Source organism: Triticum aestivum, chromosome 1B, assembly GCF_018294505.1.
Source record: "Triticum aestivum cultivar Chinese Spring chromosome 1B, IWGSC CS RefSeq v2.1, whole genome shotgun sequence".
In the NCBI taxonomy this organism is placed as follows: domain Eukaryota; kingdom Viridiplantae; phylum Streptophyta; class Magnoliopsida; order Poales; family Poaceae; genus Triticum; species Triticum aestivum.
Window position 1 is genome coordinate 562,616,777 of NC_057795.1, and position 72,089 is coordinate 562,688,865.

At 46.2% G+C, this 72,089-nt stretch overlaps 3 protein-coding genes and 1 long non-coding RNA gene across 4 annotated transcripts; 1 reads left to right on the forward strand and 3 right to left on the reverse strand.

The window, feature by feature from the left end:
• Nucleotides 1–13,048: 13,048 nt before the first annotated feature.
• Nucleotides 13,049–15,446, reverse strand: LOC543098 (glutenin, high molecular weight subunit 12-like). The gene has a single exon (XM_044558440.1). The coding sequence runs from the start codon at nt 15,375–15,377 to the stop codon at nt 13,215–13,217; it is 2,163 nt and encodes a 720-aa protein (XP_044414375.1). The 5' UTR covers nt 15,378–15,446; the 3' UTR covers nt 13,049–13,214.
• Nucleotides 15,447–18,303: 2,857 nt separating this feature from the next.
• On the reverse strand, nt 18,304–19,204 carry LOC123138466 (19 kDa globulin). The gene has a single exon (XM_044558447.1). It carries the CDS (start codon nt 19,108–19,110, stop codon nt 18,433–18,435), a length of 678 nt encoding a protein of 225 aa, XP_044414382.1. The 5' UTR covers nt 19,111–19,204; the 3' UTR covers nt 18,304–18,432.
• A 9,239-nt stretch (nt 19,205–28,443) lies between these two features.
• LOC123138473 (probable LRR receptor-like serine/threonine-protein kinase At3g47570) lies at nt 28,444–32,119 on the forward strand. Its single transcript, XM_044558451.1, has 2 exons — nt 28,444–31,153; nt 31,749–32,119. The coding sequence occupies exons 1-2, from the start codon at nt 28,444–28,446 to the stop codon at nt 32,117–32,119; spliced, it is 3,081 nt and encodes a 1,026-aa protein (XP_044414386.1).
• LOC123138481 (uncharacterized) lies at nt 31,661–33,929 on the reverse strand. Its single transcript, XR_006469182.1, has 2 exons — nt 33,719–33,929; nt 31,661–32,301 (listed from the first exon to the last, which is right to left on the reverse strand). It is a non-coding gene; the product is annotated as an uncharacterized lncRNA (long non-coding RNA).
• Nucleotides 33,930–72,089: the final 38,160 nt, after the last annotated feature.

The following is a 72,089-nucleotide window of genomic DNA, read 5'->3' on the forward strand; positions in this document are numbered from 1 at the left end:
GCCGAGCCCAGCTGCCAATCCGCCAAGCCCAGCCAGGGATACCATCAATCTGCCAAGTCCATCAAAAGGTGATGATGATGATGTTATTATTACTAGCACGGGTCACACTAGTCCTGGTAATCCGGTTGTCTTGTCAAAACATACTGCCAAGGAGGAATTCGCTGCTATGGGCAAAGGGAAAGGGAAGACTAATTTATCCAACTTCATTAACCTTAGTACCGAGGAGCTTCATTCCGGATTTTTAAACCGCCTTTACACAAGCCGTGATTTTGAGGCCGGTTTGGTGAACTTGATGAAGGAGCGTTATGACGTAATCTTCAAACACGCTTTTGAAATTTGCTTTGTTCTGTATATCTCTTCCATTTTAGCCCCCAAGGGCTGGGTTATCTCTTAAAGATAAAACGAGACTTCGAGATAAAGAACACTTCAATTGAGTAGCCCCCAAGGGCCGGTTTGTCTCTTGAAGACAAACCGGGACTGTATGTCCTTATTAATTGCCTTCACTTATAACAGATCAATTGTGCATTAGCCCCCAAGTGCCAAGCTTAATACCTGGATTGAGCCTTGGAACTTTAAAATACTCACTTTAAAAAGCAATTCGCATTAGCCCCCAAGTGCCAAGTGTATAACTTTTTATGTGCTTGGGACTTTAACAGCTTCATCATCTGACTTTTTCAGACCGATAGAAATATCAAAGAATCTCAAATCGCCGATCTTCAAGAAAACATCAAGTCCCAGCAAGAAGAGACCTCTAAAGCGAAATAAGAGCTAAAGGGTGCTTTGACAACTATGGAGCAATTGAAAGATGGCTTCAAAAATGAACGCACCAACTGGGAAACTGAGAAGGCTGCGTTGTTGAAGCGGGCCGAAGACACCGAATCAGCTCTTAAACCGGTGGCGGATGAACTAACTGGGTTGAAGCGCCAAGTAAATTTCATGACCTCTACAATATTTGGTAAATATCGTTGTTCTAAATTTCTTGAATGGCCATCCTTGAAATTACCGGTTTAACATGAAAATCTTGAATCGTTATAGGTAGCCGTATTGCTCATCTGGGCTCTGACATGCGGATGAAACTGAAGGCAGCATATACGTTGATAGAGCAACTGTATACTGGTGCCCAACGGGTTATCTGCGCAATCTCATATAACAAACTGGCACGAACATTGATCAAGGACACACTAGCAAGGTTATCCATGACACCGGTGCAGATAGAAGAGGTGAAGCGATCTACTGCCAGGGCTGGCGCTTTACTAGCACTAACTCGGGCCAAAGCATGGATATCTGACTTGGATCCAGTTGATATCGCCAAGGGCTTTCCGGATGAACAAGCAGATGGGTCAGCATTTGACAACGAAGCCCTCAAAGCCCTGACAAAGGAGATGCGTCCGCTGTCAAGCCAATTGGCTGAAGAGGCTAACTTGACTGTTCATCGGTCCTTTTATGATGAAAGGAACCAGCGGGTTGACACGACTGTGACAGAAGCGCAAAACCTTATCCCGCCAATCCGTAAGCACACTTACGCCCCTGATGTTGAACCGTCCAATCTGATAAGTGAAGAAGCTATATTTCAGGCTTTAACCCAGATAGAGTAGACCACCGTTGACTTCCAGCAACTGGGTGGGGAGGAGGAGGGTGAACCGACGCCAGAAGATCCATCAACTTCACGTCGTCCTGGCAATGAATCTTAAACCGTCAATCGGTCAATTTTCACAGACTTTGTTCGGTGTAAGAACAATCAGCATTTTGGGCCTCAAAGCGCCTTGTAATAGGCTAGTTAAAATACTTTGATCTGCCATGCTGATACATGACTTTGTTTGATCCGCCATGATATTTGATGTGCTTGATTGTATATCATGATAATTTCATGCAATCCTGATGTCTGCATAAAAAGAATTTTCCGGCGGTATCACAATGCCCAATACCAAGCCTGGTTAATGACCAAAGCTATATCAAAATATGAAATGAATCATACCTGTGATATTAAATGACTTAATTGGTTTACCAACTTGGTTTTGTAGTAAGGGTGAAAACCCAATACTTGGAGCTTTTGATAGTGTTCACCATGCCGTGCTAGTGTTGAATGAGTCATACCGGGTTACGATGAACACCAGATGATCATATTGGTGACATATAGTCAAAAACCAGACTGGTTTATGAAACACCGGTTTAAAAACGAAGATGGTCTGGCAACTTATAGTTGAAAGCCAGGCCGGATTAACAAACACCAGGTTAATATGATGACTGAAAAGCCACACTGGTTCAATATAAACTTATCAAAGGGTAAAATTTTGGCAAAAAGCAAACAAAAACCGTGTAGTCGAGGCTTTTCAAGGGCTGCCAGGCCCAAATTCAAGGCTTTTCATGGGCTGCCAGGCCGCTGAGTTAAACCATTTTGCAAAGCCTTTTAAGATGGGCCTCCAACTAACCAATCGTCATTTTAACTTTGACAAGTTCAGGGTCTTTAAAAGATTGACTTGTCAAACGTTCGGCGGGTCATGCCAGGATTACCTGGATAGGAGTGGCTTATTTGATGAAGGCAGGTTAACCCGGGGTTTTAGGTGAATACACCAGGCTTCCAAGCCGTGCTTGATAGCATTTTACAAGGGTCCTTTCAAACTCTTTGTTGCATTGCACAAAGAGCCCCCAAGTAACTTTGTGAGCTATGCTCAATGGGTGCCTATGTTTGAGTTGTGCACAGCATCCAAACTCTCTTTGGCCCCTTGGGTGTGAAGCTCCCAAGCTGTATAGTGGCATGATAGCCGGTTCAATAAGTAGTACTCCGCTTTGTCAGCCAAAGCCCCCATGTAACCAAGAACATATTTGAGGGAAAACAGCAGAGGCCCTGCTTATAGCAAGGGTGCCAGTTTATTATATTGATCATAATATATACATTGTCAAAATATGTACATAAGAAAAGCCTATGGCTCAAGTGTAGTAAGGCCGAAGGAGAGCTATGTTCCATGGCCGCCGGGTCTCCTCCTCAGAACTGCGTGAGTTGTCTCGAGCGTCGATGAGGTAGTATGATCCGTTGTGCAGATTCTTGCTGACCACAAAGGGCCCTTCCCAAGGTGGGGACAACTTGTGCATATCGGTCTGATCCTGAATGAGCCGGAGCACTAAGTCGCCTTCTTGAAAGGTTCTTGTCTTAACCTGGCGGCTATGATAACGCTGCAGGTCTTGTTGATAAACCGCCGAACGAGCCAAAGCCATGTCCCGTTTTTCATCTAACAGGTCCAGCGCCTCTTGGCGTGCTTGCTCATTGTCCGCTTCAACATAATTGGCTACCCGGGGTGAGTCATGACGAATATCACTTGGGAGGACGGCCTCAGCCCCGTAAACCATGAAGAAAGGTGTATAACCCATAGATCGATTTTGTGTGGTGTTTATACTCCATAACACAGATGGTAATTCTTACACCCAACAACCCGGCGTCCGCTTCAAAGGAACCATAAGCCGGGGCTTGATACCCTTCAAGATTTCTTGATTATCTCTCTCCGCTTGACCATTAGACTGGGGGTGAGCCATGGACGCTACATCAATCCTGATGTGCTCTCGTTGACAAAATTCCTCCATCTCACCTTTATAAAGGTTCGTGCCATTATCTGTGATGATGCTGTGTGGAAAGACAAAATGGAAGATGATCTTTTTGAGAAATTGAACTGTCGTGGCTGCGTCACACTTGCTGACAGGCTTCGTTTCAACCCATTTAGTGAACTTGTCAACCGCCACCAACAGGTTGGTCTTCTTATCCTTGGAGCGCTTAAAAGGTCCCACCATATCAAGCCCCCAAGTAGCAAACATCCAAGTGATAGGAATCATCCATAGCTCTTGAGACGGAACATGAGCTCGATGTGAAAACTTTTGACAAGCGTCACACCGCTTTACCAGATCCTCTGCATCAGTATGAGCTGTCAACCAATAAAACCCATGACGCAAAGCTTTAGCCACCAGGGATTTTGAACTAGCATGGTGACCACAATCCCCTTCATGGATTTCACGTTGAATATCTTGTCCTTCTTCAGGAGAAACACAATGTTGGAATACGCCTGAAACACTGCAACGGTGTAACTCGCCATTGTGAATAACCATGGACTTGGATCGCCGGATTATCTGTCTGGCTAAAACCTCATCATCTGGTAGCTCGCCCCGGTTCATATACACCAAATATGGAACCGTCCAATCCGGAATGATATGTAAAGCGGCTACCAATTGGGCCTCCGGATCAGGAACAACTAAATCCTCCTCTGTAGGCAACTTAACAGCTGGGTTATGCAAGATATCTAAAAAGGTATTGGGTGGTACCGGTTTACACTGAGATCCCAGCCGGCTTAACGTGTCTGCTCCTTCATTTTTGCGCCTGTCAATGTGCTCAACCTGATATCCTTTAAAGTGACCAGCCACAATATCCACTTCACGTCTGTAAGCCGCCATGAGTGGATCCTTAGAATCCCAAGTACCAAAAACTTGCTGAGCCACCAAATCAGAATCTCCAAAACAGTGAACCCGGCTTAAGTTCATTTCCTTGGCCACACGGAGACCGTGGAGTAAGTCCTCGTACTCAGCTACATTGTTAGTGCAAGGAAACATTAAGCGGAGGACATAACAAATTTTATCACCTCGAGGGGAAGTAAGGACAACTCCAGCCCCCGAGCCTTCCAACTGCCTGGATCCATCAAAGTGAATAGTCCAGTATGTATTATCCGGTTTGTGCTCCAGTGCCTGTAACTCGGTCCAATCATTGATGAAGTCAACAAGCGCCTGAGACTTGATGGCCGTTCGAGGCATATACTTCAACCCATGTGGACCAAGCTCAATTGCCCACTTTGCAACCCGGCCAGTTGCTTCCCTGTTCTGAATTATATCGCCCAAAGGAGCAGAACTAACCACTGTGATGGGATGGCCTAGAAAGTATTGCTTGAGCTTCCGACTTGCCATAAAAACCCCATATACCAGCTTCTGCCAATGCGGATATCGCTGTTTTGACTCGATTAGTACTTTGCTGATATAGTAAACTGGCCGTTGAACCGGATATTCCTATCCAGCCTCCTTACGCTCAACCACAATTGCCACACTGACCGCACGGGCATTAGCAGCCACGTACAATAACAAGGGTTCCTTGTCAACTGGAGCAACAAGGACCGGCGGTTCAGCTAACTGCCGCTTCAAGTCCTCAAACGCCACATTGGCTGCATTACTCCAGATGAAATCGTCTGTCTTCTTCAACATCTGATATAAAGGAATTGCCTTTTCTCCCAAGCGGCTGATAAACCGGCTAAGGGCTACAATTCGACCTACCAGACGCTGAACATCATTGATGCACTTCGGTTTAGCCAAGGACGTAATCGCTTTGATCTTTTATGGATTAGCCTCAATGCCTCTGTTGGACACCAGAAAGCCTAATAGCTTACCTGTCGGAACACCGAAAACACACTTGTCCGGATTAAGCATCATCTTATAAACCCGAAGATTGTCAAAGGTCTCCTTGAGATCATCTATCAAGGTCTCCTTCTTTCTGGATTTTACCACAATGTCATCTACATAGGCATGAACATTGCGCCCAATCTGAGTGTGAAGACAATTTTGCACACAAGAACTGAGAGCCGGAATGAGACATGGCACTCCCCAAGAACTGAAAGCAAGCCCGGTGCCTCGGTCCACTGATGCCGCTGGCTGAACCGGGGCGAGTTGATAACGACCCGCATATTGTGCTGCTAAAGCAGCCTTCCTTCGTGCTCTGCCATTATCCACCGCATCCTGAGCATTTGCCTCACCAAGCGCCGGATTGGGTCCTTGAGGGGCATTACGGCGCCGCGCACTGCTAGACACCTCCGGTTCATCTATGTGCCTGCTATAGCTTTTGCTTGGATGGGGGGTCGAATGAATTCTGCCTCGGCTATAAGAATAAGCCTGCTGCTGCACAATGGCGGTTTGAAGAAGATCCCTGGCCCGCCACGTCTCAATCGCCGCCAGTGAATCGCCCTCCATCGGAATAGCTGCCAGGCAAGATGCTGCAGCAATCATGTTATCCAAAGGGCTAGAAAAGTGACCCAGTGGTGTTGATACGTATTGCGGCGGGTTATCCGTTCGACGAGGTGGATCCGTCACTCGTGGTTGATCCGGCACTGCCCTAGGTGCGTCAGTCCGGTTTGCAGCTGCCGGATTACTTGGCCCAGCCCTCGATGTATTGAAGAGATTCAGTCCCTCGAAGACTGGCGGCATACGTGGTAGATACTTCCTCCACATTACGTCATTTGACGCATTCTGATGCAACATGAGCCGGTAATTCTGTGTCTGTATCTGTTGTGACTGGGCATCCAAAGCGGCCCGTTCTTCAGCCATCCTGGCATCCTCAGCTGCTAGGTCCTCCTTAGCCTGTGTTATCTGGTCCTTCAGCTTCGCAACGTCCGCATTGTGCTGGTCCTGCGTCTCCGGGGTAACTGCCGTGGTTAACAAGGTCGCCCAGGCATCCATCAAACCAGAGAGAACTTGAGCCGGTCGGCGCACCGGGCCTCCTACCGCGGCTGCTGATCCGGAATTCATTGCTGCTGTAGATGAAGACTGCAAGGTGGGCTGTGTTCCGGCCATGAAAACAGCAACCCGACTCGGCGGTTCAAAGGGGTCCGGAATACTGTTGCCCTCAGAATATCCTTCGAACACACCATCCTGAACTTGATACAGGGACTTGGTTTCACTGGTGGATGACTCATTGTCGGAATAAACGGCCGTCTCGCCTTCAGACACCAGTTCAGATCCAATCCCATGGACACATCCTACGAACACACGCTTCATGGCGGGCTTAACCCGGGCAGGACTCGCACGCTGAGCCGTCTCGACGAGTTCGGTGCAGATGTCCGGCTCAGGGCCCGGTTCGCCGATCTTGCCGATGAAGACATGAATTCCGCCAAAGGAGACCCAGTACCCGTACTCGATTGAGCCGGCCTCGGGGCCCCATCCTTCATCGTCGATGTAGAGCTTGCCGCGATGACTCTTGGTCATCCAGCCGACCGCGTACCCTTTGAGTCCTTCAAAGCTGCCCTTCAAGAACTCGAAACCATTGTGCGATAGCCCCACGGTGGGCGCCAACTGTCGTGGAATTAACACGTCAGATGTCCTCATGAAAGGACTTAGTCGTGGAGCCATCGTGACAGGTTAGCTTGGAGGGGTTAAACCGGATAGGGGACACGAGAGTTTTATACTAGTTCGGCCCCTTCGGTGAAGGTAAAAGCCTACGTCTATTTGTGATGGAATTGATTGGGTTTTGATGACCATGGAGCAAATACGCTTTGCCTGGGTCTCGAGTTGTTGTTTTTTTCCTGAACTGCCACCGGGTCGTCCCTTTATATACATAGGTTGACGCCTGGCCGGTCTACAGAGTCCCGAGGCCGTCTCATACCAGTGTCCGGCTCGGTCTCTCCTTTCCTATCTTATAACACAAGTTACACGATCATGGCGGTTTACAACTTATGGGCCCTAATCTATCTTTGGGCTCTGGCCCTCTAAGCTTCACCGTAAAGCGCCATCTTCTGGGTCTTTATGGGCTTCAAAGTAGTTGAGGGTAAACCGGCCCCTCCTGGGCGATTTACCCTTAGTAGTTATATCCTCAACAGGCTCCCTCGCTTCGGCTGCCGCCGTCGCTCGCTCTCCCACGATGCTTGCCTCTGGCGGAAGAAGGCGGGTTGGGGTCGGGGGGATTCGACGGTTGTGTGCGCGTCGCGCCTATAGGGGGCGGGGGGTAACAGAATAATATTCTCTTATGGGTAACAGAATAGTCCAGCCCTATATATATACAGACGGTCTATTCTGCTAATATTAGCAAAATAACTATTCTGCACATCACTTCCGCACTGCATGCTGAATGCAAGTGCACGTCATTCTTTGAACCAAGCGTGCTGCAGTACTCACACGAGTGAACTTCTCGTCGGATAAAACTGCACGCGTTATTTTTTTGGTACTGTTTTTGCTCTAATTTTTTAACCGTTTATCGGAATGAGGCGTGTAATATACCGTTGAAAAGCTATGGATTAGGCGCAACTTCGACATGTTGAACAATTTTCGAGATTCCACATGGTTTAAGAGCAGTTTTGAAAATGGTGCGGCGGATGACGAGTGGCAGCGAGCGTTTTTTCGCGTTTTTTTCTAAACGGCTTGTCGGAATGAAGCAAATGATACGTCGTTGGATAGATATTGTCGAGGCGCATCTTTTTCATATATAAATCTTTCTCTAATTCGTTACGGTTTAAGAGCATTTTCAAATTTACTAAATCACGGAATTCTGTTTTTCAAGTTTTTAAAAAAATCTGGTACTGTTTTCGCTCCAGTTTTTGAACCGTTTGTCGAAACGAGGCGTGTGATACGCCGTTGCAAAGCTACGAACGAGGTGCAACTTTCATATGTTGAAATATTTTTGAGATTCCTTACGTTTTTAAGTTAATTTTGAAAATCGTGCGGCGCACAACGAGTGGCAGCGGCCGTTTTTTGCGAAATTTTTGCAAACCGCTGGTCGGAATGATTCAAAAGATACAGCGTTGGAAATATATCGACGATACGCAACTCTTTCATGTAGAACACTCTCTCTAATTCTTTACGGTTTAAGAGAAATTTCAAATTTACCGAAATGCGGACACTCTGTTTTTCGCGACACCAAAATCGACGAAGTGAACTCCATCTGACAGAAAAGAGCACTGCTTCGGATGTAAAAGTGCACTGCATCCGACTGGCAAGCGAAATGCATGATTTCTTTTGTCTTGATTTTTGTTATTCATTTTTTAGTCGGACACCACATGAGCTGCATCCCACGGCCAAACGCATCACAGTTTCTAATCAAGTTGACTGATTCCACACTGCATCAGACGGTCAAGTGAACTTCATGATTTTTTTGTCAAACGTAATTTTTTTCTCAGACAAGTTTTTGTTGTCTTTTGTTTCAGTTTTTTTATCGAGAGTGGACCGCAAAGAGGAGGCAAGTGAACCGCGACATATATCAAAGTGAACCTCATTACTATCTTTGTTGTTGCGCTAAATTTTTAGCACTTTTCACTTTTGGGCACAAGTGAACAACATCACTCTCAAAAGTGAACCACATCCGAGGACCAAAAGCACTGCATGCATTGATATAGTCGACTGATTTTTAAAGCACACAAAACAAATTACACTTCATACATAGGGGGTAATAAGCTGCAACACAAATGTTACTTATCATTATTATCCTTTTGCTTTTGTTTTTGTGCACTATTACATAGAGAACTGTCCCCCCACGACAAGTGAACCGCACCAAAATTCATAAATCAAAACAACAAATCAAGGGCAATACAAACTGAACATGAGATAGCTTTTCTCTCAAGAGAAAAAAACATATGAAACCACAAAAGGTATTGCATGCTCATATCTTTCCTAAGCACTCCACCCGCACATACCAACAAAACTGTACTCAAATGAAAAAAGTAACAGGAACAAAAGTGCAAACTAGAAGCATTTTACAATCTGGCCGGGTTGGCAATGTTGTGGCATGCGAGCACTGCACGCGCTACTTTGCCAAACTGCATGCACATGCCTGCCGTACTTCACGCCTACATGCCGCAAACTGCTAAGGGGGACTTCATCATGCGAATGTCACAAGGCGGGCTCTAAATATGATTAGGCAAGCCTATACGTCGATGCAAGGTGCACTACAACAATAGAGCGAATAAAAGTTAACTTTGGCACAATTTTTTGGTCTTTTTCAGTCTCGGTAAGAACAAAGTGAGCTGCAACGGAATTAGTTAGAGAGCATACAAAATAAAGAGAAATCAAATTATACAGCATACAATTTTTTTGAAGCCCACGAACTGAAGCCATGGGCTGGCCATGGCCGCGCTAGCCCAACTGTAGAGGAAACTTGCCAGAACCTCGCCGCCGATGGAACTCGTTCATACTCGCGGCGGTGCTTCACCGAACTGCAGTGTACTGGATGGAATCTTCGGTGGTGGGGAAGCACCATCCGCTTCCTCTTGCGCATTCTGCAACAGATCCAGTGGCTGGGTTACGCGAGGTGAGGCCGGTGGTGCTCACCGTTGCCGAGGCGCATGGTGGCCACAACCTAGACCGTGACCTGGTCGTTGACGGCGGGGAAGGGGGCGCACAACCTCAGAGGGAGGGAAGGGAGGTGTGGCTCAGTGGCCGTGGATGTCGACGGTGGCTGGAGAGGACGAACCCCGTCTGTGCCTAGCCATGGACGGAGAGGAAGACACCGGGGCAGGGAGATGGGAGACGGTGAAGGAACGGGGAGGGGAGAGTCGCCGGTGACCCCCGAGCCCCTCGGATCCCACACGATCCATGAATCCAGCTGCCCCCTTGACCCGGTGGTTGGTACTTGGTAGGGACGGCAACGCACGAATCTGAGGCCGACCACGCGCGGGCAGGAAGGAGGAAGCGTGCCCAGATCTCGTCGTTGTTGGAAGGAAGGGTGTGCGCCGGCCCGCCGGTTCCATGTTGTTGCTGGAGGGGCGAGGACGAGGGGAGTTGGAGGGGGTTGGGGGCAGTCGCCGGGACAATGCAGGGGACCGGCGACGCTCGGTCCCGGCGCTTGGGCGGTGCAGCGGGGTTGGATCCGTCGCCTGACCGCCGCGTCATGGCCGGATCCATGGCCCGGGCGACGCGGAGGTGCGCGAGGCGCGAGGGTGCTGGGGACACGGTGACGCGGGGGCGCGAGGGAGGTGGCGGCGGTGCTACAGCGGGGGCGCGGGGAGGAAGGAGGCGGCGCTGCAGCGGGGGCGCGGGGAGGGAGGCGGCGGCGCCATGGGATGGAGGAGCACGGGGGAGAGATGAGTGGGGTGGGGTAGGTCGTGGGATGGAGGAGCACGGGGGAGAGATGAGTGAGGTGGGTAGCACCGTGGCAGAGATAAGGTGGTTTTTGTGTGTGCGCAGTTCGGTCGACCATCGTAAGTGGTTAGGTTGTAGCTGCGGGGTTGGTCGGGAGGTGTTAGCAGAATAAGAAAGTGGTGTGTAGAATAAGACTCTTAAGGGTGTTATCATAATAGACCCACCCTATATATATATATATATATATATATATATATATATATATATATATATGTTGAAACTATCCTCGAGATAAAAACAAGTTGGGTGCTGAACACTATAAACCCCATCTTCCTATGTGTTTGACATAAACGTTTGCTCTATAAATATGACGTGAGTGTCAGCAATCACAAAAGACTAAATGATAGTTTAGTATGTGAACTTGCTAAATAAAGCGCTTACATAGTCTCTTTCTGAAAATATGATGGATTATGATTGTTTCAATGATTGAGATCATAGTTTGTTAGTTTCCAATGAAATTTATGGTTCATACTTTAGTTTGTGAATGAATATTTACTTTAGCATGTGAGGTTTTATGGTGATATATTGATGATATGATAATGAGCATGATGCTTTCATGTCTGTATTTTGTTTTTATCGACATCTCTCTCGCTCTAAACATGTGGTCATGATTATCAATTCGGCTTTCGCTTGAGGACAAGCGAGGTCTAAGATGTGTGTGTGTGGGGGGGGGGTTGATACGTCCATTTTGCACCATGTTTTCCTACTGTTATTTATTCTGTTTTCGATTGTTATTTCACTTTATGATGCAATTCTTATGCATTTTCTCTCTTATTTTGCAAGTTTCACATGAATATGGAGATTGTCGGCAGCTAGAATTCTAGAATGAAAAAGGCTACAACAGAGATAGCTATTCTGCACAACTCCAAATGACCTGAAAAATACAGAGAATTGTTTTGGAATATATAAAAAAATATTGGAGGAAGAAATACCAGGGAGCGACTAGCTGAGGGGGCACGCCCTACCCCCTCGGTGCGCCCTATGAGCTTGTGAGCTCAATGGCAGGCCTTCGGTACTCATCTTCTGCTATATGAAGCCATTTGCCCTAGAAAAAATAAGAAGAAGACTTTTGGGATGAAGCGCCTCCATCTCGAGGCAAAACCTGGGCAGGAGCAATTTTGCTCTCCGGTTGAGCGATTTTGTCGGGGTAACTTCCCTCCGGGAGGGAGAAATCGAAGCCATCGACATCACCAATGATCCTCTTTTCAAGGAAGGACCAATCTTCATAAACATCTTCACCAAGACCATCTCATCTCAAACCCTAGTTCATCTCTTGTATTAAATCTTTGTCCCAAAACCTCATATTGGAACATGTGGGTTGCTAGTAGTGTTGATTACATCTTGTAGTTGATGCAAGTTGGTTTATTTGGTGGAAGATTAAATGTTTAGACCCTCAAGCATATTCAATACACCTCTGATCTCGAACATGAATATGATTTGTGAATAGTTACTTTTTTTCTTGAGGACATGGGAGAAGTCTTTTCATAAGTAATCATGTGATGTTGGCATACGTTCGATATTTTGATGATATGTATGTTGTTGTTTCCTTTAGTGGTGTCATGTGAACGTCGACTATATGACACTTCACCATACTTGGGACTAAGAGAGGACATTGTGTAGTAATAAGTAGATGATGGGTTGCTAGAGTGACAGAATCATAAACCCTAGTTTATGCGTTATTCGGTAAGGGGCTGATTTGGATCCATATGTTTCATGCTACGGTTAGATTTATCTTAATTCTTCTTTTATAGTTGCGGATGGTTGCGAGAAGGGGTAATCATAACCCAAGCACCGATCCACCCACATATCAAATTATCAAAGTAGAAAACACGAATCAACTAAACATGATGAACGTGACTAGATGACAATTCCCATGTGTCCTCGAGAGCACTTTGCTTTACACAAGAGAAAGTTCCTGCTTGTCCTTTGCTATAAAAAGTATTGGGCAACCTTGCTGCACCTTGTTACCATTGTTACTTGTTACTTGCTACGAATTATCCTACTACAAAACTATATGTTACTGTTACTTCCAGTGCTTGCAGAAAATACCTTGCTGAAAATCGCTTGTCATTTTCTTCTACTCCTTGTTGCATTCAACACTCTTACTTATCGAAAGGAGTACAATTGATCCCCGATACTTGTGGGTCATCAGTATGCATCAACACAATGAGCTGAGACATGCAACACATACTACACAACGCCCGTTTTGTTGTTTTTTAGCTGGAGAAGCTTTTCATTTTGCATTATTATTGGGTTTTACTCTAGTTACATGAAAACCTGTGCACACACGTCATGTTTATTGGATAGCTAAGGTGCATGCATACCAAGCACCATGCAAGTTGCAGAGAGTTCTATCACTGGCTAGCCGACAATGCGTCGCCCCCCTCCATCCGACACATTATCGGCAGCTGTGTCGCGGGTTGCTGCACCTTTGCCACCTTTGGGCTGGCCGTTTGCTGCTCTGTGTTAACATGGTATGGGTTGTCGTAGCCTTGTTGCTCTTGTCCTGATTGCTGCCCTTGTCCTAGTTGGTGTCCTTGTCCTGATTGTTGCCCTTGTCCTGACTGTTGCCCTTGTCCTGACTGTTGCAGAGAAATTGGGTAGTACCCTTGTTGCCCTTGTCCTGGTTGTTGCACTTGTCCTATTTGTTGGCCTTGTCCTGGTTGTTGCGCTTGTCCTGTCTGCTGCGGAGAAGTTGGGCAGTGCCCTTGTTGCCCTTGTCCTGGTTGTTGCCCTTGTCCTGGCTGTTGCGGAGAAGTTGGGTAGTACCCTTGTTGCCCTTGTCCTAGTTGTTTCCCTTGTCCTGGCTGCTGCGGAGAAGTTGGATAATACCCTTGTTGCCCCTGTCCTGGTTGTTGCCCTTGTTCTGGTTGTTGCCCTTGTCCTGGTTGTTGCCTTTGTCCTGGATGTCCTTGTCCTGGCTGCTGCAGAGAAGCTGGGTAGTGCCCTTGTAGCCCTTGTCCTGGCTGTTGTAGAGAACTTGAGTAGTACCCTTGTTGCCCTTGTCCTGGTTGTTGTGATTGTCCTGGTTGTTGCCCTTGTCCCGACTGTTGTGGAGAAGTTGGATAGTACCCTTGTTGCCCTTGTCCTGGTTGTTGCCCTTGTTCTAGTTGTTGCCCTTGTCTTGTTTGTTGCCCTTGTCCTGGTTGTTGCCCTTGTTCTAGTTGTTGCCCTTGTCTTGTTTGTTGCCCTTGTCCTGGTTGTTGCCTTTGTCCTAGCTGTCCTATTTGTTGTCCTTGTCCTACCTGCTGCAGAGAAGCTGGGTAATGCCCTTGTTGCCCTTGTCCTGGTTGCTGCAGAGAAGCTGTGTAATGCCCTTGTTGCCCTTGTCCTGGTTGCTGCAGAGAAGCTGGGTAGTGCCGTTGTTGCCCTTGTCCTGGCTGCTGCTGAGAAGCTAGGTAGTGCCCTTGTTGCCCTTGTCCTGGCTGTTGTTGAGAAGCTGGGTACTGCCCTTGTTGCCCTTGTGCTGGCTGCTGCTGAGAAGCTGGGTACTGCCCTTGTTGCCCTTGTCCTGGCTGCTGCTGAGAAGCTGGGTACTGCCCTTGTTGCCCTTGTCCTGGCTGCTGCTGAGAAGCTGGGTACTGCCCTTGTTGCCCTTGTCCTGGCTGCTGCTGAGAAGTTGGGTAGTACCCTTGTTGCCCTTGTCCTGATTGTTGCCATTGTCCTGGTTGTTGCCCTTGTCCTAGCTGCTGTGGAGAAGTTGGATAGTACCCTTGTTGCCCTTGTCCTGATTGTTGCCCTTGTCCTATTTGCCGCCCTTGTCCTAGTTGTTGCCCTTGTCCTATTTGCTGCCCTTGTCCTGGTTGTTGCCTTTGTCCTGGGTGTTGCGGAGAAGTTGGGTAGTACCCTTGTTGTCCTTGTCCTATCTGTTGCCCTTGTCCTGGCTGCTGCAGAGAAGTTGGGTAGTATCCTTGTTGCCCTTGTCCTATCTGTTGCCCTTGTCCTGGTTGCTGCAGAGAAGATGGGTAGTACCCTTGTTGTCCTTGTCCTGACTGATGCAGAGAAGTTGGGTAGTACCCTTGTTGCCCTTGTCCCAGTTCTTGCCATTTGCCTGGCTGTTGCCCTTGTCCTGGCTGTTGTGGAGAAGCTTGGCCTGGATAATATGGCCCCTGCTGAGGAGAACTTACGCTTGGGTAATACCCTTGTACTGTTTGTGAAGATGTTCCCCAAAATATTACTTGTTGGAGTTGCTGCAGTGGTGTGGTCTCGCCAGGGTAGAAGGATCCGCCCTTGGGCGGCACCACGGTTTGCTCATATTGTCTTACGACTTGGCTGACGGCGACGAGACGGCACTTAGCGCTAACATCTCGGAGCTGCTGGCAGCATCGCATCTGGAGCCCCGTGCTCCATGGCAGCCGACCGGCCAACTGTTGGTCCACGACCTGTCGGCATGCCTCAAGCGAGCTCTCCTGGAGCTCGCGCTCACACTGTAGTTGCCTAGAGGCCTCACCTTCAGCAGCAGTGAGAGCCACGAGGGTGATGACTACTGTCGCAAAGAGGACCAACCGCTTAGCCATCTCGATGGACTGTTAGTGAATTGATCTCTATTTTGTGGTGCTCGGTGTTGTGGGTGATGATGAGATTGTGGAGATTGGTTGGGCTTTTATAGGGACGTGGTGAAGGTTCGGGACAATGGTTGTGTGCACGGTGTGGTTAGTTTAGCCTAAGAAGAAACGTGAGAAGAATAAAGTCAGTTGGAAAAGCACAATTTGCCAACACAAAAGAAGCTGGATAAGCAAGGAGCAATTGGAGTTTTGCAAAACAGATTTTTGGACAGTCTGCTAAAGCCACGTAATCGGTTCAATCCTAATTCTGACTTCTGGGTACTGTTTGCAGAAGTGTAGACGTTTGTATATCGATCTGCTATTTTTATCTAAGAGAAGTGGTTATACTTCTTGGGGTTTGGGAGAATATGTGTCTGTTAGCCATTGCTTTTGTAGATCTGCGGTCACTAAAAGCTTCTAAGCATGTCCGACTAATGGAAGGTAGCTTGCATGGATAAGGTAAGTTGATAAATCATCCTTCAAAAGCCCATTTATGTTTGTTTCTTGTCATGTAGTTGGATTTCCAGGCAACACAAATCCATGCTATGACTCACAATATCTATCTAATGAATCACAACATTTATCTGTGCTATGACGCACCGTACCAAAAGCTGGTAGAATTTTTGGACTTATGTAAACACCTTTCGATGACAAAACTCAACTAACTGAAACCTTTGGTCATTCATGTCTAAAATTAACATAGGATCTTCAGAGAAAACTCGCGTCAATTAGTTTGATTTACACCAAAATAGGGGATTTTTCCACTTCCCAAATGAGTTCAAGTAATGTGGATTTAATTGTCCATTATATCCTCCTCCTATGTTTAACCTCTTATGTTCTTCTATGATCTCCATGTGTTTCTTCCCCGCCCCCACCTCTCTGGATGTCCATTGTCTTTCCCTGGCCTCTGTAGACGGCGCACTTCTTCTCTCCTTGGCCTTATCACTTGCAGGCCATCACTAATATTTCCTTATAACTAGATATACCCCACATGTTGTCGCAGAAATGTTTTGCAGTATATTTGAATGAAATTTGGTTATATGAAACATTTATATTTTGAGTAAAAATGTGAGAACCAAAAATGAAAACAATATGATCTATTGTGTTTGATTATTGTATATTTGTGAAATTTTATCAAATAAATAGCCTAGTAAAATGAAAATTTTGATGCATAATTGCATGTTGAAGTGGACATTTTTCCATGCATGCTACATGCTGAGGTGATATGTTTGCATGTTGAGAGGGATATGTTATTTGGATATAGAAGATTACGAATGTGTAACCGCAACTTTGAGTTAGCTGTTTGTTTCTTGTCAATATTAACAACATATAAGAAAATTAAGCTTCATTATCTTTGTTAATTAATACATCACTTTCATCTCCCATCGTCCAACATAATCCAGGTACACTCCTAGTAGGCCCGGGCCAAGGCATGTGCAACCTGTGCGAACCGCACAGGGCCCATGATTTGTAGGGGGGGCGAATTTCAGCCCATACGCTGGAGGCACCCGAGCAAAACCACTCTGAAAAATAAATATATATGGGATATTCCAGCGTTGCTTCTGAGATCGAACCGGCGACCTCACACGAGCCAAAATAAACATTGGCCACCTCAGCTACATTTTCTATGTGAAGCAAAATGGAATAAATGCTACTGGAATTATATAAGACTCCTTGTCCGCTCGACGTTTGTAAACCTTTAAGTCCATAGTTAGCGTTCTTTTTAGTCTTTTCTTGCAGAATAATGATTTGAGGCGTCATGAAGAACAGCTTAGCATACCATCTAAAGAAAGACACCTTAGCTTGGAAGGTATCCTGAAGTGTTTTCCCTTATTGCCTTTATATAGGTAGGTTTTAACGCATTTTTTGATGGAAACGCCATGGGGGGGAATTAAGGCAAATTTTCTAAAATGTTTCAAATATAACTTTGATGAAAAAAGCACTAAGAAATTGTACTCGATCATGGATAACGTTTTGGTCATATGTTGCAGTGCATCTCTTTGCCGGACGTTCTTCTAATGGTAGGCCCATTTTTAGAGTTTGGCACAAGGCCCCTGAGTTTGTCGGCCCGACCCTGACTCCTAATACACATTTTGTGGTTGCTAAATTATGCTTTGTTAACCTTATTCATTGTATCGGCAACAAAAATAGATAGCCCGGCCCCAGTCTGCTTCCTGTAGGTCAACAGGTGCATGCACCCATTTTTCTGTTGAATATGTATTTGAAAAATGTTGAAGAAGTATTTGAAAAATATTGAACAAGTATTTGAAAACTGTTGAATAGGTATTCGAAAAATGTTGAAGAAGTACATATTCAACAGTTTTTAAATACTTGTTAAACATTTTTCAAATACCTATTCAACATTTTTCAAATACTTCTTCAATATTTTTCAAATACCTATTCAACAAAAAAAGAGTGCATGCACCTGTCGGCATAGAGGAAGCAGACTGGAGGCCAATCGGTCAGCAGTGGGCTGACTAGATCCAATCGGTCGGCAATGGGTTGACTAGGGGCCAATCAGCCAGCAGTAGGCCGACTGGATCCAATTGGCTGGCAGTGGGCCGACTGGGGGCCAATCGGCCAGCAGTAGGCCAACTGGGTATTATTTTTAAAAAATATAATTACAACGTAACATTTTTGAAATTTAATTAAAATAATGTATTATTTTAAAATAATTAGCGAAGAATGGAGGCAATTCAATTGGTGTTGCGCCTGCAATTTACAAAGATGTTGACGCTCGGTGTCCTACGGAAGCCAATCAAGTTGCGCATCTTTTAGCTTGTAACTAATTCTAATGTTTCTGTTACTAACAGGTGGCAGCTAAGAATTACGGATAATTAAACGGTTAGATGCGCAACTTTAAAACTTTGAAAGTAAGAATTACGGGATAATTAACCGGTTCTGCCAAGTAAACTCATTTCATTATTCATTGCTCTTTCATTATCACTGTCATTTCCGCATGGAGGATTGTGATTACAGGTCGCACTTATTATCAGAGCTCACACATTGCATCGACCAATCAGCTAGCCTAGTAGTACTGGTCGGCAAAGAAGACGCTACACTCCTGGGGCTCGATCCGGCACGCGGTCGGTAGCCGTACCTTCGTCAACCTCACGCGACCGGCCTGCGGCTTCTGCTGCGCCCCCTCGCCGGAGAATCCTTCTCCCTGCTGCCGCTGCGGCCTCTTGTGACAAAGCACCTGTCCTTGCCGCTGGCCACCACGCCCGACGGTCACCCCGTGGTAGCCTCCTCCCTGCTGCTGGCTTCCTCCTGTCTCACTGCCATACTGACCCCCTTGTACCTCCTGCCGCTGCTCCGCCGTGGACTCACCGGAACATCCCCGCTCTGGTTGACGCTCCCCGGACGAGCCGTGGCGCCCTTCTCCCAGCGGCGGCATGGACTGCTCGTAGTCCCGCACCATGCCGCGGAGCGCGGCGCAGCGGCACTCGCGGCTGACACTCTCGAGCTGCTGGCAGCACCGCTCCCTGGCGTCCGACTGCGCCTGAAACAGCGGGACGCCGAAGGCGCCCTCTCCGGCGCGGCCGGTCAGCTGCTGCTCGAGGATCTGCCGGCACGCGTGGAGCGGCTTCTCCCGGACCTCGCCCCGGCACTGCGCGTCCGCGAGGCGCTGCTCGAGCACGCCTTGGGCAGCGGAGACGGCCACCAGGGCCGCCAGGAACAGCGCGAAGAAGACGAACCTACCCATATTGTTTCCAGTACGAGATGTGGTTGCGTTTCCGATTGTTGTATATTTGTTGTGTGGTGAGATGCTGAAGAGATTGAGATTGAAAATGAGACGATCACGCTGGAGTGACGGATTTTGGAGCTTGCTAAACGATTTCCCGGATGATGTCGGATGAGCTGGAAAGTTGCTTTTACTGCAACAATCTTATCGTGCAAGTATGGATGTACTCAGCATGTAACGTCTTTTGCACTAGTCATGAGTCACGATGATGAGGATCATGTATGGAATTATCCATAATAATAGTTCCTTGAAAAATCTCGTCTATGATAATTGATAATCTTGTTCTGGCTGCATGCATCATTCAAATGTAGAGGCGGCCCGGGGTGATTCTCCTTTTAAAAAATGATAATCTTGTTCGTACTTCGTACACTTTGGAGTGAATTTTGAAGGTTTCTTAAATCTGATATAGGAACAATGCAAAGGGCTAATCAATCAGCTTTAGCTGTACTTTTCCTTGGAGTTTCCCTTGTTTTGAGTGGTATTTCAGGAGGAATTGGCCAACGCTGGGTATCGAAGGTAGAAAGACCACTATGACCATATGGATTCCCTCTTCCAAACCAAAAAACTTAACTGATAAGACGGGAAGATACTTTGATACTACTCCGGTCACTTCAGTGAGGTGCCGCAACGTCGCCTGACCACTGCCCTATTCAACTTCAGTGTGAAGCCAATAAGAAACTTCCATTGCCGATAGGGCACTAGCCTATATGCCGTGGTATGCATGCTTGACTGTCGAAATCATGATAAATTATAGTGAAAACTTCAGTGTGCGAAAAGTATAATGCATGAAGCATGGCAAGACTTGCTCTGGCCGGCGCTTTCTACTTGGTGGATGAGTTTCGGGTTGGCCGGATACAAAGGGCAGTGGTATGTTTAGTCTTGGTTCTGCAGTTATTGTCCCGTACCGTGATGCATGTCTGGTTCACAAGAGTGAAGGTGTCGCCACAGAGTGTAGAAAAAATGACAAGTGTATTCGATGCTGAAAGTGACGATCCTTTTTACTCCCTCCACAAAGAAATATAAGATCATTTAGATCACTACTACTATTTTAGTGATCTAAACGATCTTATATTTCTTTACAGAGGGAGTATCAGTTTACAGATATGCTGGGAGCAATCTATGGAAGGTCAAAATAATAAAGAAAATTTTCTGGTGTTCTTTGTTTTGACAAAATTGACACAAGATGGTGTTCCATTGCTTTTGTCTGAGGCTGGAACTATAGTATGAAGCCCGCGCTTTGCTGCAGATATCATCAGGTGTTTTAGAAAGTTATATCTTGAAATGTGTATATATAAAATTTGTATTTCTGTAATTATAGATTTGCAAAGTTTAAATATTTTTGAAGTGCATATGAAGAAATGAGATGTAAAATTATGGTACATTAGTTTTCTGGCATAGTTATGGCCATTTCAGTGGTAGCATCTTCTGGGAAGTTACAAACTGAATGTTGTGTGCTAACCTAACAATTATCATGCTTCTCATTTTGTTCTAACATGCATTTCTATGAAAAGACATCATTTCACCAAGGGGTGTGTTTTTCCACAAAGACGCATTTTTTCACACAAGGAACGTATCTTTCCAGGAAGATATATCTCTTCACCAAAGAATGCGTCTTTAAACCAAAGGACGTGACTGTGCGTATGTCCCAGTTCTCAAGATCTAATGAACTTGATTGATCTTCGATAATAATCGAAAGATTGCTTCTTTTGGAGTGACGTGGCTTAACATAGATATCCCTAAAAGTCTGTTTTAAAATAAAGAGGATATGTTATAATGTGCCTCAGAAATTTAAAATGCAAACTCATCGTATGGAAAAAAGGGAAACTGCATTTCTAAGCTTTAGATTAAAGGATAAAACGGAACATCTACATATTTAGTCAAAAAATCATTATATTCCAGCCATAACTTCAGCGTAAGAAAAGTATGCATGCCAAGATAATGATGTGCACTCATGTAGACCATATGTTTTATTTCTGTGTTTTCACGGAAAAAGCGGAAATTTCCACTCCGTGAGATAGCTCAGATCCATAGACAATAAGAAACTGCAATTGCCTGATAGGGCACTAGCCCGTCTGCCGTGGTCTTCATGCTTGACTGTCAAAATCATGATAAATTCAGTGAAAACTTCAGTGTGCGAAAAGTATAATGCATGAAGCAAGACCAAGACGAGGACTCGGTTTGCTTGTAGGCGATATATCTTTCAGAATAGACCATACGATTTTTTTTCTACTTCCAAGTAGGTATCTTGCTCTAGTCGGCACATTCTACTCGGTGGACGAATTTCGGGTTGGCCGGATACAAATGGTAGCTGTATTTTAGTCTTGGTTCTGCAGTTACGTACTGTCCCATATCGTGATGTCTGGTTCAAAAAAGTGAAGATGTCACCACAGCGGAAAAAATGACAACTGTTCGATGCTGAAAATGACGATCCTTTTTATCAGTTTACAGATATGCTGGGAGCAATGTATGGAAGGTCAAAATAATAATGGAAGTTTTCTGGTGTTCTTTGTTTTGACAAAAGTGGCACAAGATGGCGTTCCATTGCTTTTGTTTGAGTCTGGAACTATAGGATAAACTAGTGTAAAGCCTGCGCTTTGCTGCAGATATTATTAGGTGTTTTTAGTAAGTTTTATCTTAAAATGCTTATCGGAAAAGCTAAATTACAGTCGACTGTATTTTAGCAACAGATCCAGACGATGTGCGATCCGTCCGATAACCTCGCGCACTCCCGCACTCCCTCCGATAAAACAGGCTGCGCTCCCGCACTCCCTCCGATAAAACAGGCTGCGCTCTCTACTACTTTCGCTAAAACCACTTCAGATGCACTCCGTAGGCTCGGCCAATCAGAGAAAAAGAGAAACTGAAAAAGGAGGTCCTCTACAGATTCGAAGATGCGTCTCCCAACAAGACGCCGTAGACCTCATGCCATAGCCAACTAGTCCAACCACCGTTATTGTACACTATTTGTAAGTCATCCATTTTTATCTCAACTAGCATAGAAACATGAGATACTTTGTAGATTTTTTCATGTGTTTGTATAGTGGTCATCATTGCAGCGCACCATCAATCTTGCAGTTCATGTGATAGGCATAAGGGCATCTCCAACGCTGTGCATCATCAATCTTGCACTTCATGTGATGGGTATAAGGGCATCTTCAACGCTGACCCGTAAATTTCCCACATCTGTCCGAATCGCGATGTCTGGACCACGGAAGCTATCTAATGTGGTCCTGTATCGGTCCATGGTGGGGTACAGACGTACTTTCTCCCGCAAACAGGAGACAAACATGGAGGCTTTGCGGAAGTCTGGACTGCTCCTGCGCCTGCTTCTGACCACCCTGGCCCATCCAAAAACTCCTCCCGCACTTTCCTTTCGATGCACGCGCCGCTTACCGTGCCGTCTTCATGACGCCCTATAGCACGAAGCGGCCGGCATTGATGCCGCTCGACATGACCGGAAGAAGGGTGGTGCTGACCGACGCGACCTCTCGGCAGCATCCGCTTCAATACTGACACAACTTCCCCAGGAACCAACTCCGACCGCTGAGCTGCATTGAAGCAGCCCCTTCGCCTTGGCCTCGTCGAGACCATTTAATCCGTACGACGGCGTCACCCAGAGCCGCACTCAACCTCCCCGACCATCGGCCCCCTCCCCCGTCTTCATGCCCGAGCCCCTCCTCCTCCTCGCCCCTAGCTGAGGCGATGCCGAAGTCATGGTGCTCCGCGCCGACAGGCGGAGTAGGCGAAAGCTCCTCCTTCGGCTGTTCTTGGCGCCGCCGCTCACGCTCTCCGGGCCTGCTGGGTGTCTACGTCGGTCGGCTCCTCTGCCATGGAGGAGATCGTCATTTCCTCCGGTGGCGATGAAGACGCGGCAGCGCCGCAGTTGCCGCGACTCCTCAAGGAGGCCGCTACGGACGAGGATTTCGTCCATCAGATCGGGATAATGACGGAGCGGTCGCTCCGTTACATGGGCCCGTCGCCGCCATCGCCGGCGCGTGTGAAGGAGGAGCAGCCGTCCTGCCGCTCTACCGCATGAATCCCGAGCCGACATCCCCACTCTATCTTGTGAAGGAGGAGTCGGCCTCGCCCCGGCACAACCGCGGCGTCCAGATCAGACGCCGTGTTAAGGAGGAGTCCGCCTCGCACCTGCACCACCGCGGAGTCCAGATCAGACGCCTGGTCAAGGAGGAGTCGGCGTCCCTGCCACATCGTCGGTAGGGCCGCCTGGACGCACCATCATCGTCGTCGCGCCGCCACCGCCTCACCGCCAAGGAGGAGCTGCCACCCGCGATCAAGAAGGCACGGGTCCTCCTGCTCCACTACCTCGGAGGAGGCGGCGGGGTGATGAAATATACCCCGGGTAACTTTTGTGTGAATAGGATGGTAACTTACACATCGCAAACCTGATAACTTATATACCCCACTCTTGGTAACTTTAGCGTGGGAAGGGGGCAGGGGTGGTTGATGAAATATCCCCTTGTAAGATTTATGTGAATAGCATGGTAACTCACACATCGCAGACCTGATAACTTATGTACCCCGGTGCTGATAACTTTGGCATGATGTGTGTGTGTGTGTAGGGGTGATGATGAAATATACCACCGTTAACTTTTGTGTGAATAGCATGGTAACTCACACATCGCACACCTGATAACTTATGTACCTCGTGAAAGAACATGCGGTGCCCCCATGTTTGGTTTTGGTAATTGATGACAATCTCTATGGACTAATGGTTTCCTTGAGTTATATTTGAAGTGTTTGTCCATAGGCTTTTCTTGGAGTCCATGTGTTGGTTTCAAGGAGAGTTTGTGATGACCACGGTGCTATTAAGGAATTATCCAAAGATCGGTCATGTGAGTGTTGAGCTTATTGCAAGCATGTCTTGAAGAATAAGATTGTGTGATCCTTCATGTCCACCTTCAAGACATCATTCAAATGAAGAGAGTTGAAAAGATTCAACACACAAAGCGCACAAGATGTACCGAGGGATCAAGTCCCATGGTATGGTAAGCATTGTCCATTACGCTTTGTGTGCTAACCCATGGTCTTCGTGAGAGTTCTTTGTGGGGTTAGGTTGCGGTGTGCAAGTTCAAGTGATGTATCACGAAGAGATCAAGTGCTTGAAGCTTGCCGTCCATTGTGGTGACAATGGACTTGTGAAGATGATCGGAAGAGTGGCTCACCCATAGTGGAGTATGGGGGAGCAATCAACTAGTCTTCATCGAGCCAACGCAATCAAGAAAGGTGGTCCATCTTGAGGAGGAGTAGATCATCATCATCTAGCTCAAGTGGACTTTGTGCAAGGCAAAGGTTTGCCCTTGATAGGTTTTCTATTTTGCCGGTCTCATGGTAGTTGTGGGAGACCGGGTTATAGGATCGATTGCCGTACTATCAAGGGGGGCTCTCGATGAGTTGCTTGATCGTATCGTTCGTAGAGAGCTCAAACCATTGCATCCTTGCATCATCTTTATTGGTTCTTGTTTGGTTCTTCTCCTTGTGAGTTTTGGAGCTTTTGGTCATTTTTATGACAAGCTCGAGTTCATCGAAAACGGAGTTCACATGCGTCTTCTATGATGTTTTCGATGCTACTCATTGTCTTGTATCCAACAAGCTTGAGTTTGCTCAATTCGGAGCTCATTTGCAGTAGTTATGGCAGTTCTGGTTTTATTGTTTCCCTCTGTTGTCTTCTCTGCAAAATAAAGGACTCCCAGTGTTGCTGATCTGGGGCATGCGGTAGTACTGCTCTCTGGAGCGGTAGTACCGCAGGCCCTTGCGGTAGTACCGCTCTGTGGGAGCGGTAGTACCGTGGCCTCAGGCCAGGCGCAGCTGCTCGAGCGGTAGTAGGGGCGAATGTAATTTTTTACATCCGCGCCCTACGCGGTAGTACCGCGTCGCGGGCGCGGTAGTACCGTGGGCTCTGGCCAGGCGTAGCAGCATGAGCGGAAGTAGGGGCGGATGTAATTTTTTACATCCGCGCCCTACGCGGTAGTATCGCTCTTCGTGAGCGGTAGTACCGTGCCGGAGTTTTGCGCAGGTCCTCCTCAGCGGAAGTAGGTACAGAAGTAATTTTTTACTTCCGTGCTTTCTCTGCGCCTAGTGTTGCCTGCCTTACGGTAGTACCGTAGGGGCGCGCGGTAGTACCGCTCCGGCGTTTCTACCGCTCGTTGCCCTATGCAACAGGCCTTCTTCTGGCCAGTGCTGCACATGCGGTAGTACCGCAGCCGACCGCGGTAGTACCGCAGCTTCGTGCGGTAGTACCGCGTTGTGCGGGCTGAGTAAGGGGATAACGGTTGGATTTTCTCCCCACCTATAAAAGGGGGTCTTATTCCCCATTGAGTCTGATCCTTTGAGCTCGTGTTCTTCCCCCATTGTTGACCTTCTTCGAGCTTGCTAACTCTCAATCCCTCCATGGATTCTTGCTAGTTCTTGAGGGAAAAGAGAGAGGAGATCTAGATCCACGTTTCCACCAATCACTTTCTCCTCTAAGTGAGGGGAACCCCTTGGATCTAGATCTTGGAGTTCTTCGTGTTCTTCTTGTTCTTCCTCTCATTTTCCTCCCTAGCATTAGTTGCTTCGGTGGGATTTGAGAGAGAAGGACTTGGGCACTCCGTGTGCCCTTGCCATTGCATTTGGTGCATCGGTTTGAGTTCTCCATGGTGATACGTGGAAGTTACAAGTTGAGAAGCTTATTACTCTTGGGTGCTTGGTGCCCTTGAGCTTGTTCATCTTGGGTGCTTGGACGCCCTAGACGGTTGGTGGTGTTCGAAGCTCAACCATTGTGGTGTAAAGCTCCGGGCAAGCGTCGGGGTCTCCAATTAGGTTGTGGAGATCGCCCCGAGCAATTTGACGGGTACCGGTGACCGCCCCCAAGGGTTGCCAAAGTGTACGGGTTCGGTGACCTCCCCCAAGGGTCGCCATTTGTACGGGTTCGGTGACCGCCCTCAAGGGTCCCTTAGTAGAATCACGGCATCTTGCATTGTGCGAGGGCGTGAGGAGATTACGGTGGCCCTAGTGGCTTCTTGGGGAGCATTGTGCCTCCACACCGCTCCAAACGGAGATTAGCATCCGCAAGGGTGTGAACTTCGGGATACATCGTCGTCTCCGCGTGCCTCGGTTATCTCTTACCCGAGCCCCTTTACTTATGCACTTTACTTTGTGATAGCCATATTGTTCTTTGTCATATATCTTGCTATCACATAGTTGCTTATCTTGCTTAGCATAAGTTGTTGGTGCACATAGGTGAGCCTTGTTGTTGTAGGTTTTGTGCTTGACAAATTAACCGCTAGGTTTATTCTGCATTTGTTCAAGCCTCTATCGTAATTATTTTAAAACGCCTATTCACCCCCCCCCTCTAGGCGACATCCACGATCTTTCACCTCGGTGCTGATAACTTTGGCATGAGACGTGTGGGGGGGGGCGGGGTTGATGAAATATATCACCGTTAACTTTTCTGTGAATAATATGGTAACTCACACATTGCACACTTGATCACTTATGTACCTCGGTCCTGATAACTTTGGCATGGGATGTGTGTGTGTGTGTGGGGGGGGGGGTGATGAAATATACCACCATTAACTTTTATGTGAATAGCATGGTAACTCACATATCGCAGACCTGATAACTTGTGTACCTCGGTCCTGATAACTTTGGCATGTGGGAGGGGTTGATGAAATATCCTCTTGATAACTTTTGTGTGAATAGCATGGTAACTCACACATCTCAGACCTGATAATTTATGTGCCTCGGTCCTGATAACTTTGGCGAGGGAGTTGTTTAAAAACATACCCCGACAATTTCGTGTAAATTTTTTGGTACTATGTGCATCGTATACGTGATAACACTTGCACAATCGCTGCAGTAACTTTAACCTGAGCTGATAAGAAGGTTAGAAGGGTTGTGCCCCGTTAATATCTGTGTAAACAACATGGTAACATATATAGAACATGTGTGATAAATTACTTAGCCCAGAAGTGGTAGCTTTTGATCCAAAATAAAATTCTTCGGAACATATCAACTTACGATCTAGTTTCGGTGCCCTCTTCGCGGCGTGCTTTTCATGCAAAAACGATTTTTTGATCGGACCGAAGGTTTGAGCTAAAAAACATTGTGAAGTTTGAAAATATGGGGAAATCAAGGATGATATCAACTTTTCGGTATTCTGAATCATTTGCATATGGGACAATTGGAGGACATTTTTTATGCCCCGGTAATTTGTATATAAATAAGATGGTAACTTATATATCATATACGTGATAACTTACTTAGTCTGGATCTGGTAACTTTTGACCCGAAAAAAAAGACGTCGAAACATACCAACATGGGATCTAGTTTCGAAGGCCTCGTCGTAACGAATCTTTTATGTGAAAACAATTTTTCAATCGGAGCGACGGTTTGAGCTACAAAACGTTTTGAGTACTTTTTAGATGGGATCTTTGATGACATCAGCTTTTTTGTTTTTTTGCCTGCAACTATTATCCAACTTGAGGGATTCTACATTTGCATGTCAGGGAGTTTGCACTGCATGTGTATTGCTAGTGTCCACAGGTCGCGGGATCGAGGTGAAGATCGATCGTGCGTATCTATTGTTAATTTCCTACCGTCTGGTCGTTAGTCACGTCCAATGCTTATATATATAATTTGTATTTTATAGTAAGTATAGAGTTGCAAAGTTTAAATATTGTTGAAGTGCATAAACAAATTGAAAAGTAGAATTTTGGTACACTAGTTTTCTGGCACAGCAAGTTCGATGGTAGCATCTTTTGGAAAGTTACAAACTAAGTTTTGTGTGCTAACCTAACAATTATTGTGCTTCTCATTTTGTTCCAATATGACTTTCGATGAAAAGACATCATTTCACCAAGGGGTGTTTTTTTCATGAAAAAACATTTTTTTTTACACAACGAACATATCTTTCCACGAAGATATATCCTTTCACTATTGAATATAGCTTACCGCTAATGCTGAACGGTGCATTGTGTATACACTTGATAACATGATTAGTCATCGTAATCAGCTTGTCATTAACATCAAAACTCTCACAGGGACATAGATGTCCTTTCAATACCTTATTCTTGTAGTACTGTTGCAATAGACCTTGGGTGTTCACAGGTTCACACATTTATTTCTCTTTTGCGATAGTATTTCCCTGTCATTGACGAGTCTTACAGTCCTGCTGATTTTCACTGACTAGTCAATGACAGAATGTTACATCATAGGTGCTTCATTCACAATTGGCAGTTCCTACTTCTATGGCACCCCCAAGCAGCAGCTGGTACTGATTTTCTTTGCCTGGCCATGGAGATCAGACGATGGCTCCGGCTTCTTGCCCTTCTCACCACCACCACTGCCCTTCTTTTGAGCCCATCCACCTCCACTTCCAGCTCCATCAGCACCGCCGACGACCTTCCGGCCCTCCTATCGTTCAAATCCCTCATCACGAAGGATCCCTTGGATGCACTCTCCTCATGGACAATCAACAGCAGCTCCAATGGTAGTACTCATGGCTTCTGCACCTGGACCGGCGTGAAATGCAGCAGTGGTCACCCGGGCCATGTCCTGGCACTGCGCCTACAAGGTCTTAGCCTCTCCGGGACCATTTCACCGTTTCTTGGGAACCTCTCGCGTCTCCTTGCACTCGATTTGTCCGGCAACAAGCTTGAAGGTCAGATCCCTCCTAGCCTTGGTAACTGCTTTGCACTCCGCAGGCTCAATCTGAGCTTCAACTCCCTGTCCGGTGCCATCCCTCCCGCCATGGGAAACCTTTCAAAGCTTGTTGTTCTGGCTATTGGCAGCAACAATATCTCGGGTACCATTCCTCTTTCGTTTGCAGATCTTGCAACAGTCACCGTGTTCAATATAAGAATTAATGATGTGCATGGGGAAATACCACCATGGCTCGGAAATTTGACAGCGCTGAAACATTTGAACATGGGTGTGAATATGATGAGCGGCCATGTTCCACCAGCTTTGTCTAAGCTTATCCACCTTCAAGTTCTGAATCTAGCAGTCAATAACCTGCAAGGTTTGACCCCTCCAGTATTATTTAATATGTCGTCACTTGAGTCCCTAAATTTCGGGTCAAACCAACTGTCAGGCTCTATACCACAAGATATTGGCTCTATACTTACTAACCTGAAAAAGTTCAGTTTATTCTACAACAAATTTGAAGGCCAGATTCCTGCCTCCTTGTCAAACATATCTGGTCTCGAACTTATCGTTCTCCATGGGAATAGATTTCAGGGCCGAATCCCATCAAATATTGGCCAAAATGGACGTTTGACTGTACTTGAAGTAGGGGATAATGAGCTGCAGGCTACAGAGTCAAGGGATTGGGATTTTCTGACCTCATTGGCTAACTGCAGCCGCCTATTTTCTGTAGCTCTTCAACTGAATAACCTTTCAGGGATTTTCCCAAATAGCATCAGTAATCTGTCGCAAAAACTTGAAAATCTTCAAGCAGGAGGAAACCAAATTGCTGGGCATATACCTACAGGCATAGGAAGATATTACCAACTCACGATGCTTGCGTTTGAGGGTAACCTTTTCACAGGAACCATCCCTTCAGATATAGGAAAGCTATCCAACCTCAAAGCACTATCTCTATCTCAGAATAGATACCATGGGGAGATTCCATCGTCAATAGGCAACATATCACAACTAAGTCTGCTAACCCTTTCAGCCAACAATTTGGAGGGTAGCATTCCAGCTACTTTTGGCAACCTTACTGAGTTAATCTCCCTGGACCTTTCCTTGAACCTCTTGAGTGGGCAAATCCCAGAAGAAATGATGAGCATTTCCTCCCTGGCTGTATTTCTCAATCTCTCAAACAATTTATTAGATGGACCTATTTCTCCACATGTTGGGCAGCTAATCAATCTTGTAGAAATGGATTTCTCATCAAACAAGTTATCAGGTGCAATCCCAAATACTCTTGGTAGTTGTGTAGAATTGCAATTTCTATACTTACAAGGGAATCTCTTGCATGGAAAAATTCCAAAAGAACTCATGGCATTAAGAGGGCTAGAAGAGCTGGATCTCTCTAATAATAACTTATCAGGACCTGTCCCTGAATTTCTTGAGGGCTTCCAGCTTCTGAAGAAGCTAAACCTTTCATTCAATCATCTATCAGGTCCGGTGCCAGATAAGGAGATCTTTTCAAATGCAAGCGCTGTATCTCTCACGAGTAATGGCATGCTATGTGGTGGCCCTGTGTTCTTTCATTTCCCTGCATGCCCATACCCAGCCCCTGATAAGCTTGCACGTCATAAACTGATTCACATCTTGGTGTTTGCTATGGTGGGAGTATTCATCCTTCTCGGTGTCTGCATTGCTACATGCTGTTACATTAACAAGTCAAGAGGTCATCCCCGCCAAGGTCAGGAAAACATCCCTGAGATGTATCAGAGGATCTCATACGCTGAGTTGCATTCGGCTACTGATTCATTCTCTGTAGAGAATTTGGTTGGCCGTGGAAGCTTCGGCAGTGTATATAAAGGGACTTTTGGTTCTGGTGCAAATTTAATTACTGCAGCAGTGAAGGTACTTGATGTCCAACGGCAAGGAGCCACAAGGAGCTATATCTGTGAGTGCAATGCTCTCAAAAGGATTCGACATCGCAAACTAGTCAAGGTTATCACAGTTTGTGATAGCTTGGACCACAGTGGCAGCCAATTCAAGGCAATTGTGCTAGACTTCATTCCCAATGGAAGCTTGGATAAATGGTTACACCCGAGCACAGAAGGCGAATTCCAGACACCAAGCCTGATGCAGAGGCTAAACATTGCTCTTGATGTGGCGCAGGCACTGGAATATCTCCATCACCATATAGATCCTCCAATTGTTCACTGTGATGTTAAACCAAGTAATATTCTTCTTGATGATAACATGGTTGCACATCTTGGTGACTTTGGATTGGCAAAGATAATTAAGGCAGAAGAAAGCCAGCAGATTGCTGATCAAAGTTGCTTGGTTGGAATCAAAGGCACAATTGGGTACCTTGCACCAGGTATGTTGTTTCCTTCTTACTGCACCACATTTCCATTAATTGCTTGAAACATATTTATGCAAGATTTTATTAATATGTAGATCTAAAGCATGTGTAACCTGCATCATTTACTAAACATGAATTACAGAGTAATAGGTTACATATGTTCACCAATTCAGGTACGCATCAACACAATGAATGGATTGGTTACCTCACGTTTGTTCCTCTCTTGGCAGCCGCTTGGCTCCACCGTCATGTTTATAAGATTTAACAGTCAGTGACATTGTCTCGAAAAATTCAGTAAATTTCTCTTAAGAGAGGGTTCATGATTCGTTTTAGTAATTATAAGAAGCTTTAAGCCTCCAGTTCTTATGGTTCAATAATTTTTGACAAACTATATCTTGTGTAACTTCAATGCCATCCTCTTGTGCTCACCGTATGAAATGAATCTAAGAAAAAGTATCCATTTACAACAATTTGTTGTGCGGATAATACAGTCAACTAATATATTTAAATAACCAAGGAATGTGTGCGGAATGAATTATATTTATAGCATATATATAGTAGTACTTTATAAGAAAGCTAACACAAACCCTTCCTTTCCTTCCTTTACCAGAATATGGCATGGGGACCGAAATATCTGTGGAAGGCGACGTGTACAGCTATGGTGTGCTATTGTTGGAGATGCTTACTGGGAGAAGGCCAACTGACCCATTTTTCGGTGATACTACAAATCTACCAAAGTATGTTGAGATGGCCTGTCCTGGTAATCTGCTGGAAATAATGGACGTCAATATAAGATGCAACCAAGAGCCTCAAGCGACTTTAGAATTGTTCGCTGCTCCAGTTTCAAGACTTGGTCTAGCTTGCTGCAGGGGCTCTGCAAGACAACGCATAAATATGGGCGATGTGGTGAAAGAATTGGGCGCCATAAAACGGATAATCATGGCCAGCCAGAATTATTCGTCCTGGTCCACAGGACAGTAATATAGATTGGGCGGCTTGTTCTATTTCTGTTATAGGTTATAGTAATACTAAAAATGGTATTAGTTTCTCATGTATTTACCATAGCTGATCGGCACTTTCTGAAAAGACATGAACGTCCCTGTCCATGGGCTTACACATTATTGGGCAAGAGCTTCTGTTGGCTCATGGGAATCAATTATGATCTGAAAAAGATCAAAACTGGTTATATTACAATCAATCATTATATACAGCGGTGTTGCATACATAGTGTATTGTATTAAATAACAACTACTGTATATTCGTGAGCATTTATATGCATGAGGGCCATATTGTTATATGCCAAATAAAGGAATACTAGAACTTGTAGGTGTTGTCTTCGCGTTCGTGGCTGTACCATAGTGGGTTGAATTTGATGTGGTTTTGAACCATTATGTATTGGGAAAGTAGTGGCTGAACCCCCCCCCCCCCCCCTCGGTGCACCGTGGGTGCACCCACGCAAGAAAACATATCAAAACATTTCGAAAAAATCTGAAACATTGTAGAAATGATCATCAACAAATGTTAGAGAGCCTTGACAAGTTTGGTCATCAAATGACATCCGAGGAAAACTGTACAAAAAAACAAAATTGCAAATTTTGGTCAAACAGTGCACGTACATTTTGAGAAATTTTCAGTAATTTTGTCTTTTTTGTATACAGCTCCTCGAATGTCATTTGACCACCAAAATTGGCAAGCCTCTCTAACATTTGTTGATGACCATTCTCACAAAGTTTTAGATTTTTTTCGAAATGTTTTGGGATGTTTATTTGCGTGGGTGCACCGTGGGTGCATCAAGGGTGGGTGTAGAAAAACTACACTCGTATGTATTAGCATGCCGTGACGGATCTTGAAAGAAATCTCAGGAGGGGCGAAGCTGTATTTTTTTAGAATAACGAAATTGTAGGACTAGAACAAGCTAAATTTTGCAGAATAGTCAGAAACTTAGATAATAATAATATAATATTGATCTTCTCCATGTTAGTTTACAAAATACTCCCTCTGTAAACTAATATAAGAGCGTTTAGATTACTAAAGTAGTGTTCTAAACGCTCTTATATTAGTTTACGGAGGGAGTACATTCCTAACTTTAACTGTATGTATCAGCTACTCCATAACAAAAGAAACTGTACCAAAATACTCCTCCTTAACCATGGAGTATTGAATTAATCACTATAGTTCAGCTCTATCCTGTGCTCCTAAATTTCATAAGAACATCTTCGTAGATGTACTTCTACGTTATTTGACTCTCTATGTTGACTATGAAACTATTGGCTAGAAAATTATCTTCCATCGTATATGTAGCCTTGTCTTAATAATCTCAAATTCGAGCAACAGCACAGGAGGCTTCGTTCTGCTTCGATTAATGTTGGTTTGTTGGTTTCACACTCACCTCTTTTTATCAATGGTTTCCCCCTTAACCATTTTTGACGGGACCCCTTAACCATCAATGCCTACTTTTGGAAACAACAATCTTAATTTGGTACAAAATTCTATGGCTTAATTAGAACTTTCCCCAACTAATTAAGACGAATGAATCTACACCTAAAATGACAGAATCAAGAGAGCTGGACTTCAGCTCACCGGATCTCTGCGCGCGGCGGCGCCGGCGTCGCCTGCCCGGTCGCGACGAGACGAGCCCAGGAGCCATGAACAGCCTCTGGCCTCTCAGCTCTTGCCGGCCGCTCGCCAGCCCACTCGCCGGCAAGCCCCAGTGACCAGTTCGCCGGTCGCAGGAGTCCACGCCAGACTGAAATAGTAGAAGACGGCGGCAAGACGGGAATCAGGGTTTGGATCTTGTCTGCCAGGCAGAACATGAGAAGGAGATGATAAATGGGCCTTATGCGGCAGATTGGCGGGGCAACGAATAGGCGGCCGCCCTACTAGGCCAGACCACTGGCGCATACAGCGAAACTAAGCGGGAAACTTGGCACTATATCAAACTGGACTGAGTACTCTAGCGGATCGAACGGACACCTGTAGCGAACCGTCCGGAGTTACTATATCGAAACATGAACATTTTTTAAATTTTCAATGTTCTCTAAAAACATGAATATTTTGCAAAAATCACATAGAAATTTCGAAATTCCAAACATTTTCTGAAAACTTCAAACACTAGTTGAATTTTCCGTAATTTTTTTAAAGACAGGTCCTTTTTTAAGTTTTCGATTTTTTCTCAATTTTGAAAATATTTTCTTCAAATTCAGGGATATTTTTTGAAAATCAAAGATTTTTTTAAATTTGACCACATTTTTATTTTATTTTGAAATTCATAAATATCAAAAAGTAAATGAAAAAGAAAAAGACAAGAAAAATGAAAAGAACAGGGATGCACAAGCCACTGGTGGAGGAGAACAGACGTGATAACACCGGAGAACAGATGCGAGATGAGCGACTGTACAGCGCTGTATCACCGCCTTGGTTCACAGATCATTTACATAGAAACCAAACAAGTCAAGCTCAACCGAAATAGGATTGTCATGACAAATTTGACGAATAGAAAGAAGATTTTTGATCAAGGAAGGCGAAACAAGAATGTTACGCAGTTGGATGGGAGAGGTGCCAGAAATGAGAGAACCAGAACCAGTGTGTGATTGGGAGGTGCTCACCACTATCGACGATGATGTGAGAGGAGGAAGTGAAGATTACCCGGGAATTGGTCATGTGGGAAGTAGCACCTGAATCCATGTACTAGTCGGAGGTACTGCGTGAGGAAGACAGCCCGACGGTAGCGTTGTGGAGCACGACCTGGAGAGAGGTGATACGTCCATTTTGCATCATGCTTTTATATCAATATTTATTGCATTATGGGCTCTTATTACACATTATATCTCAATACTTATGGCTATTCTTTCTTATTTTACAAGGTTTACCATGAAGAGGGGGAATGCCGGCAGCTGGAATTCTGGCTGGAAAAGGAGCAAACGTTGGAAACCTATTCTGCACAACTCCAAAAGTCTTGAAACTCCACAAAACAACTTTTTGGATTTATTGAGAAATTTATGAGCAAAAAAATAGGCCAGGGGGCCACACCCTGTCCAGAAGACAGGGGGCGCGACCCCCTATCTCCTGGGCCCCCTGGTGGGCCTCCGGCGTCCATCTTCTGCTATATCATCACTCTTTCCCTCGAAAAAAACATGGACAAGCTTACGGGACGAAACTCCGCCGCCACGAGGCGGAACCTTGTGAAGGAAATATGCCCTAGAGGCAATAATAAAGTTATTATTTATTTCTTTATATCATGATAAATGTTTATTATTGATGCTAGAATTGTATTAACCGGAAACATAATACATGTGTGAATACATAGACAAACATAGTGTCACTAGTATGCCTCTACTTGACTAGCTCGTTGAATCAAAGATGGTTAAGTTTCCTAGCCATGGACAAAAGAGTTGTCATTTGATTAACGGGATCACATCATTAGGAGAATGATGTGATTGACATGACCCATTTCATTAGCCTAGCACTTGATCATTTAGTATGTTGCTATTGCTTTCTTCATGGCTTATACATGTTCCTGTAACTATGAGATTATGCAACTCCCGTTTACCGGAGGAACACTTTGGGTGCTACCAAACGTCACAACGTAACTGGGTGATTATAAAGGAGTACTACAGGTGTCTCCAAAGGTACATGTTGGGTTGGCGTATTTCGAGATTAGGTTTTGTCACTCCGATTGTCGGAGAGGTATCTCTGGGCCCTCTCGATAATGCGCATCACTATAAGCCTTGCAAGCAATGTAGCTAATGAGTTAGTTGTGGGATGATGTATTACGTAACGAGTAAAGAGACTTGCCGGTAACGAGATTGAACTAGGTATTGGATACCGACGATTGAATCTCGGGCAAGTAACATACCGATGACAAAGGGAACAACGTATGTTGTTATGCGGTTTGACCGATAAAGATCTTCGTAGAATATGTAGGAGCCAATATGAGCATCCAGGTTCCGCTATTGGTTATTGACCAAGAATAGTTCTAGGTCATGTCTACATAGTTCTCGAACCCGTAGGGTCCGCACGCTTAAGGTTTCGATGACAGTTATATTATGAGTTTATGAGTTTTGATGTACCGAAGGAGTTCGGAGTCCCGGATGAGATCGGGGACATGACGAGGAGTCTCGAAATGGTCGAGACGTAAAGATCATATATTGGACTAGGGAAGGGGGTGCCCCCTTCCTTCCTTCTCCTTCTCTCTTCCCTTTCCTTCTCTCCTACTCCTACTACATGGAAGGGCTCCTAGTTCTACTAGGAAAGGGGGAATCCTACTCCCGGTGGGAGTAGGACTTCCCTAGGGCGCGCCATAGAGAGGGCCGCCCCTCCCTGAGGGAGTCCCGGATTAGGGGGTGTCCGGATAGCCGAACTACCATCATCGGCCGGACTCCAAGACTATGAAGATACAAGATTGAAGACTTCGTCCCGTGTCCGGATGGGACTTTCCTTGGCGTGGAAGGCAAGCTTGGCGATACGATATGTAGATCTCATGCCATTGTAACCGACTCTGTGTAACCCTAGCCCTCTCCGGTGTCTATATAAACCAGATGGCTTTAGTCCATAGGACACAACAACGATAACAACAATCATACCATAGGCTAGCTTCTAGGGTTTAGCCTCCTCGATCTCGTGGTAGATCTACTCTTGTAATACCCACATCATCAATATCAATCAAGCAGGACGTAGGGTTTTACCTCCATCAAGAGGGCCCGAACCTGGGTAAAACATCGTGTCCCTTGTCTCCTGTTACCATCCGCCTAGACGCACAGTTCGGGACCCCCTACCCGAGATCCGCCGGTTTTGACACCGACATTGGTGCTTTCATTGAGAGTTCCTCTGTGCCGTCGCAATCAAGAAGGATGCCTCCTCTTGTCTTTAAAGACGGTACCATTGCCAAAGGAGCTTTGGCCGCCGGTCAAGCTATCCGGCTGGGTGGTTTTCTTATGACCGCCTGTTCGGCCACCGCTTCGACGATGACCTCTCGGGTTATCAAAAGCGATCTTCGCATCAACTCGGAATTCGCCGAGCAGCTGGATCCGATGGAGCTCTCTTCCGTAAACGAGCTCTTGGATCGCATCGCTGCCCTGGGAGTCGCTACAGACCACGATCAGATTGGGCTTAAAACCGATCTGAGAGAAATTAACTCTCCCCAGGCTACCCACCATGTCGCTGTGGTAGAAGAACAACGCGGCGACCCTTCCTCTATGTTAAAAACCAGTTATGTCTGGATTCCCGATCCCTCCATACCGGATTCCCGCGGAGGGACGAACGTCAATCGAGTACTGAACCTAAAGTCAGGCAGCAGACTAGATTCGTTGGACGACCTCCAGCAATCCAAGCTTCCAAATCCGGAAATTCCTCAGCCTTTGAGCCTCAGATTGGGTGGGGTTCCGAATTTAGTTCCACCCGCCCACCCAAACACAAGTGATCTATCTCAAATACGGCAAGAGCCCGATGAAACAGTACATCATTACTGGGCCAGATTCCTCCTGGTTATGGACAGGATAAAGGACTGCCATGAGGAAAGCGCAATCTCTATTTTCTGCAATAATTGCACGGACAAGGAAATTATGAACGCCATAAGTCGTCGCAAGGTCACGCGCTTCACCGACCTGGCGACCATAGTACGAAAATACTATGCGATGGAGAGTGCCTGGAAAATCGAAACTAGATTTTGGGACAATCCGGCCCTAAACACAACCTTAGTCCGGAATAAAAGGGTGCACCATGCTCAAGCACCTGGGTCAAAAATCAAAAAGCAAAAACCACCCAAAGGGTACGGAACCGTACTGGAGGGATGGCTTAGCGGACCCTGCAAAATCCATAATGCAGAAGGCGCCACTCCAACACATAGCCTCCGGGCATGTTGGATACTACGACAGGTGGCCAAAAGTGGCGAAGGGCTTCTAGCCCCGGAAAACCAGCCCAACAGTACCAATACGGTATCAACAGTCTTCGAGACTTTCGCATCAAATAATATGCGGAAACGAACAATCCGCAGCCTCGCCGAAGTCTACCAAGTAGTAACAACAAATCCATGGAGCGACACGGCTATCACCTTCAATGCCAGCGACGAACCTAAATTCCGAACAGCTCGAGCACCAGCCGCATTGGTCCTCAGTCCCATAGTGGACGGCTTTCGTCTTACCAAGGTACTCATGGATGGCGGCATCGGATTAAACCTCATCTACGAGGAAACTCTCCAAAAAATGGAAATAGACTAGAGCTGCATTGAGCGAAGCAGCACAACCTTTAGAGGAATAATCCCTAGTCGGGAAGTACGCTGCACAGGAAAAATCACACTAGATGTGGTGTTCAGCTCGCCGGACAACTACAGGTCCGAGGAAGTCATGTTCCAAGTGGCCCCGTTCAGCAGCGGATATCACGCTCTATTAGGGCGAGAGGCATTCACAATTTTCCAAGTCGTACCCCATTACGGGTACATGAAGCTCAAAATGCCCGGGCCCAATGGAATCATCACTCTGGTCAGTGATCCGGACATAGCACTCCGCGCCGAAAATAAGACAGCCGCACTAGCCCTAGAGGCACTATCCGAAGCCCTAGCGGCAGAAGAACTCACTGCACTACGCTCCACGGTGAATAGGGACGATGTGATACTCGATAAGAGATCTAAGTCCACATCTTTTAATCCAGCAGACGAAATAGTCAAATTCCAGGTCCATCCAACGGACCCCACAAAGACGGCCTCCATAGGGGCACAATTAAACCCTGATGTAGAAGCCACAGTACGATAATTCCTTCGGGAAAATTGGGACATTTTTTCCTGGCACCCTTCAGATATGCCAGGAATCCCACGCAGGCTGGCAGAGCACAGCCTAAATATCCTAAAAGGATTCAAGCCAGTCAAACATGCTCTTCGGCGATTTTCCGAACCCAAAAGACAGGCAATGGGAGAGGAGCTAGCCAAACTATTAGAAGTCGGATTCATCAGAGATATAAAACATCCGGACTGGCTAACAAACCTGGTAATGGTACCAAAAAAGGACAAATCCTGGCGCCTTTGTGTGGATTTTAAAGACCTTAATAAGACCTGTCCAAAGGATCCTTTCCCCCTCCCTCGCATCGACCAAATCATCGATGCTACCGCGGGGCACGATTCATTGTGTTTCCTCGATGCATACTCCGGATACCATCAAATCAAGATGGTGGAAACAGACCAGGCCGCAACGGCATTCATTACTCCATACAGACCATTCTGCTTCAACACAATGCCCTTCGGACTTAAAAACGCCAACGCAACATATCAGCGCATGATTCAGACATGTCTGGCTACCCAGATCGGCAAAACAGTGGAGGCATACGTAGACGATGTGGTCGTTAAGACCAAACACATCGAAACTCTAGTAGACGATTTGAGGCTCACATTCGACAATCTCCGAGCATATGACATTAAGCTCAACCCGGAAAAATGCGTTTTCGGCGTACCAGCCGGAAAGCTCTTGGGCTTCATTGTATCCGGTAGAGGAATTGAAGCGAACCCAGCCAAGATCCGAGCTCTGTCACAACTGGATATCCCAAAAGACCTCAAACAAATACAAAAACTGACTGGATGCGTGGCGGCCTTAAGCCGCTTCATCTCCCGTTTGGGAGAAAAGGCATTGCCTCTCTACCGCCTCCTCCGGCGGACCGAACACTTCGAGTGGACGGATGCTGCCACAGCCGGACTCGAAGAAATAAAGGCCATATTGGCAACAAATCCAGTCCTGGCCGCGCCCAACTTGGGCAAACCAATGTTGTTATATATCGCGGCAACACATCAAGTTGTAAGCGCGGTGCTCGTCGTCGAACGAGAAACAGAAGGGCACAAATTCCCTCTTCAAAAACCAGTGTACTACGTATCCACTGTCCTAACTCCATGCAAGTCCCGGTACCCACATTATCAAAAGATAGCGTACGCGGTGTTCATGGCATCCCGGAAGCTGCGACACTACTTTCAAGAGTGTTCGATAACAGTGGCCTCCGAAGTACCTCTCAATGACATCATAAACAATCGCGATGCGACGGGCAGGATTGCAAAATGGGCCATTGAGCTTTTACCATTTGATATAACCTACAAACCACGGCGAGCTATAAAGTCGCAAGTTTTGGCTGACTTCGTCGCTGAATGGACTGAAGCCAAACTCCCTAAAGAGTACGGCGCATACTCCAATTGGATTATGCACTTCGACGACTCTAAAATGTTGGCCGGCTTGGGGGCTGGCGTCGTTTTGACGTCCCAACCGGAGATACAGTCTAATACGTACTCCAAATAATGTACACGGACTCCAACAACGCAGCCGAATACGAGGCCCTTCTACATGGTCTCTGGATGGCCATCTCCATGGGCATTCAACGCCTAGAGGTCCGCGGGGACTCAAACCTCGCAATATCCCAAGTAAATGGAGACTTTGACGCCAAGGATCCGAAAATGGCAGCCTACCGTAACGCCGTCTTAAAAATGTCAGCTCGGTTCGAAGGACTCGAATTCCACCATGTAGCCCGGGACAACAACCAGGCAGCCGACGTGTTGGCACGCATCAGCGCAAAACGCGACGCCGTCCCTCCAAACATCTTCCTGGAGCGACTCTCTAAGCCATCCGTACTATGGGAAGAGGAGTCTGAAATAGCAACCCGGAACCAACTGCGCCACCCAACACGGAACATTCTGACACAGTCGGTGGCTTAGTCAATGAAATAACACCCTCAGCCCACGAAATAATGGCAGTAATCGCCCCGTGGACGGAGCCATTCCTAGCCTACTTAACTAGGCAGGAACTCCCCGAAGACCAAAATGAGGCCCGCTGCATAGTCCGGCGATCTAAAGCCTACAAGGTCCATGAGGGAGAACTTTATAAGAAAAGCACAACTGGAGTCCTTCAAAGGTGTATCTCCGAAGAGGAAGGGCGAAATCTCCTGGTTGAAATTCACGCCGGATTCGGTGGGCACCACGCCGCAGCCCGGGCCCTTGTAGGCAAGGCCTTCCGTACAGGATTTTATTGGCCGACTGCCCAGGCAGATGCTCATGACTTAGTCCAACGATGCGTCGGTTGCCAGCTCTTTGCTAATCAAAGCCACATGCCACCCACCGCCCTCAAAACTATACCCATCACCTGGCCGTTCGCGGTCTGGGGGCTTGATATGGTTGGACCCCTTAAAGGGGGAACCCAGAAGCAAAAATACCTATTGGTCATGGTGGACAAATTCACCAAATGGATAGAGGCCAAGCCAGTTAAAACGGCCGAATCCAGACCCGTGATAGACTTCATATCCGGGGTAGTACACCGTTATGGTGTCCCCCACAACATCATCACTGATAACGGCACGAATTTCACAACCGACAAGGTTAAACTCTGGTGCAAAAACATGGGCATCAAGCTCGACTACGCTTCAGTCTATCACACCCAAACTAATGGTCAAGTCGAACGAGCAAACGGTCTAATCATGAGCAGCATCAAACCCAGACTAGTGCGGTCCCTCATGGAATCTAACACGCACTGGGTAGAGGAGCTCGACTCCGTACTCTGGGGGCTACGGACCACGCCAAACCGCACTACCGGATTCACACCATTTTTATGGTGTACGGCGCAGAGGCAGTTCTGCCCTGCGATATAATTCATGACTCACCTCGTGTGCGCATGTACGAAGAAAGAGAAGCCGAGTTGGATCGGCAGGACAGTTTGGACGCCTTAGAGGAGGAGCGGGACGTGGCAAAAGCTCGTTCCGCATTCTATTAGCAGCAGGCTCGAAGATATCAAAGCAGCGAAGTACGGGCTAAAACTTACAATGTTGGCGAACTTGTTCTACGCCTGCCGGACAAGAAAAAGGACAAACTTAAGCCCAAATGGGAAGGTCCCTTCATCATCGACCAAGTCCTGACCGGCGGGGCATACCGTCTACATAACGCCTCTGACAACCGACTCGAGCCGAACCCATGGAACACAACCCATCTCCGAAGATTCTGCGCCTAGCGCCGGACTCAGGGTTCGTCTCCCTCCCCCGTCCACCTTTTACATTTTCGCTGTCTCTTGTTCTCCTCCTCCTTTCCTTTTTTTTAAAAAGCCTTTGACGGGCTGATCTGCGCATTGTTCGCACACACTTGATGTGCTACTCGCACTCATTATACCTGGGGGCTTCTTTAACAGAAGCTTATTCATACGGGCTTCATGCCCAACACATGTGTCATACTTCTGCATGTATCTTTTATTCACCATTATATGCATCGATATGACTTAAGTTTTGGCCAAGCTGGGTTGCCTGGCTCCTGTGCTTACCCCTACGTTCCCGATTGTTCGGCTAGGAGGTAAAGGGAGCACCTCTGTGATTTTTACTGCCGGGTCAGCCGGATGTGTACCTCAGACTGGGTGAAGCCGAAAGCTAGCGTTCTTAAGGGAATATTCGGTCGGTGACTTGAAAGATGATTTATTACTTATTTAACTTATCTGCCCCCAGATGCTTTTTCTGCTCTCTTCACAGTATGGACATGCACCTTAGGGCATGCCTCCCAGGGAAAGGAACCCCTAACGGAACTATTCTCCCTCGAAGATGTTTCTTACTAACCATGTAATATAACATAACTAGTTGGGCACTTGTCTGATAAAGCACTAATGACCCCTACGCCTGGTCACCATGCATGCCCCGGTTTTTTCATAACCGAGAAGGTATTCGGACACACTCCGGACTCTAGGGTCCCGAGGTTGAAGCGAAAAGGTCGGCAAAGAAAAACGATCTACAATCCGGCTAGAAGGCATTTTACATGTCATTTTAAAATACATCGTCAAATTGACTGATTGTACTCCTCTTCAATCCCGTCTAATAGGCTGTCTAATTTACAGTCCCGTTGGGAATACTTAGCAGCCAACTCTACTTGGCCGTACATTAAGCTCACAGGGATCTCCTCCCCATCGGGCCCCACAGGTCCGACCTCGGCCATATGGTTCGGATCCGCCTTCTTGTACCATGTCTTCACCATGGCCTAGGCCTCCCTGGCGCCTTGACGGCAGGCCGATATCTTCCACAGACGGAAGCGCTGCTGTGCTCCCTGAAGCTTCTCGGCAAGCCCTTCAAGGCCTTCGGGTAGGGACACGGACGGCCATAAGGCCTGGGCGACGCCACTCATCGCTTGTCGAACACGTTCGTGTAGTTGCATCAGCTCGGGGAGTTGGTCACCCGTTGAACCGGGCATTTCCTCCGCAGGGCGACCTGTGAGCACACCTAAAGACACATTTCTGTCAATCGACTTCCTCGCCGAACTCTTCTTTTCAAAGGAGTTTGCTCAAGCACTTACTATAAATGCCGCGACGAAGCCGCTGATTCTCCTTCACGGAGCAAGACAGCTGGGCCCGAACACCTTTCAGCTCTTCTCCCAGCTGGGTGTGGGCATCTTGGAGTTTGTTCCTCTCCTGTTGCACCTTCATAAGCACCCTCTCACCGGCCTTCAGCTGGCGCAGTAGCTGTTGCTTGTCCGGATCTAGTCCGGCACCCTCTGCAATATTATTGTCAGACTTACGCACACGCCGCACTTTATTAACTACTTATCTTTTCGAAGTATGTATTACCAGCGGGGGTCTCTATGGCTCCCCCTGTGGCGGTCAATGCAGCCTCAAGTTGGGCCTTGAACTCTTAAAGCTCCTAGGACAGGTGGGTATTCTTCTCCGTAAGATCCTGCATAACAAATGATCCTTAAATCAGTTATTTTAACTATTTTAAGTCTCGGGGGCTACTGGCATATATAACTATTAAAATTCCTTACCCGTATGTCCTTCACATACTGCTCCGTGGCTCTGGTTAAACCATCTTGAGCGGCACGGAGGTGCGCGTCTCCCGCATTAAAGGCATTCAACGCCTCCGGGGAGAAACACGCGTCACGAAGAACTGTCTGGCGACGCCTGTGATTCATGGCGCTCTCCACCTCAGACCTGGTGGCGGACAGCCTGTCGGCATCCTCCATTGGAGGAGCATCCGGCTCATCCCTTGTGTTCGCCTCCCCTTCCGGACCACGCGTTGGAGCATGGCTGGCGGAGGCTTGATTGGCAACCTCTCCGGACACTGTCCAGCGAGCGCTCTTCCTCCTGGGAAAAACATGAGCGTCAATATACCTCCTAGGGATCTTCCCCTTAGAAACAATGGTGCGCCGTACCGTTGTAGCGACGTTTTGATTCGCGCCGCACTCCTCTTCCGCCTGCTGGGCCGAACTGACCCTTGCTGGTCAGCCGTCGCGGGTTCGGCTTCCTGCCTTAAAGGCACCTCCTGCGATGCACCATCGGTATATGATGGTCAGAAATGAGCATGGATCAAATGATGGTATCAGGACTCCGGTCGTAGTCACCTGGGAAGCCGGAGATAAACTGGGGTAGTCAGCCGTAATGGCGACTAGAGCATTGTCCATGCTAAGTTGGTGGAACACCCCGTCAATCAGCTCCACCTTTATGTCCGGATCCTCTTCGGAGGCCGGGTCAAGGGATCGTCCCGGATCCTCGGGCTGTGGAGTCAGGCTTTGTATGCCCTCCACGTCCCGACGCAGCTCCTGCGTCAAAATCACAAAGTGAGACACTTGACTTTGGAAATATGGATCGGATAGATAAACGTCTGCTTACCCAGCTCCGAGGGTTATTCATGGAGAATCCATTCAATGGACTCGTGCGGAGGAAGTCCTCCTTCTCCCCCTTGTACAAGTCGGACAGGATCTTTACCAGATCGGCGGCCGATCCCGGCCCCTTGTGGCCATGACGGGTGGCGTCATCTTCCCAGTTGAAATCCCACATGGGGTGGCCCCTATATTGGAGCGGCTGCACCCCTCGCATAATGCACGTGGCCATGACTCCAATCATGGTCAATCCGGAATGGGCCAGTAACCTAATCCGGCCCATCAGATAATGGATGCTCCCATCATCTTCCCGTTGAGGGCTCCGCGGGCGCCGACTCAGGCGTTTCTTCAAGGGAGCGTTACTGAACTCCGGGAGGCCGATCAGAACTGGATCCGGCAGAGGGGCGTCCTCCATATAGAACCATTTTGAAGGCCAGTTTTCGGATGCCTTCTTCGGGGTGCCGGATAAATATCCGGTCCCGGCGATACGCCATATTTCGGCTCCGCCCACTTGATATATCGACCCCTCGTGAGAATGGGGTACGAGGCAAAACAATCTCTTCCACAGCGCAAAATGGGGCTTGATGCCCAAGAACAGCTCGCAAAGAGCTACAAAGCCCACAACGTGCAGAATAGAGGCAGGTGTAAGGTGGTGAAGCTGGAGTCCGTAGAACTCCAGGAGCCCCCGGAGAAACGGATGTATGGGAAATCCGAGTCCCCTTATTAGATAAGGGACGAATCATACCCGCTCTCCTTTGGAAGGGTTGGGGCGCTCTCCGCCTACTTTCCACCCCTGAAGGTGGCCAGTCCGGTTCGAACCGGAACCATGAAGGCTGGGGGAAGATATCCCTCGATTTGGAGCATCACTAGCTCGCTGTGTGGAACTGAGCATCTGCCCCAATCTCCTGGCTGAGGGCTGGGAGCGCGAGAGGAGGAGCCGCGTCGACTATCCATGATGGAATGGATTTTTGTCAGAGGCGCTTCGATGAGTACTTGCGGAAGGAGGATGGTGTGAGTTGGATCTAGATCCTCACCTCTCTTATCGGCGGCCCGTTCGCGCGGCTAGGGGGTAAAACGTAAAAATACCCTAGCTTTTCGCATTCATACGACACGTGGAAGAAGGCCATTATTGGACGTGGAAGCCAAGGAGCGCAACATTTATAAGGGAGCCGGACACTATTCATCAGGCACATGGAATTTAAAGGAGAACCCGCCTTGCAACGCCGAAGACAACATGCGCGCCGGACTCGTCGTCATTGAAGCCTGGTTCGGGGGCTACTGAGGGAGTCCCGGATTAGGGGGTGTCCGGATAGCCGAACTACCATCATCGGCCGGACTCCAAGACTATGAAGATACAAGATTGAAGACTTCGTCCCGTGTCCGGATGGGACTTTCCTTGGCGTGGAAGGCAAGCTTGGCGATATGATATGTAGATCTCCTACCATTGTAACCGACTCTGTGTAACCCTAGCCCTCTCCGGTGTCTATATAAACTGGATGGCTTTAGTCCGTAGGACACAACAACGATAACAACAATCATACCATAGGCTAGCTTCTAGGGTTTAGCCTCCTCGATCTCGTGGTAGATCTACTCTTGTAATACCCACATCATCAATATCAATCAAGCAGGACATAGGGTTTTACCTCCATCAAGAGGGCCCGAACCTGGGTAAAACATCGTGTCCCTTGTCTCCTGTTACCATCCGCCTAGACGCACAGTTCGGGACCCCCTACCCGAGATCCGCCGGTTTTGACACTGACACTCCCCCTCCTCCGCTCCTTTATATACGGGGGCAGGGGGCACCCCATTGACACACAAGTTGATCTACGGATCGTTCCTTAGCCGTGTGCCGTGCCCCCCTCCACCATATTCCACCTCGGTCATATCGTCGTGGAGTTTAGGTGAAGCCCTGCGCCTGTAGAGCATCATCTTCATCACCACGCCATCATGCTGACGGAACTTGTTGGGGATATTACCACTGGGCGTAAACCGGCCTGCTTGGGCCGGGTTAACGTCATAATGGTATAAGCAGGAGAAGGCCCAAGGCCTATAGCCGGTTTAGAATCTGTAGCTGTAAAACCGACCTGATGTATAACTTGTATTATAAGTTAGGAGTAGAGAGATACCAACCGGGGTACGAATATGAACCGGCTGGGACTCTATGGACCGACGGGCGTCACCCGTGTATATAAGGGGACGGCCCGGCGGCGGTTCAAGGGACAACGACAACTCGGGCCTAGGCGAAGCTTGTCTGCTCCCTAGCCATCGAGACCACATCAATTCCATCACAACTAGACGTAGGCTTTTACCTTCATCGAAGGGGCCGAACTAGTATAAACCCCACGTGTCTTTGTGTCCGCTTTAACCCCTTCAAGTAAACTCGTAGCGATGGCTCCACGACTAAGTCCTTTCGCTAGGACATCTGCCGTGACAAATCCACGACAGTTCGCGCCCACCGTGGGGCTATCGCACGATGGTTTGACGATCTTGGAGGGCAAGCTCAAAGGACTCGAAGGCTATGTTGTGGGCCGGATGACCAAGAGTCGTCGGGGCAGGATCTACATCGATGATGTAGGATGGGGCCCTAAGGCCGATTCAATTGAGTATGGTTACCGGGTCCCCTTTGGCAGCGTACACGTCTTCATCGGCAAGATCGGTGAGCCTGGACCTGAGCCGGACATCTACACCGACCCCGTCGAGACGGCTCAGCGTGCGAGCTTTACTCAGGTTAAACCGGCCATGAAGCGTGCCTTCGTTGGAGTCATCTACGGAGGAGAGCGCGAGGACGAATCAGAGCACGATAGCGAGACCGTCGTCTATTCTGGCGACGAATCCTCGACCGGAGAGACCGAGTCGCTATACCAGATGCAAGACGATCAAGTTAGGGGTTGTTCCGATGGCGACAGTATTCCGGACCCCCCAGGCCAGATCAACCGGGTTGGAATATTCATGGCTGGCACCCAGGCGGCGAATCATTCTTCGACTGCCGCAGCAGTGTTCTCTGGATCCGCAGCGGCAGCGGCAGCAGGGGCAGGAGGCCTTGTGCGCCCGCCGGTTCAAGTTCTATCTGATCTGTTTGACGCACTGGCCGCGCTTATGGCAGATGATGACCCGGTGGATCAAGATGCTCATAATGCAGAAATCGCGAAGGTGAGAGAGCAGATCGTGCAAGCCAAAGCAGATCTGGCAGCAGAAAAAGACCGGATGGCCGCAGAGCGGGCCGCTTTGGACGCACAGGCCTATAAACTCATGCTTGACCAGAATGCATCACAGGAGGTTTTAAAGGGAAAGCACAGATCACGCCTGCCGTTAGGGTTTGACCCCCGAAATCTCTTTCACACTCCGGGAGCTGGACCCAGTAATCCATCGTGGTATCAGGAGACAAACCGGATTGAGGCGCCAGGGCCAGGAGCGACGGTCCAACCTCGCCTGATGGAGCCCCCTCAACAAAATATTGCGATGCCTCCACCGGTGCAGACGCCCCCGGGTCATTATTCGAATCCTATGGACAACCTTGTTGCGGCCGCAGCATGGTTAGAGGCCATCCCGGTCGAAGGGGATTCTCCGCAAGCAGTAGAAACGCGCCGGGTTAAGGAGCTTCTCCGGACCGCGCTGATGCAGCAGGAGGCATACTCATACAGCCGTGATCGGATTCATTCTACGCCCCGTCTGAGCCGGAGTTACAGCAGGCACATAGATGAACCGGCCATATCAAGCAATGCGCACGGCCGTGAAGCAGCCCGTGGTGATGACCCGGCGGGTGGGGTTGTCGATGCTTGGGATGCGATGAACCGGGCCCGGGCACAAAGGGAGGCCGAGTTAGCAGCACAGGATAATGCGGGCCAACTCACACCGGTTCGTTCTGCCACCTTTGCCGGACTAGGAATCACATCCACTCTGGGAGTGCCTTGCTTGATCCCTGCTTTGCGTAGTGTGCGCCTGCCTAAGGATTTCAAGGGCCCACGCAAGGTGCCGAATTATACCGCTGATTTACCCCCTGAAGCATGGATAGAGAGTTATGAGATGGCCATGGAAATGCTGGATGTGGATGAGGCTGCATGTGCCAAATATTTTGCCATGATGCTCAAAGGCATGGCTCGTACTTGGTTAAAGAGCCTACCGCCCAATTCTATCAGCTCTTGGGCCCAGTTGCGGAGCCGGTTTATACAGAATTTCAAGGATACATGTAAGCAGCCCAAGTCCATAGTAGACCTGGCGGCTTGTGTCCAGGAAGAAGGAGAATCAACGACCCATTGGGTGCGTCGCGTTTCGGAAATTTTGCACTCGTCTGACAGGATTAATGCTGACTCTGCGGTCTTAACTCTGGAAGGCAACTGCCGGTTTGAGCCTCTAAAATTGAAACTGGGACGCATGAAGCGACTCTGTAATGACATGGGAACCCTCATGGCTGCCCTAGTGAAGTATGCCGATTCGGACAGTACCAAGGATCCCGAGCTTAATGATAATGAAGCAGGGAAGGGAAAGAAGGATAGCAACTCCAAACAGCAGCAGAATAAACTAGTGGGTCATGGAAACGGAGGCAAGCGCAAGGCGGACGGCAGCGTGGACTTTGTGGCTAACACTAACGCACAGGACAGGGGGCAGCGGCACAGAGGTAAAGCGGCAAATCATAACGGGGCTCCCAATCCTAGTGCAAGCCGTTTGAATTATTTGTTGAATCAGCCTTGCCCAAAGCACGGGACGAAGGAGGCACCGGCTAGCCATCTTTGGAAAGATTGCTACATCATGCAGGAGTTCAAGAACTCTAATGCTTTCCGGTATGATCACGGATCAGGTGGCGGTTCAGGATCCGGTTTCAGCGGGCCGGATCACGATGGGGTTTCCGGTTCAGGACGTAATCAGGGCTGTCACAACTACCAGAATAATCAGAACAGCCAGCAGCAGCAGCATCAGTCAGGCTATCAGAGCTAGCAGCAGCAGCAGTCGGGCTATCAGAGCCAGCCGAAGCAGTTGAGCAATGGGCAATACCATGTCTTCACAACGGGCTTGGATAAGCGTGACCGAAAACTCCACCAACGAGCGGTGAATTCTGTTGAACCGGCCTTACCGCGTTACTTACGCTGGTCAGAGCAGCCCATCGTGTGGAGCAGAGAAGATCACCCGCCCCGGGTTGATAATCCGGGTCAGTTAGCATTAGTGGTGGACCCTCAGGTGGGGGGTTATAAATTCACCAAGGTACTCATGGATGGAGGAAGCAGTATTAACATACTGTATTATGAGACATTCAGGCGCATGGGACTAACTGACAAGGATCTCAGACCATCAAATACGGTGTTCCATGGTGTTGTGCCAGGCAAATCTGCATATCCTGTTGGTAAAATAGCTCTAGATGTGACTTTTAGAGACGAGCACGACTCCCGGTCGGAAAAATTGAGCTTCGAAGTGGTGAAGATCCAAAGCCCGTATCACGCCTTGTTTGGGCGACCGGCTTATGCCAAATTCATGGCGCGGCCTTGTTATATCTACCTACAGCTCAAGATGCCGGGTTACAAGGGGACGATAACGGTTCACGGGAACCGTAGGATCGCTTTGGAATGTGAAGAGGGTGATGCGGCTTACGCAGAGTTGGTCTGTGCCACGGAAGAGTTGAAGTATTATAAGGACAATGTCGATCCGGCGGATATGACCCCTTTAAAGAAGCCAACTACAGAGCATGATTCAGATCTGAAGTTCAAATCGGCAGCTGAGACCAAGCTTGTTGACTTCGTGCCCGGCGATTCATCCAAGCAATTCACTATCAGTGCCAACCTGGATCCCAAATAGGAAAGCGCGCTCATCGAGTTCATCCGTGAGAATCGGGACATTTTTGCATGGAAGCCGTCTGACATGCTAGGTGTACCGAGGGAACTCGCTGAGCACACTCTTAATGTGGATCCTAAGTATAAACCGGTGAAACAGTTCCTCCGCCAGTTTAATGAAGAAAGACGCAAAGCCATTGGAGAGGAAGTGGCCAGGCTTTTAGCAGCTGGTTTTATTATTGAGGTGTTCCATCCGGAGTGGCTTGCTAATCCGGTGCTGGTTCTTAAGAAAAACGGCACTTGGCGTATGTGTGTGGATTATACAGATCTTAACAAAGCCTGTCCGGCAGACCCTTTTGCCCTCCCCCGTATTGATCAGATCATTGATGCCACGGCGGGTTGTGAACGTTTGAGTTTTTTGGATGCATACTCTGGATATCATCAGATCAAGATGGCGGTTAAGGACCAGGAGAAAACAGCATTCATCACTCCCTTTGGAGCCTTCTGTTATGTATCTATGCCCTTCGGGCTCAAGAGTGCCCAAGCCACCTATCAACGGTGTGTACAGAATTGCCTGCATGAGCAGATCGGCCGCAATGTGCACGCATATGTAGATGACATTGTAGTAAAATCAAGGCAGAAGGAGACACTGGTGGATGATTTGAAGGAGACCTTTGACAACTTGCGAGCTTACAGGATGATGCTTAATCCGGCCAAGTGTGTTTTCGGTGTTCCAGCAGGCAAGTTACTGGGTTTCTTGGTGTCTAACAGAGGAATTGAGGCTAATCCGGAGAAGATTACGGCTATTACATCTCTAGCTAAACCGGAGTGTATCAACGATGTTCAGCGTTTGGCGGGCCGAATCGCCGCGCTGAGCCGGTTTATCAGCCGCCTCGGGGAGAAGGCTATCCCTTTGTACCAACTGCTGAGGAAGACAGACAATTTCGTCTGGAGTACAGCTGCTGACGAGGCATTTGAGGATTTGAAGCGGCAGTTAGCCAATCCGCCTGTTCTTGCAGCTCCGGTCGACAAGGAGCCACTATTATTATACGTAGCGGCTAATGCTCGGGCAGTTAGTGTGGCTATTGTGGTGGAGCGCAAAGAGGCAGGCAAGGAATATCCGGTTCAGCGGCCGGTTTATTATATCAGTGAGGTGCTGATTGAGTCCAAGCAAAGGTATCCGCATTGGCAGAAGCTGGTCTATGGTGTTTTTATGGCCAGTCGGAAATTGAAGCAGTATTTTCAAGGGCACCCCATCACAGTGGTCAGTTCACCTCCCTTGGGTGATATTATACAGAATCGGGAGGCGACTGGCAGGATTGCCAAATGGGCTATCGAGCTGGGGCCGCACGGTCTGAAGTACGTGCCTCGGACGGCCGTAAAGTCTCAAGCACTTGTGGATTTCATCAATGATTGGACGGAGTTACAGGCACCAGAGGAGAAGTCGGATCACACATATTGGACTATTCATTTTGACGGATCCAGGCAATTGGAAGGCTCGGGGGCTGGAGTCGTATTAACTTCCCCGCGAGGTGATAAGTTTTGTTATGTTCTCCGCTTAATGTTCCCTTGTACTAATAATGCAGCTGAGTATGAAGCCTTGCTCCATGGTCTGCGGATGGCTAAAGAGATGAATTTAAGCCGGGTCAAGTGTTTTGGTGACTCGGACCTAGTGGCTCAACAGGTGTCTGGCACTTAGGATTCTAAAGACCCGCTCATGGCTGCATATCGTCGGGAAGTGGATAATATTGCAGGTTGTTTCAAGGGTTATCAAGTGGATCATGTGGACCATCGGAAGAATGAAGCGGCGGATGCTTTAAGCCGGTTGGGCTCTCAGCGTAAACCGGTTCCGCCTAACGTCTTTTTGGATGTGTTGCACAATCCGTCAGTCAAGCTCCCAGGTGAATCGGATTTGGCCATTCCTGATCCGGAGTCCCAATTGGTGGCGGCCCTGCGTGTTATTCCGGATTGGATAGTTCCTTATCTTGCGTACATGACAAGGGGGGAGTTGCCAGAGGATGAGATTCTGGCCAAGCAGATAGTCCGGCGATCCAAGTCTATGACGATTGTCAATGGTGAATTACATCATTGCAGTGTATCAGGGGCGTTTCAACGTTGTGTCTCTCCTGAAGAAGGCTGTGAAATCTTAAGAGAAATCCATGAAGGGGATTGTGGGCACCACGCCGGTTCAAAGTCTCTGGTTGCAAAGGCGTTTCATCATGGGTTCTACTGGTTGACAGCTCATGCTGACGCGGAGGACTTGGTTAAACGGTGTGATGGATGTCAGAAATTTTCAAGGCATGTTCATGTGCCGGCTCAGGAGTTGAGGATGATCCCAATAACATGGTCGTTTGCAACTTGGGGGCTAGACATGGTTGGACCTTTTAAAAGATCCAAGGATAAGAAAACTCACATTTTGGTGGCAGTTGATAAATTTACCAAGTGGATTGAAGCGGAGCCTGTCAGCAAGTGTGATGCAGCAACAGCGGTACAGTTCATCAAGAAGGTGATTTTCCGGTTTGGTTTTCCACATAGTATCATTACTGATAATGGTACCAATTTATCCAAGGGTGCTATGAAGGAGTTCTGTGAACGTGAGCACATCCGACTTGATGTGTCGTCAGTAGCACACCCCCAGTCCAATGGACAGGCAGAACGAGCTAATCAGGAAATCTTGCGAGGCATCAAACCCCGGCTTTTGGTCCCATTGCAAAGAACACCAGGATGTTGGGTTGAAGAGCTGCCATCTGTATTATGGAGTATCAATACTACGCCAAACCGGTCTACAGGATACACGCCGTTTTTCATGGTCTATGGAGCAGAGGCGGTTCTCCCTAGTGACATCCGGCACGATTCGCCTCGTGTGGCAGCTTATGTTGAGGCAGATAATGAGACAGCACGACAAGATGCTTTGGACCTATTGGACGAAGAGCGTGATATAGCGGCTGCCCGTTCGGCAATTTATCAGCAAGATCTTCGTTGCTATCACAGTCGCCGGGTTAGAACCAGAACTTTTCAAGAAGGAGATTTGGTGCTTCGATTCATCCAAGATCAAACGGATATGCACAAGTTATCCCCACCTTGGGAGGGACCTTTCGTAGTCAGCAAGAATCTGCACAACGGGTCGTATTATCTGATTGATATTCGAGAGCATCAAGACTCACGTACATCAGAAGAGGAGACCAACAGACCATGGAATATAGCTCATCTTCGGCCTTACTATACTTGAGCCATTGGCTCTACCTATGTACATATCATGACAATGTATATATTATCTTTGATATATCAAACCGGAGCCTCAGCTGAAGCGGGGTCTCTGTCTTTCTCATCATGCGAGGTTACACGGAGTGGTTCTGTTTAAAGCGGCCTCCGGTTTACCCCTTGACATTTGTTTTTATATCACTGGGGGCTTTGGTCGTGTCCGAACCAACGAATACCCTTTGATAGGCGACAGCCACCAGATCATTTGGGGACTGGGTCAAATTTGAACCAGTAATGCCTCTTGGTCGGCCTAAGGCCACAAAATCACTTGGGAGCATGGTCGGGCCCGAGCCATTGCTACACCTCTTGATTTGGCATATATGCCACGAGTCATTTGGGGACCTGGCTGACTTGAATCATTGTCACCCCTATTGGGGGCCTTGATCTTGTCCGACCATGGTAATGCCATCTGAACAGCTTAATATAGCATATTTTTGCGGATGGTTTTTTATCATTACTTTCGTTTCCATCTTGTTTTCATGGTTTGTTCGTTTTTGCTTCTATTGGATTTCTTTATGTCAACAAGCATATTTTTTCCGGTTCAGCCAATGATTTTTGATCCCCCTTCTAATCTGGAGGAGTCTCCCGGTTTACCTTTTCCCTGTTAACATCATGGAATAACCAGGGGGCTTGTATTAAGTCAGCACGGTTTGTACGGGGGCTACTTTCTCCCTTTTTGACGGTATTGGTTTATAAAACCACCGATTCAGGCTTGGATAAACCAGCTTTATACCCAAATATGGAAGGTATTTATGTATCATGTGTTTGTTATATTTCTGATACACATATCAAGATCATAATCCGGCTGCGGTATAACCGCTACCGAAGTTCAAATTTTTTCTGATTGCAGGAAATATGAGTTAAAGTTTTTTCAAGCAAAAGCTTTAGTACTTATGCACGAAGGCATATCCCAGGCAGAAGTTTTAACTATCCTATTACAAGGCAGCATGGTGCCCAAATAAAATCATTGTTTTTGTAGCAGGATGTTTCAAATAGCACTTCAAACCGGCTTCCGGTTCAAGCCTGCTCCTCGTCCTCCGCCGCTTCAGCTTCCTCATCTCTACCCATTGGCTGGAAATCAACGGTGGTCCAGTCGATTCCCATTAAAGCTTGGAAAACAGCTTCTTCATGGATCAGGGAAGACGGTTCAATATCAGGGGCGTAAGTGTGCTTACGGATTGGAGGAATCAGATTCTCCGCTTCAACAGTTGGGGCAGGCACTCGTTTATTTTGATTATTATATTGCGCTTGATAATGCGTCAAATCTGCCTCTTCAGCTAACTGGCAAGCCAGAGGGCGTACTGCACGGTTTATGGCCCTTAAATCTTCTTCGTTGAACTCAGAGCCATCTTCTTTCAGACTGGGATAGCCTTGAGCTGCTTCCACAGGATCAAAGTCGGGCACCCATGCCTTTGCCCGGATTAAGGCATTGATGGCTCCGGTTCGGGCAGCGGATTTTTTCAGCTCCTCAATCCGGGCTGGAAGCATTGACAACTTGCTAAGAGTGTCCTGGATTAAAGAGGGTGCCGGGTTGTTGTGAGAAGCTGCGCTGATGATCCGTTGGGCTCTAGTGTACAATTGTTCTACCAAGGTGTAGGCAGCTTTCAATTTCTTCCGCACATCATTTCCTAAGTGCCCAATACGTGTGCCTACAAAAGGTTTGGAATGTCTCAAACCGGACTTACGATACAGCAAATTCAAATTTATCACAGAAGTTACAAGGAGCTTACCAAAGATTGCAGCAGTCATGGAGTGTATTTGCCAATGTATGGCCGTCAGTTCATCTACCACCGGTTTAAGGGCCGCTTCAGCATTTTCTGCTCTTTTGGTTAAACCGGCCTTCTCAGTGGCCCAGTCAGCTCGCTCTTTCTTGAAATTTTGTTTCAGCCGTTCAGCAGTGCTCAAAGCGCTGGTTAATTCTTGCTTGGCCTTATCTGTTTCAGCTTGCTGGGTCTTCAGGGCCTCCTGCAAATCAGCAATCCGGTCCTCCTTGATTTTAATCTTAGCCTGCATACAGATGGCATTTTAAAGCTTTGCACAGGCGAGCCAAGATATTGAAGTATCAACCACATAATAAAGTTATATGCCTGATACTTGGGGGCTAATGTACCTTCAGTTTTTATTGTTCGATTACAAAGTCCCGAGCTCAATACAAGTATTCAACTTGGCACTTGGGGGCTAATGGCTATTTGATCAAGTTATGTTCTAAGGACAGCTTTTATTCTTTAGCCCCGGTTTGCTAATGCTAAACCGGCCCTCGAGGGTTATACCGATGGATTTCAATAATTACATATTCAGGATCAAGTCCCGGTTTGATCAAGGTCACAAACCGGCCCTTGGGGGCTACCGGGATGAATGCAAGGGCAGAAAAGAAAGAAGGAATTTACCTCAAATTTATCCCTCATCATTTTGACCAGGCCAGCTTCACAGTCACGGCTAGTGTAAAGCCGGTTTAAATAGCCAGAGTGAAGATCTTGAGCATTCAGAGCGGCATACGTTTCTAATTCAACATCCCATTTTCCTTTGTTCAAAAAGGAAGAATCCTCTTTGATGGTGTGCCTGGTAAGGGTGACAGGATTCCCAGGTTCAGAGCGGCCTACACCGGTAATCACAACATCATCATCTTTTGACTCGCCGGTTTGGGTTGGTATGGCCGTTTTGTCAGCAGGAGTGTGGGATTTCTCAATCTGGACAGAGCAGGCAGGCGGATCAGCAGATGCTGGAGCATTAGTAAGACCTTCTTCAACAATAATGTTGTCTTGCAGAGGAGGATCATTGGGGATATCTTCGGAAGTAAACACTTCACGATCCGGTGCTTGGTCATGTTCTGGGGCTACATTTTCTTCAGCCGCTTTATCCAGGCGGGCCTTCTTGCTTGGTTTCGGTTTAGCCCTGGAAGAAAAGATAAAAATTAAGGAAAAGTGTAAACCATTGCGCAGCATACTGGAAGCATATGATCGGTTTAACTTACCCAGCAACTGTTTTCAAAGGTGGTAGCTGGGTGGCTGACGATTCATCAGATGAGGAATGAGAAGTGACCTGATAATCGGAGTCGGATAGATTAAGAGGTTGACGGAAGAAACCCGCTTTACGATTTAAATCAATAAAAAGGTCGGAGACCTCGGAGCGGCGTTTTCGAACCGGACTATTTGGTAAACCGGCAGAGGTAACTACCTGGCCACTGTGCCAGGTTGTGCGGCGAGCTTCGTGTTGCTGGGTCTTCATAAGAAATTGGGAATCCAGATAAGCAAGAGGATGAGAAAATTTAACTTTCCGGTTTGCCCGGCGAAATTTTGGCAAAGGCAAGATTTCTGAATCAGAAGAGAGAATGGTTACCTCAACGAAAACCGCATTGCTGGCTTCAATGTCAACCTGACAAACATCATCATCAATAAGGCGTGTAAAAAGTAAGCCAAGTGAATCAAGTTCTACCTCAAGATCCGGATTACCCACATCATCATCAATGGCTGGGTCAGATGAAGCGGTGGTTTTTCTCTTATGAGCTGGTTTCTTGACAACCTTGGTCTTGGGCCGGGTTGGCCGTCCTGCCTTCTCTGTTTTGTCTTGAGGAAGTTTTTTACTCTAGAACGGATTATCACCCTGGATCAGCAGCAATTAAAACATTGAACATATAAAATAGTAAACCAGTTCAACAATAAAGCAATTGAAATATTACCGCAGGCGGTTTGTTGGTGGAGCAGTAAGGAAGCAGCCCGGTTTGAGCACAGAGGTGCTCTGGTTCATTCAGCATCTTTTTCACAGATTCTGTGACTTCGTCCTCAGGGAGTTGGATTTTAGTGTGTCAGAGTGGGTCATCGACACTATCAGTATACTCACACATCAAATTTGGACGCCGGCTTAGAGGCAAAATGCTCCATGATATCCAGCAGCGTGCAAGGTCTATTCCTGTTAAACCGTTGGCCATGAAGGCCCGGAGCTTGGACAGTTGAGGAGCATATTTTATTCTCTCTTTGGCACTTAGCCTCTGTGGAAAAGGGTGAGTGTTGCTGAGCCGTTCTGGACGGAAGCCAGGCAAGGGGTTTTCGTTGTCAGGAGATGTATCCTTGCAATAAAACCAAGTTACGTTCCATTCTTTGGGGTGCGTATGGAGTTTGACGTGAGGGTAGGTAATTTCTTTCCTCTTCTAAATGGCCATACCACCCAGTTCGTTATTAGGGCCGTCAGTGAATTCAGTACGGCGGTTCAGATGAAAGAGATCTCTAAATAACTCGACGGAAGGTTCCTCTTGAAGGTATGCCTCAGACAGCACTTGAAAATGACATAGATTGGTGACGGAGTTGGGGCCGATATCCTGTGGACGGAGTTGAAAGTTGGCTAACACATCCCGATAAAATTTGGAGCCGGGCAGTTTGAAGCCCCGGGCCATATGATCTGTGAAGACCACGACCTCTCCTTCCTGGGGTGTAGGAGGACATTCATCTCCAGGAACCCTCCAATGAATCGTGTCTTTGCTATCCAAAGCGCCAATCAGGACTAGATCGTTCAGCTGTGATTCTGTGACACGGGAGGGAACCCAGTTGCACTCGTACACTTGTTTGGCCATGACAAGATCTACAAGAAATAAATGATCCGGTTCAAGAACATGCCGGATAAAACGGTGTTGATCTAATTATGGTAAACCGGAGGAAGTACCCATAAACCGGTTTTCTACAACGTAGCATCAGATGGATTCTGGTGGATCAACCAGGGGACTAATGACATATATACCGGTTTCGCTATTTTTTTCTCTATGGTGAAGTTAAACCGCCTGGCCTAAGCATCGGAAGCAATCGAAACTATGGATAACTAGTTATGCAGAAACAAGTTTCACAAAATTATGTTACAGCCGCGGATCTACAGCAAGTTCATAAAAACAGGAAATATTTCGAAGACTAAGACGGAAGCAGAAGTGAACCATTGAGCGGTTAGATGCGGGAGATCTATGAGCTTGGATGAGAAATGACAAGCGGATGCTAAGGGGATCGCTACTAAACACAGCAAGAGTTCACAGATGCATTCAAGATCAGAGAGCAGCTAGGAACGCACAATGAACATAGCAGGAACATGGAACCTTAAGAACAGATCTAGGTTAAGAGGGAGAGAGAACTTACCGGGTACGGAGAAGATGCGGAAAGACGCTGCAACACTCTGGTACATACAGGTTGATGCAGCGGCCTGAGACGAGGCAGAGGTCCACGGTGGTGGCGGAGCTCCAAAGCCGGCGACGTGAGGAAGAAGAAGAAGAAGAAGGGACGTAGGGGAAGAGAAAGGAAATGACCCTTCGGTCTTATTTATAAGGCAGCTGAGCTAGGTCAAACGCGCGAATCCAGGAGCTGTCATCAAGAGGGCGTTATGAATTTCATAATGACGTCATGCCGGTTTATAGTAACCAAAACTGATGACGTCATGCTGTTTTACAGCAACCAAAAATGATGACGACATGAAGATTTGCCAATTAACAGAAGACATCCAAGATGCAAGATGGTGTGAAGGATTGACATGAACCGGTTCAAATCAATCTGGGGCCTAATGTTGGGGATATTACCACTGGGCGTAAACCGGCCTGCTTGGGCCGGGTTAACGTCATAATGGTATATGCAGGAGAAGGCCCAAGGCCTATAGCCGGTTTAGAATCTGTAGCTGTAAAACCGACCTGATGTATAACTTGTATTATAAGTTAGGAGTAGAGAGATACCAACCGGGGTACGAATATGAACCGGCTGGGACTCTATGGACCGACGGGCGTCACCCGTGTATATAAGGGGACGGCCCGGCGGCGGTTCAAGGGACAACGACAACTCGGGCCTAGGCGAAGCTTGTCTGCTCCCTAGCCATCGATACCACATCAATTCCATCACAACTAGACGTAGGCTTTTACCTTCATCGAAGGGGCCGAACTAGTATAAACCCCACGTGTCTTTGTGTCCGCTTTAACCCCTTCAAGTAAACTCGTAGCGATGGCTCCACGACTAAGTCCTTTTGCTAGGACATCTGCCGTGACAAATCCACGACAGAACTCATCCCCGACGCTTTGCTGGATCAGAGCCCGGGGATCGTCATCGAGCTGAACGTGTGCTGAACTCGAAGGTGCCGTACGTTCGGTACTTGGATCGGTCGGATCGTGAAGACGTACGACTACATCAACCGTGTTGTCATAATGCTTCTGCTTACGGTCTACGAGGGTACGTGGACTATAGTCTCCCCTCTCATTGATATGCCATCTCCATGATCTTGCGTGTGCGTAGGAATTTTTTTGAAATTACTACGTTCCCCAACAGTGGTATCAGAGCCTAGGTTTTATGCGTAGATGTCATATGCACGAGTAGAACACAAGTGAGTTGTGGGCGATACAAGTCATACTGCTTACCAGCATGTCATACTTTGGCTCAGCGGTATTGTGAGATGAAGCAGCCCGAACCAACATTACGCGTACGCTTACGCGAGACTGGTTTCACCGTTACGAGCACTCGTGCTTAAAGGTGGCTGGCGGGTGTCTGTCTCTCTCACTTTAGCTGAATCGAGTGTGGCTACGCCCGGTCCTTGCGAAGGTTAAAACAGCATTAACTTGACGAACTATCGTTGTGGTTTTGATGCGTAGGTAAGAACGGTTCTTGCTCAGCCCGTAGCAGCCACGTAAAATTTGCAACAACAAAGTAGAGGACGTCTAACTTGTTTTTGCAGGGCATGTTGTGATGTGATATGGTCAAGACGTGATGCTATATTTTATTGTATGAGATGATCATGTTTTGTAACCGAAGTTATCGGCAACTGGCAGGAGCCATATGGTTGTCGCTTTATTGTATGAAATGCAAACGCCCTGTAATTGCTTTACTTTATCACTAAGTGGTAGCGATAGTCGTAGAAGCAATAGATGGCGTAACGACAATGATGCTACGATGGAGATCAAGGTGTCATGCCGGTGACGATGGTGATCACGACGGTGCTTCGAAGATGGAGATCACAAGCACAAGATGATGATGGCCATATCATATCACTTATATTGATTGCATGTGATGTTTATCCTTTATGCATCTTATCTTGCTTTGATTGACGGTAGCATTTTAAGATGATCTCTCACTAAAATTATCAAGAAGTGTTCTCCCTGAGTATGCACCATTGTGAAAGTTCTTCGTGCTGAGACACCACGTGATGATCGAGTGTGATAGGCTCTACGTTCAAATACAACGGGTGCAAAATAGTTGCACACGCGGAATACTCAGGTTAAACTTGACGAGCCTAGCATATAACAGATATGGCCTCGGAACACGGAGTCCGGAAGGTCGAGCGTGAATCATATAGTAGATATGATCAACATAGTGATGTTCACCATTGAAAACTACTCCATCTCACGTGATGATCGTACATGGTTTAGTTGATTTGGATCACGTGATCACTTAGATGACTAGAGAGATGTCTGTCTAAGTGGGAGTTCTTAAGTAATATGATTAATTGAACTTAAATTTATCATGAACTTAATCCTGGTAGTATTTTGCAAATTATGTTGTAGATCAATAGCTCGCGTTGTTGCTTTCATATGTTTTGATATGTTCCTAGAGAAAACTGTGTTGAAAGATGTTAGTAGCAATGATGCGGATTGGATCCGTGATCTGAGGTTTATCCTCATTGCTGCACAGAAGAATTATGTCCTTGATGCACCTCTAGGTGACAAACCTATTGCAAGAGCAGATGCAGGCGTTATGAACGTTTGGCTACCTCAAAATGATGACTACTTGATAGTTTAGTGCACCATGCTTAAACGGCTTAGAATCGGGACTTCAAAAGACGTTTTGAACGTCATGGACCACATGAGATGTTCCAGAAGTTGAAGTTAATATTTCCAGCAAATACCCGAGTTGAGAGATATGAAGTCTCCAACAAGTTCTATAGCTAAAAGATGGAGGAGAATCGCTCAACTAGTGAGCATGTGCTCAGATTGTCTGGGTACTTCAATCGCTTGAATCAAGTGGGAGTTAATCTTCCAGATAAGATAGTGATTGATAGAATTCTCTAGTCACCATCACTAAGTTACTAGAACTTCGTGATGAACTATAGTATGCAAGGGATGACGAAAACGATTCCCGAGCTCTTCGTGATGTTGAAATCGACGAAGGTAGAAATCAAGAAAGAGCATCAAGTGTTGATGATTGACAAGACCACTAGTTTCAAGAAAAGGGCAAAGGGAAAGAAGGGGAACTTCAAGAAGAACAGCAAACAAGTTGCTGCTCAAGAGAAGAAACCCAAGTCTAGACCTAAGCTTGAGACTGAGTGCTTACACTGCAAAGGAAATGGTCACTGGAAACGGAAATACCCTGAATATTTGGTGGATAAGAAGGATGGCAAACTGAACAAGGGTATATTTGATATACAAGTTATTGATGTGTACCTTACTAGTGTTTATAGTAACCCCTGAGTATTTGATACTTGTTCGGTTGCTAAAGATTAGTAACTGGAAACAGGAGTTACAGAATAAACAGAAACTAGTTGAGGGTTAAGTGACGATGTGTGTTGGAAGTGGTTCCAAGATTGATATGATCATCATCGCACACTCCCTATACTTTCGGGATTAGTGTTAAACCTAAATAAATGTTATTTGGCGTTTGCGTTGAACATGAATATGATTTGATCATGTTTATTGCAATACGATTATTCATTTAAAGTCAGAGAATAATTGTTGTTCTATTTACATGAATAAAACCTTCAATGGTCATACACCCAATGAAAATAGTTTGTTGGATCTCGATCGTAGTGATACACATATTCATAATATTGATGCCAAAAGATGCAAAGTTAATAATGATAGTGCAACCTATTAGTGGCACTGCCGTTTAGGTCATATTGGTGTAAAGCGCATGAAGAAACTCCATAAAGATCGATTTTTGGAATCACTTGGTTATGAATCATTTGATGCTTGCGAACCGTGCCTTTTGGGCAAGATGACTAAAACTCCGTTCTCCGGAACAATGGAACGAGCTAATGACTTATCGGAAATAATACATACCGATGTATGCGATCCGATGAGTGTTAAGGCTCGTGGCGTTTATCGTTATTTTCTGACCTTCACAGATGATTTGAGCAGATATGGGTATATCTACTTGATGAAACATAAGTCTGAAACACTTTAAAAAGTTCAAAGAATTTCAGAGTGAAGGGGAAAATCATCGTAACAAGAAAAATAAAAGATTCTACGATCTGATCATGGAGACAAATATTTGAGTTACGAGTTTGGTCTTCATTTGAAACAATGTGAAATAGTTTCGCAACTCACGCCACCTGGAACACCACAATGTAATGGTGTGTCCGAACGTCGTAATCGTACTTTACTAGATATGGTGCGATCTATGATGTCTCTTATCGGTTTACCACTATCATTTTGGGGTTATGCATTAGAGACAGCTGCATTCACATTTAATAGGGCACCATCTAAATCCGTTGAGACGACACCGTATGAACTATGGTTTAGCAGTAAACCTAAGCTGTCGTTTCTTAAAGCTTGGAGTTGCGATGCTTATATGAAAAAGATTTCAACCTGATAAGCTCGAACCCAAATCGGAGAAGTGCCTCTTCATAGAATACCCAAAGGTAACTATTGGGTACACCTTCTATCACAGATCCGAAGGCAAGTTATTCGTTGCTAAGATGGATCCTTTCTAGAGAAGAAGTTTCTCTCGAAAGAAGTGTGTGGGAGGAAAGCAGAACTTGATGAGGTAACTGTACCTGCTCCCTTATTGGAAAGTAGTTCATCACAGAAATCAGTTCCAGTGATTCCTACACCAATTAGTGAGGAAGTTAATGATGATGATCATGAAACTTCAGATCAAGTTGCTACCAAACCTCGTAGGTCTTCCAGAGTAAGATCCGCACCAGAGTGGTACGGTAATCATGTTCTGAAAGTCATGTTACTAGACCATGATGAACCTACAAACTATGAGGAAGCGATGATGAGCCCAAATTCCACGAAATGGCTTGAGGCCATAAAATCTGAGATATGATGCATGTATGAGAACAAAGTATGGACTTTTATTGACTTGCTCGATGATCAGCAAGCCATGTTAAATAAATGGATCTTCAAGAGGAAGACGGACACTGATAGTAGTGTTACTATCTACTAAGCTCGACTTGTTGCGAAAGGTTTTCAACAAGTTCAAGGTGTTGAATACGATGAGATTTTCTCACTCGTATCGAAGCTTAAGTCTGTCTGAATCATGTTAGCAATTGCCACATTTTATGAAATCTGGCAAATGGATGTCAAAACTGCATTCCTTAATGGATTTATTAAAGAAGAGTTGTATATGATGCAACCAGAAAGTTTTTGTCAATCCTAAAGATGCTAACAAAGTGTGCAAGCCCCAGCGATCCATCTATGGACTGGTGCAAGCATCTCGGAGTTGGAATATACGCTTTGATGAGTTGATCAAAGCATATGGTTTTATACAAGCTTTTTGAAGAAGCCTACATTTACAAGAAAGTGAGTGGGAGCTCTGTAGCATTTCTAATATTATATGTGAATAACGTATTGTTGATTGGAAATGATATTGAAATTCTCGATAGCATGAAAGGATACTTGAATAAGAGTTTTTCAAAGCAAGACCTCGGTGAAGCTGCTTACACATTGAGCATCAAGATCTATATAGATAGATCAAGACGCTTGATAAGATTTTTCAATGAGTACATACCTTGATAAATTTTTGAAATAGTTCAAAATGGAACAGTCAAAGAAGGAGTTCTTGCCTGTGATGCAAAGGTATGAAGTTGAGTAAGACTCAAGACCCGACCATAGCAGAAAATAGAAAGAGAATGAAAAGTCATTCCCTATGCCTCGGTCATAGGTTCTATAAAGTATGCTATGCTATGAACCAGACCTATTGTATACCTTGCTCTGAGTTTGACAAAGGAATACAATTTTGATCTAATAGTAGATCACTGGACATTGGTCAAGAACATCCTTAGTGAGGACTAAGGAAATATTTCTCGATTATGGAGGTGATAAAAGAGCCCGTCGTAAAGAGTTACATTGATGCAAGCTTTCACACTGATCCAGATGACTCTAAGTATCAATCTGGATACATATTGAAAGTGGGAGCAATTAGCTAGAGTAGCTCCAGCAGAGCATTGTAGACATAGAATATTTGCAAAATACATAAGGCTCTGAATATGACAGACCCATTGACTAAGCTTCTCTCACGAGCAAAACATGATCACACCTTAGTACTCTTTGGGTTTTAATCACATAGCAATGTGAACTAGATTATTGAGTCTAGTAAACACTTTGGGTGTTGGTCACATGACGATGTGAACTATTGGTGTTAAATCACATGGTGATGTGAACTAGATTATTGACTCTAGTGCAAGTGGGAGACTAAAGGAAATATGCCCTAGAGGCGATAATAAAGTTATTATTTATTTCCTTATATCATGATAAATATTTATTATTCATGCTAGAATTGTATTAACCGGAAACATAATACATGTGTGAATACATAGACAAACATAGTGTCACTAGTATGCCTCTACTTGACTAGCTCGTTGAATCAAAGATGGTTAAGTTTCCTAGCCATGGACAAAAGAGTTGTCATTTGATTAACGGGATCACATCATTAGGAGAATGATGTGATTGACATGACCCATTTCGTTAGCCTAGCACTTGATCATTTAGTATGTTGCTATTGCTTTCTTCATGACTTATACATGTTCCTGTAACTATGAGATTATGCAACTCCCGTTTACCGGAGGAACACTTTGGGTGCTACCAAACGTCACAACGTAACTGGGTGATTATAAAGGAGTACTACAGGTGTCTCCAAAGGTACATGTTGGGTTGGCGTATTTCGAGATTAGGTTTTGTCACTCCGATTGTCGGAGAGGTATCTCTGGGCCCTCTCGGTAATGCACATCACTATAAGCCTTGCAAGCAATGTGACTAATGATTTAGTTGCGGGATGATGCATTATGTAACGAGTAAAGAGACTTGCCGGTAACGAGATTGAACTAGGTATTGGATACCGACGATCGAATCTCGGGCAAGTAACATACCGATGACAAAGGAAACAAAGTATGTTGTTATGCGGTTTGACCGATAAAGATCTTCGTAGAATATGTAGGAGCCAATATGGGCATCCAGGTTCCACTATTGGTTATTGACCAAGAATAGTTCTAGGTCATGTCTACATAGTTCTCGAACCCGTAGGGTCCGCACGCTTAAGGTTTCGATGACAGCTATATTATGAGTTTATGAGTTTTGATGTACCGAAGGAGTTCGGAGTCCCAGATGAGATCGGGGACATGACGATGAGTCTCGAAATGGCCGAGACGTAAAGATCGATATATTGGACGACTATATTCGGAGTTCGGAAAGGTTCCGAGTGATTCGGGTATTTTTCGGAGTACCGGAGAGTTACAGGAATTCGCCGGGGAGTATATGGGCCTTATTGGGCCATACGGGAATAGAGCAGAGAGGCCGAAAGGAAGGAGGCGCGCAGCCCCCCTCTGGTCCGAATTGGACAAGGGGTGCGGCCCCCTTTTCCTTCCTCCTCTCCCCCTCTTTCCCCTTCTCCTACTCCAACAAGGAAGGAGGGAGTCCTACTCCCGGTGGGAGTAGGACTCCCCTTGGCGCGCCCCTCCTAGGCCGGCCGACCCCTCCCCCTTGCTCCTTTATATACGGGGGCAGGGGGGCACCTCTAGCACAACAACACAAGTTGATCTACGGATCGTTCCTTAGCCGTGTGCGGTGCCCCCCTCCACCATATTCCACCTCGTCATATCGTCGCGGAGTTTAGGCGAAGCCCTGCGCCGGTAGAACATCATCATCGTCACCACGCCGTCGTGCTGACGGAACTCATCCCCGAAGCTTTGCTGGATCGGAGCCCGGGGATCGTCATCGAGCTGAACGTGTGCTGAACTCGGAGGTGCCGTACGTTCGGTGCTTGGATCGGTCGGATCGTGAAGACGTACGACTACATCAACCGCGTTGTCATAACGCTTCCGCTTACGGTCTACGAGGGTACGTGGACAACACTCTCCCCTCTCGTTGCTATGCATCACCATGATCTTGCGTGTGCGTAAGAATTTTTTTGAAATTACTACGTTCCCCAACAGTGGCATCCGAGCCTAGGTTTTATGCGTTGATGTTATATGCACGAGTAGAACACAAGTGAGTTGTGGGCGATACAAGTCATACTGCTTACCAGCATGTCATACTTTGGTTCGGCGGTATTGTTGGATGAAGCGGCCCGGACCGACATTACGCGTACGCTTACGCGAGACTGGTTTTACCGCCGTGCTTTGCACACAGGTGACTAGCGGGTGTCTGTTTCTCCAACTTTAGTTGAACCGAGTGTGGCTACGCCCGGTCCTTGCGAAGGTTAAAACAGCACTAACTTGACAAACTATCGTTGTGGTTTTGATGCGTAGGTAAGAACGGTTCTTGCTAAGCCCGTAGCAGCCACGTAAAATTTGCAACAACAAAGTAGAGGACGTCTAACTTGTTTTTGCAGGGCATGTTGTGATGTGATATGGTCAAGACGTGATGCTATATTTTATTGTATGAGATGATCATGTTTTGTAACCGAAGTTATCGGCAACTGGCAGGAGCCATATGGTTGTCGCTTTATTGTATGAAATGCAAACGCCCTGTAATTGCTTTACTTTATCACTAAGCGGTAGCGATAGTCGTAGAAGCAATAGATGGCGTAACGACAATGATGCTACGATGGAGATCAAGGTGTCACGCCGGTGACGATGGTGATCACGACGGTGCTTCGAAGATGGAGATCACAAGCACAAGATGATGATGGCCATATCATATCACTTATATTGATTGCATGTGATGTTTATCCTTTATGCATCTTATCTTGCTTTGATTGACGGTAGCATTTTAAGATGATCTCTCACTAAATTATCAAGAAGTGTTCTCCCTGAGTATGCACCGTTGCGAAAGTTCTTCGTGCTGAGACACCACGTGATGATCGGGTGTGATAGGCTCTACGTTCAAATACAACGGGTGCAAAACAGTTGCACACACGGAATACTCAGGTTATACTTGACGAGCCTAGCATATACAGATATGGCCTCGGAACACGGAGACCGAAAGGTCGAACGTGAATCATATAGTAGATATGATCAACATAGTGATGTTCACCATTGAAACTACTCCATCTCACGTGATGATCGGACATGGTTTAGTTGATTTGGATCACGTGATCACTTAGATGACTAGAGAGATGTCTGTCTAAGTGGGAGTTCTTAAGTAATATGATTAATTGAACTTTAATTTATCATGAACTTAGTCCTGGTAGTATTTTGCAAATTATGTTGTAGATCAATAGCTCGCGTTGTTGCTTTCATATGTTTATTTTGATATGTTCCTAGAGAAAATTGTGTTGAAAGATGTTAGTAGCAATGATGCGGATTGGATCCGTGATCTGAGGTTTATCCTCATTGCTGCACAGAAGAATTATGTCCTTGATGCACCGCTAGGTGACAAACCTATTACAGGAGCAGATGCAGACGTTATGAACGTTTGGCTAGCTCAATATGATGACTACTTGATAGTTTTGTGCACCATGCTTTATGGCTTAGAATCGGGACTTCAAAAACGTTTTGAACGTCATGGACCATATGAGATGTTCCAGGAGTTGAAGTTAATATTTCAAGCAAATACCCGAGTTGAGAGATATGAAGTCTCCAACAAGTTCTATATCTAAAAGATGGAGGAGAATCGCTCAACTAGTGAGCATGTTCTCAGATTGTCTGGGTACTACAATCGCTTGAATCAAGTGGGAGTTAATCTTCCAGATAAGATAGTGATTGACATAATTCTCTAGTCACCACCACCAAGTTAGTAGAACTTTGTGATGAACCATAATGCAAGGGATGATGAAAACGATTCCCGAGCTCTTCGTGATGGTGAAATCAACGAAGGTAGAAATCAAAGAAACAGCATCAAGTGTTGATGATTGACAAGACCACTAGTTTCAAGAAAAGGGCAAAGGGAAAGAAAGGGAACTTCAAGTAGAATGACAAGCAAGTTGTCACTCCCGTGAAGAAGACCAAAGCTGGACCAAAGCCTGAAACTGAGTGCTTACACTGCAAAGGAAATGGTCACTGGAAGCGGAAATGCCCTAAATATTTGGTGGATAAGAAGGATGGCAAAGTGAACAAGGGTATATTTGATATACAGGTTATTCATGTGTGCCTTACTAGTGTTTATAGTAACCCCTGAGTATTTGATACTTGTTCGGTTGCTAAGATTAGTAACTCGAAACAGGAGTTACATAATAAACAGAGACTAGTTGAGGGGAAGTGACGATGAGTGTTGGAAATAGTTCCAAGATTGATATGATCATCATCACACACTCCCTATATTTTCGAGATTAGTGTTAAACCTAAATAAATGTTATTTAGCGTTTGTGTTGAGCATGAATATGATTTGATCATGTTTATTGCGATACAGTTATTCATTTGAAGTTAAAGAATAATTGTTATTCTGTTTACATGAATAAGACCTTCGATGGTTATACACCCAATGAAAATAGTTTGTTGGATCTCGATCGTAGTGATACACATATTCATAATATTGATGCCAAAAGATGCAAAGTTAATAATGATAGTGCAACTTATTTGTGGCACTGCCGTTTGGGTCATATCGGTGTAAAGCGCATGAAGAAACTCCATAAAGATGGATTTTCGGAATCACTTGGTTATGAATCATTTGATGCTTGCGAACCGTGCCTTTTGGGCAAGATGACTAAAACTCCATTCTCCGGAACAATGGAACAAGCTACTGACTTATTGGAAATAATACATACCGATGTATGCGATCCAATGAGTGTTGATGCTCGTGGCAAGTATCGTTATTTTCTGACCTTCACAAGATGATTTGAGCAGATATGGGTATATCTACTTGATGAAACATAAGTCTGAAATAGTTGAAAGGTTCAAAGAATTTCAGAGTGAAGTGGAAAAATCATCGTAACAAGAAAATAAAGTTTCTATGATCTGATCGCGGAGACAAATATTTGAGTTACGAGTTTGGTCTTCAATTAAAACAATGTGGAATAGTTTCACAGCTCATGCCACCTGGAACACCACAACGTTATGGTGTGTCCGAACGTCGTAACCGCACTTTATTGGATATGGTGCGATCTATGATGTCTCTTACTGATTTACCACTATTGTTTTGGGGTTATGCATTAGAGACAGCTGCATTCACGTTAAAAGGGCACCATCTAAATCCGTTGAGACGGCACCGTATGAACTATGGTTTAGCAGTAAACCTAAGCTGTCATTTCTTAAAGTTTGGAGTTGCGATGCTTATATGAAAAAGGTTTTCAACCTGATAAGCTCGAACCCAAATCGGAGAAGTGCGTCTTCATAGAATACCCAAAGGAAACTGTTGGGTACTCCTTCTATCACAGATCCAAAGGCAAAACATTTGTTGCTAAGAATGGATCCTTTCTAGAGAAGGAGTTTCTCTCGAAAGAAGTGAGTGGGAGGAAAGTAGAACTTGATGAGGTAACTGTACCTGCTCCCTTATTTGAAAGTAGTTCATCACAGAAATCTGTTCCTGTGACTACTACACCAATTAGTGAGGAAGTTAATGATGATGATCATGAAACTTCAGATTAAGTTACTACAGAACCTCGTAGGTCTTCCAGAGTAAGATCCGCACCAGAGTGGTACGGTAATCCTGTTCTGGAAGTTATGTTACTAGACCATGATGAACCTATGAACTATGAAGAAGCGATGGTGAACCCAGATTCTGCAAAATGGCTTGAGGCCATGAGATCTGAGATAAGATCCATGTATGAAAACAAAGTATGGACTTTGATTGACTTGCCCAATGATCGGCGAGACATTGAGATTAAATGGATCTTCAAGAGGAAGACGGGCGCTGATAGTGTTACTATCTACAAAGCTAGAATTGTCGCAAAAGGTTTTCTACAAGTTCAAGGTGTTGACTACGATGAGAGTTTTTCACTCGTATCTATGCTTAAGTCTGTCTGAATCATGTTAGCAATTGCCGCATTTTATGAAATCTGGCAAATGGATAAACAAAACTGCATTCCTTAATGGTTTTCTTATAGAAGAGTTGTATATGATGCAACCAAAAGGTTTTGTCAATCCTAAAGGTGCTAACAAATTGTGCAAGCTCCAGCGATCCATCTATGGACTGGTGCAAGCATCTCAGAGTTGGAATATACGCTTTGATGAGTTGATCAAAGCATACGGTTTTATACAGACTTTTGAAGAAGCCTGTATTTACAAGAAAGTGAGTGGGAGCTCTGTAGCATTTCTAATATTATATGTGGATGACATATTGTTAATTGGAAATGATATGGAAATCCTGGATAGCATGAAAGGATACTTGAATAAGAGTTTTTCAAAGCAAGACCTCGGTGAAGCTGCTTACACATTGCGCATCAAGATCTATATAGATAGATCAAGATGCTTGATAAGATTTTTCAATGAGTACATACCTTGATAAATTTTTGAAATAGTTCAAAATGGAACAGTCAAAGAAGGAGTTCTTGCCTGTGTTACAAGGTGTGAAGTTGAGTAAGACTCAAGACCCGACCATTGCAAAAAATAGAAAGAGAATGAAAAGTCATTCCCTATGCCTCAGTCATAGGTTCTATAAAGTATGCTATGCTATGAACCAGACCTATTGTATACCTTGCTCTGTGTTTGGCAAAGGAATACAATTTTTAGATCACTGGACATGGGTCAAGAATATCCTTAGTGACGACTAAGGAGATGTTTGTCGATTATGGAGGTGATAAAAGAGCTCGTCGTAAAGAGTTACATTGATGCAAGCTTTTACACCGATCCAGATGACTCTAAGTCTCAATCTGGATACATATTGAAAGTGGGAGCAATTAGCTAGAGTAGCTCCGTGCAGAGCATTGTGGACATAGAATATTTGTGAAATACATACGGCTCTGAATATGACAGACCCGTTGACTAAGCTTCTCTCACGAGCAAAACATGATCATACCTTAGTACTCTTTTGGGTGTTAATCACATAGCGATGTGAACTAGATTATTGACTCTAGTAAACCCTTTGGGTGTTGATCACATGATGATGTGAACTATGGGTATTAATCACATGCAGATGTGAATATTGGTGTTAAATCACATAGCGATGTGAACTAGATTATTGACTCTAGTGCAAGTGGGAGACTGAAGGAAATATGCCCTAGAGGCAATAATAAAGTTATTATTTATTTCCTTATTTCATGATAAATGTTTATTATTCATGCTAGAATTGTATTAACCGGAAACATGATACATGTGTGAATACATAGACAAACATATAGTCACTAGTATGCCTCTACTTGACTAGCTCATTAATCAAAGATGG

What these genes read in the sequence shown, in the direction of transcription:
- LOC543098 (XM_044558440.1), bottom strand. Translation starts at nt 15,377, where the DNA reads ATGGCTAAGCGGTTGGTCCTCTTTGCGACAGTAGTCATCACCCTCGTG.
- LOC123138466 (XM_044558447.1), bottom strand. Translation starts at nt 19,110, where the DNA reads ATGGGTAGGTTCGTCTTCTTCGCGCTGTTCCTGGCGGCCCTGGTGGCC.
- LOC123138473 (XM_044558451.1), top strand. Translation starts at nt 28,444, where the DNA reads ATGGAGATCAGACGATGGCTCCGGCTTCTTGCCCTTCTCACCACCACC. An exon ending in AATTGGGTACCTTGCACCAG is followed by an intron (nt 31,154 to 31,748) that starts GTATGTTGTTTC and finishes TTCCTTTACCAG; the next exon opens with AATATGGCATGGGGACCGAA.